Genomic DNA, 71,479 nt, shown 5'->3' on the forward strand with positions numbered 1-71,479 from the left:
GGTAACGGCCGTGTGCATGGGTCCTCAGATGTTAGTGAATCATGGATGTGACTGTCTGTGATCTCCACGGACAGGACATATACCCACTGGGGCACATTTACTAAGACCGGCATTTTACGCCTTAGTTTCCCCCTTGCCGTTAGATTTGTCTAATGACGAGGGTGCATTTCTTCATAAATCTGGCGCATCTGTGGCAGTCCTTGTGCCTGTTGCCAGGGGCTGGAGTAGTTTTTTGCTTACATTTACGCCTGTTTCCAGGCGTGAATGTTAGTAAATTTGCCGGGACCAGAGTCCCAGCCCCAGACACAGTCCCTGTCCCCGTCATGCCCAACTGGTGAACACGGCATAAAACCAGCCGTGCGACTAAATATTGTCGCACGGACGATTAAAAAAGGGGACATGGGACTATTTTACGCCTAAAATAGTCGCAGGTCACACATCAGTAGTTTTCCATGGACTGTGGGTTGGCGGCGACAGTCCCCAAGCACGCCCTAGTTTGTCTGTGATTACGGATCCCTCATGCGTATTATAGTCTGTGGGTCCATGAAAATCACAGACACAACACTAATGCCATCCGTGTTTGGACCGATTTTTTTTCATGGATCATTGCAAGGACGCGGCCTGGAAATTCATTTTCAGCCTAGTGGTGTCCGTGGAATACAGATTGTCATGGATGTCTTCACAGACACAGACGTGTGAATAGGGCCTTAGGGCTCATGTACACGACCATTGTTGGGCAGTGCCCATATTGCGGCCCGCAAACGGCGTGTCCGCAGTATACGGGCACTGGCCGTTTGTGCACCGCATCGGTCCGCAATCTGGAAGGTGCGGTGCGGAGGCATGGAACCCCATGGAAGCACTACGTGGATTTTCAGTCCATGCCTCCGCACCGCAAAGAACTCAAATACTGGACCAGGTCCATCACTGGATGTAAAAGGAACCATAAGTTTGATAAGGAAGCAGAACGTTTCATAAAAAAAGTCTTTGAAACTACAGTAGTCACACGTGTGTTGTGTCAAGATCCATCAACAGCAGTTTGTTGGTGTTTTCCCTGTATTAAATCTAAATGAAGTGGCTTCACTTTACTTGTGAAAATGTATCTACAATCAGAGTCGTTTCTGCTCTCTTATATTATAGCACTAATAACATATAAAGCAAAGTGAGCATAGCTGTCAATTTTTCAGAAAAAGATATTCCCGAATTGGCACTGCCCTCACACAACATGGCGGCAACCTACTTCCGGTCACACTCGCCGTTAGGCAAGTTAGGAGTTGAGGCGGTGTAGCGTTATACTACCCTACCTCGTGAGATTTCCCTACCTCCTGACTTCCTGTCACACTGCTAATGACGTAAAGGAGGCGTTCCTGAGTTTTGACGATCTGCGCATGCGCAAACCGGCAGTTTATGGAAAATGTCAGCGGAGTTCAGCTTTACACCGGGACACTGCGCATGCGCAGGAGAGCCTCAGTAGGGATGCCAGTGACAAAGGTGGTGGTTGCAGTTTTCACGGATAGTGGTTAATATGCTCTGTCAGAATTATGTCTTTACAGTCAGCGGCAACGCGCGTTTTATTTTATCCGACCCTGCTGTATAACGTTATCATGGAGAAAATATCCAGCCGGAAGTGGTATGACAGGATCGACGAGACGGTTATCCTTGGAGCGTTGCCCTTCCGTGGAATGACTGACACGGTAAATGCGCATGCGCACCGGCTTACTTCCTTTGCTCAAAGTATTAGTTGTAGTGCAGAAGTGTCACAGCCGCCGGTGTATGAGATGTGCACCTCTAACTAGCCGCAGGGGGCGCTGCACAGCATAGCTGCAATATTATATATAGTCCCTGAAAATAATTGAGAACAGAGTTCTGGGCGTCCTCCCCCCATAAGTGCCTCAGTCACTGGCGTTCTCCCCCCCCATGAGTGCCTCAGTCGCGGGCGTTCTCCCCCCCCCATGAGTGCCTCAGTCGCGGGCGTCCCCCGTCCCCCCCCCCCCCCATAAGTGCCTCAGTCACTGGCGTCCTCCCCCCATAAGTTCCTCAGTCACGGGCTTCCTTCCCCCATAAATGCCTCAGTCGCGGGCGTCCTCCCCCCCATAAGTGCCTAAGTCGCGGGCGTCCTCCCCCCCCATAAGTGCCTAAGTCGCGGGCGTCCTCCCCCCCCATAAGTGCCTAAGTCGCGGGCGTCCTCCCCCCCCCATAAGTGCCTAAGTCGCGGGCGTCCTCCCCCCCCCCATAAGTGCCTAAGTCGCGGGCGTCCTCCCCCCCATAAGTGCCTAAGTCGCGGGCGTCCCCCCCCCCCCATAAGTGCCTCAGTCGCGGGCGTCCCCCCCATAAGTGCCTAAGTCGCGGGCGTCCTCCCCCCCCCCATAAGTGCCTAAGTCGCGGGCGTCCTCCCCCCCATAAGTGCCTAAGTCGCGGGCGTCCCCCCCCCCCCCATAAGTGCCTCAGTCGCGGGCGTCCCCCCCATAAGTGCCTCAGTCGCGGGCGTCCTCCCCCCCATAAGTGTCTCAGTCGCGGGCGTCCTCCCCCCATAAGTGCCTCAGTCACTGGCGTCCTCCCTCCACAAGTGCCTCAGTCACTGGCGTCCTCCCCCCACAAGTGCCTCAGTCACTGGCGTCCTCCCCCCACAAGTGCCTCAGTCGCGGGCGTCCTCCCCCCACAAGTGCCTCAGTCGCGGGCGTCCTCCCCCCACAAGTGCCTCAGTCGCGGGCGTCCTCCCCCCACAAGTGCCTCAGTCGCGGGCGTCCTCCCCCCACAAGTGCCTCAGTCGCGGGCGTCCTCCCCCCACAAGTGCCTCAGTCGCGGGCGTCCTCCCCCCACAAGTGCCTCAGTCGCGGGCGTCCTCCCCCCACAAGTGCCTCAGTCGCGGGCGTCCTCCCCCCACAAGTGCCTCAGTCGCGGGCGTCCTCCCCCCACAAGTGCCTCAGTCGCGGGCGTCCTCCCCCCACAAGTGCCTCAGTCGCGGGCGTCCTCCCCCCACAAGTGCCTCAGTCGCGGGCGTCCTCCCCCCACAAGTGCCTCAGTCGCGGGCGTCCTCCCCCCACAAGTGCCTCAGTCGCGGGCGTCCTCCCCCCACAAGTGCCTCAGTCGCGGGCGTCCTCCCCCCACAAGTGCCTCAGTCGCGGGCGTCCTCCCCCCACAAGTGCCTCAGTCGCGGGCGTCCTCCCCCCACAAGTGCCTCAGTCGCGGGCGTCCTCCCCCCACAAGTGCCTCAGTCGCGGGCGTCCTCCCCCCACAAGTGCCTCAGTCGCGGGCGTCCTCCCCCCACAAGTGCCTCAGTCGCGGGCGTCCTCCCCCCACAAGTGCCTCAGTCGCGGGCGTCCTCCCCCCACAAGTGCCTCAGTCGCGGGCGTCCTCCCCCCACAAGTGCCTCAGTCGCGGGCGTCCTCCCCCCACAAGTGCCTCAGTCGCTGGCGTCCTCCCCCCACAAGTGCCTCAGTCGCTGGCGTCCTCCCCCCACAAGTGCCTCAGTCGCTGGCGTCCTCCCCCCACAAGTGCCTCAGTCGCTGGCGTCCTCCCCCCACAAGTGCCTCAGTCGCTGGCGTCCTCCCCCCACAAGTGCCTCAGTCGCTGGCGTCCTCCCCCCACAAGTGCCTCAGTCGCTGGCGTCCTCCCCCCACAAGTGCCTCAGTCGCTGGCGTCCTCCCCCCACAAGTGCCTCAGTCGCTGGCGTCCTCCCCCCACAAGTGCCTCAGTCGCGGGCGTCCTCCCCCCACAAGTGCCTCAGTCGCGGGCGTCCTCCCCCCACAAGTGCCTCAGTCGCGGGCGTCCTCCCCCCACAAGTGCCTCAGTCGCGGGCGTCCTCCCCCCACAAGTGCCTCAGTCGCGGGCGTCCTCCCCCCACAAGTGCCTCAGTCGCGGGCGTCCTCCCCCCACAAGTGCCTCAGTCGCGGGCGTCCTCCCCCCACAAGTGCCTCAGTCGCGGGCGTCCTCCCCCCACAAGTGCCTCAGTCGCGGGCGTCCTCCCCCCACAAGTGCCTCAGTCGCGGGCGTCCTCCCCCCACAAGTGCCTCAGTCGCGGGCGTCCTCCCCCCACAAGTGCCTCAGTCGCGGGCGTCCTCCCCCCACAAGTGCCTCAGTCGCGGGCGTCCTCCCCCCACAAGTGCCTCAGTCGCGGGCGTCCTCCCCCCACAAGTGCCTCAGTCGCGGGCGTCCTCCCCCCATAAGTGCCTCAGTCGCGGGCGTCCTCCCCCCATAAGTGCCTCAGTCACGGGCGTCCTCCCCCCATAAGTGCCTTAGTCACGGGCGTCCTCCCCCCATAAGTGCCTCAGTCACTGCCGTCCTCCCTCCATTAATGCCTCAGTTGCACCCCCTATGCTGCAGACAATGCTTACCTCAAGTGCTTGTAGTTTTCACCTCATACACTGCTATGGGGCCCAGGGGGAGGGAGGGAACTTGTTCTTCTCTTCCTCGCTTGAAAACACTGCATTTTCACGCAGCCGCCACTAGGGGGCGCTCAGTGCAAAGAGATTATTACAGCTTCCATTGTAGTTTATATTAATTTCTATTCACTGAGCTCCCCCTAGTGGTGGCTGCAGGCAGCCATGTTTGTAATAGAAGAGAAACAGGAGATTTATCAATGTATTTTTCTGGTTTCACATACATTGAGAAATACGATATTCAAAATGAGCGCCAAATATTGGAAGCACCTGTTCCACTTTTTGTGACATAAAAGTCGGATAAAGTGGTTGAGGCCAAAGGCAACTTAAAAAAAAAAAAAAAAAATACAATTTCTATCTAATTCAATTTTTTTTACCACTTGATTAAGTGGCAGGGGGCCCATATAAGTTTAGCTTTGGGGCCCCATGAGATCTGTGTACTCCTTTGCGTCAAGCGGTTTCTCTGCAAATTGCCAGATGCTTGCGCTTTTGCAGGTAAAACATGTCAAGTATATGTGTCTCACGTGTAAAAAAAAAAAACGCAATGCAAAACTACAGCAATTAGCAGGAAAAGGCGCATTCGGCCAAAAACGAATGATGTAAATCCACCCTTTATATTCTGTGAATGTGACGTAAATCTGCAAATGTCTCCCGCAGTTAATTAAAGAAGAGAACGTAAGCGGAGTGATCACCATGAATGAAGAGTATGAGACAAGGCTGCTGTGTCACTCTTCTCAGGTGGGACCTCGTTCTTCAGTTCCTGTGAATGTCACTGTAGAAAAGGTCCTCTACTGGGCGGCATGGAGGACTTCCTGCAGTATCAGATGCCGGAGTAAAGGAATTTCATTGTACACAGATTTGTGTGGGCTGGGCATATTGATGCGAACCCCTGCTTTTATTGCCCAATATATCCCCTTAAGGCCTCATGCACACGACCGTATGCCCTCCGAGACATACAGTCCGTGAGCGGGCCATATGTCCCGGAGCGGCATACATTGTGCGCACAGAAGCGCACAGCATCATAGGTTACTAGGAAGCTGTGCGCATCGGGCCGCCAGCGGGGCTATTATCATATGAGTGCGGGAAATAGTCCAGCGGGCGGCCCGATGCGCACAGCATTATAGTAACCTATGATGCTGTGCGCACGATGTATGCCGCTCCGGGACATGTGGCCCACTCACGGACCGTATGTCTCGGAGGGCATACGGACGTGTGCATGAGGCCTTAAGGAATGGCATATTACTACACAAGATATGCAATCACTTTGTGATCTTTGGAGGTCTGACCTCTTGGCCTCCCACTGATTTTGGGATAAAGGAATGAAAGCTGCACCAACCCCCACCCATTCTGGGAATGTAGCAGTGCTCGCCTTGTTTTTCCCTGCACAGTGGTGCCCCAGTTGCATGCAGCAATGCCCTGGCACAAAAAAAAAAAAGTGGTCCAATGTTGTAGGCAGGGGCAAGACAAATAGGCGGGTGAGCAGTGCCATAATATAGCATAAAAAAACATCCTAGCAGAACCAAATACCATAGCGTAGCACTATACACTCACCTAAAGAATTCTTAGGAACACCTGTTCTATTTCTCATTAATGCGATTATCTAGTCAACCAATCACATGGCAGTTGCTTCGATGCATGTAGGGTTGTGGTCCTGGTCAAGACAATCTCCTGAACTCCAAACTGAATGTCAGAATGGGAAAGAAAGGCGATTTAAGTAAGTTTGAGCGTGGCATGGTTGTTGGTGCCAGACGGGCCGGTCTGAGTATTTCACAATCTGCTCAGTTACTGGGATTTTCCCGCACAACCATTTCTAGGGTTTACAAAGAATGGTGTGAAAAGGGAAACACATCCAGTATGCGGCAGTCCTGTGGGCGAAAATGCCTTGTTGATGCTAGAGGTCAGAGGAGAATGGGCCGACTGATTCAAGCTGATAGAAGAGCAACGTTGACTGAAATAACCACTCGTTACACCCGAGGTCTGCAGCAAAGCATTTGTGAAGCCACAACCTTGAGGCGGATGGGCAACAACAGCAGAAGACCCCACCGGGTACCACTCATCTCCACTACAAATAGGAAAAGGAGGCTACAATTTGCACAAGCTCACCAAAATTGGACGGTTGAAGACTGGAAAAATGGTTTCTTGAACATGACAATGAGTTCATTGTACTAAAATGGCCCCACAGTCACCAGATCTCAACCCAATAGAGCATCTTTGGGATGTGGTGGAACGGGGGCTTCGTGCCCTGGATGTGCATCCCTCAAATCTCCATCAACTGCAAGATGCTATCCTATCAATATGGGCCAACATTTCTAAAGAGAAAAGCTCGCCCACTTGGGAACAATAGGTTAAGCCACTGCAAAGAATGGCTCCCACTCTGGGAGACTTTATATTACACAGTTGCCCTCTCATTTGTACTGCACGTATTACACATTCACCCTTTTATTTGCACCCCATATATTCGTCTCCCACTCATTTCTATTCCTTGTATTACACAGTCACCCATCATTTTCTCTCCACACATTAGTCACCTGTTCATTTTTTACCCCATGTACAGGTGAAACTCGAAAAATTTGAATATCGTGCAATAGTCGATTTATTTCAGTAATGCAAATTAAAAGGAATTGCATTAATGCAGCTTAAAATTTAAATTTTGTGAAAAGGTTCAATATTCTAGGCTCAAAGTGTCGCACTCTAGTCAGCTAATTAATCCATACCCCCTGAGCAAAGGGGGCCTGAGATTGTGACTTTGGGGTTTCATAAACTGTAAGCCATAATCATCCAAATTATAACAAATAAAGGCCTGAAATCTCTCGCTTTGCCTGTAATGAGTCTCATATGTTAGTTTCACCTTTTAAGTTGCATTACTGAATTACATGAACTTTGCACAATATTCTAATTTTTCAAGTTTCACCTGTATTAGTCATCCAATCATTTCTATCCCTTGTATTACAGTCATCCAATCATTTCTATCCCTTGTATTACAGTGGCCCACTCATTTCTATCCCTTGTATTACAGTGGCCCACTCATTTCTATCCCATGTATTACAGTGGCCCACTCATTTCTATCCCTTGTATTACAGTGGCCCACTCATTTCTATCCCATGTATTACAGTCATCCAATCATTTCTATCCCATGTATTACAGTGGCCCACTCATTTTTATCCCTTGTATTACAGTGGCCCACTCATTTCTATCCCTTGTATTACAGTCATCCAATCATTTCTATCCCATGTATTACAGTGGCCCACTCATTTCTATCCCTTGTATTACAGTGGCCCACTCATTTCTATCCCTTGTATTACAGTGGCCCACTCATTTCTATCCCTTGTATTACAGTGGCCCACTCATTTCTATCCCATGTATTACAGTCGTCCACTCATTTCTATCCCTTGTATTACAGTCGCCCACTCATTTCTATCCCATGTATTACAGTGGCCCACTCATTTCTATCCCATGTATTACAGTCGTCCACTCATTTCTATCCCTTGTATTACAGTGGCCCACTCATTTCTATCCCTTGTATTACAGTGGCCCACTCATTTCTATCCCTTGTATTACAGTGGCCCACTCATTTCTATCCCTTGTATTACAGTGGCCCAATCATTTCTATCCCATGTATTACAGTGGCCCACTCATTTCTATCCCTTGTATTACAGTGGCCCACTCATTTCTATCCCTTGTATTACAGTGGCCCACTCATTTCTATCCCTTGAATTACAGTGGCCCACTCATTTCTATCCCTTGTATTACAGTGGCCCACTCATTTCTATCCCTTGTATTACAGTGGCCCACTCATTTCTATCCCTTGTATTACAGTGGCCCACTCATTTCTATCCCATGTATTACAGTCGCCCACTCATTTCTATCCCTTGTATTACAGTGTCCCACTCATTTCTATCCCTTGTATTACAGTGGCCCACTCATTTCTATCCCATGTATTACAGTGGCCCACTCATTTCTATCCCATGTATTACAGTCGTCCACTCATTTCTATCCCTTGTATTACAGTGGCCCACTCATTTCTATCCCTTGTATTACAGTGGCCCACTCATTTCTATCCCTTGAATTACAGTGGCCCACTCATTTCTATCCCTTGTATTACAGTGGCCCACTCATTTCTATCCCTTGTATTACATTGGCCCACTCATTTCTATCCCATGTATTACAGTGGTCCACTCATTTCTATCCCATGTATTACATTCGTCCACTCATTTTTATCCCATGTATTACAGTGGTCCACTCATTTCTATCCCATGTATTACAGTGGCCCACTCATTTCTATCCCTTGTATTACAGTCGTCCACTTATTTCTATCCCATGTATTACAGTCGTCCACCTATTTCTATCCCCTGTATTACAGTGGCCCACTCATTTCTATCCCATGTATTACATTCGTCCACTCATTTCTATCCCATGTATTACATTCGTCCACTTATTTCTATCCCCTGTATTACATTCGTCCACTCATTTCTATCCCATGTATTACATTCGTCCACTCATTTCTATCCAATGTATTACATTCGTCCACTCATTTCTATCCCTTGTATTACAGTGGCCCACTCATTTCTATCCCTTGTATTACATTGGCCCACTCATTTCTATCCCATGTATTACAGTGGCCCACTCATTTCTATCCCATGTATTACATTCGTCCACTCATTTCTATCCCATGTATTACAGTCGTCCACTTATTTCTATCCCCTGTATTACATTCGTCCACTCATTTCTATCCCATGTATTACATTCGTCCACTCATTTCTATCCAATGTATTACATTCGTCCACTCATTTCTATCCCATGTATTACAGTCGTCCACTTATTTCTATCCCATGTATTACATTCGTCCACTTATTTCTATCCCATGTATTACATTCGTCCACTCATTTCTATCCCATGTATTACAGTCGTCCACTTATTTCTATCCCATGTATTACATTCGTCCACTCATTTCTATCCCATGTATTACAGTGGCCCACTCATTTCTATCCCATGTATTACAGTGGCCCACTCATTTCTATCCCATGTATTACAGTGGCCCACTCATTTCTATCCCATGTATTACAGTGGCCCACTCATTTCTATCCCTTGTATTACAGTGGCCCACTCATTTCTATCCCTTGTATTACAGTGGCCCACTCATTTCTATCCCTTGTATTACAGTGGCCCACTCATTTCTATCCCTTGTATTACAGTGGCCCACTCATTTCTAACCCCTGTATTACAGTGGCCCACTCATTTCTATCCCTTGTATTACATTCGTCCACTCATTTCTATCCCTTGTATTACAGTCGTCCACTTATTTCTATCCCCTGTATTAGTCTCCGGCTCATTTATCTCTTTTATTACACAATCTCCCACGCATTTCTACCCCACGTATTACACAGTTGCCCGTTCATTTGCTCTCCATGTATCAGACAGTCACCCTTTCTTTTCTCTCTACAGGAGTGGACTGCGTTGGGCGTGGAGCAGCTGAGACTTGGCACTGTTGACTTCACTGGGGTGCCAACCCTTGAGCACTTACAAAAAGGCATTGAGTTTGTTCACAAGCATAGGACAATGGGCAACAGTGTTTACATCCACTGTAAGGCTGGTCGCTCCCGGAGTGCCACAATGGTAGCTGCCTACTTAATAGAGGTAAGATCTAACAGGAACCACTACATTCCTGATCAAACCCATTAGGGCCCCCATACTGACCTGCATTACAGTTGCTGTCCATATGAACACTGATGGTGCAGTAAATATACTAAATTCTCATTTACACGGTGACTTTGGCTGTAACAAACTGCGTACGGCCATAGCTTGCAGAATACAAGTAATTGCAACTAGTGTAAGGGAATGGGGTATCATTGCGATCTGCAAGTTGCCTTGAGCACAACAGGACAGTTGCAAGAAATCTGACCCTGCTGAGTTCCTTGAAACTGTTGTGGCAACTTGCGGGTTGCAACGCGTCCCCATTCACTTGCATTCATATATGCGTATTTGATCCACGCTACTTACGATACTGCCCACAAAGGATAAGACTGGATCTGAAGGGGTAGAAAAATGTTCAGATGTGACTGGAGTTACCCTTTGATTCTACAGATTCCTAAAGCTGCCATATATGCCTCAACCAGCCTCATAGTTTAGGACAGTGTACCTCATCTCCAGTCCTCAGGGCCCACCTGCCGGTCATGTTTTCAGGATTTCCTTAGGTGATATAATAATAGTCAATGAATCAGGGCTTACCACAGGCGTTCATTCTGTGGGATATTCTCAAATCATGACCGGTAGGTGGGCCCTGAGGACTGGAGTTGAGAAATACTGGCTTAAAAGATTACGGCTACTTTCACACTCACGTTTTGCCCGGATCCGTCATGGATCTGCAAAAACTGATCCATTACAATAATACAACCGCATGCATCCGTCATGAATGGATCCGTTTGTATTATCTGTAACATAGCCAAGACGGATCCGTCATGAACTTCATTGAAAGTCAATGGGAGACGGATCCGTTTTCTATTGTGCCAGAGAAAACGGATCCGTCCTGGCACACAATGTAAGTCAATGGGGACGGATCCGTTTTCTCTGGCACAATAGAAAACGGATCCGTTTCCCATTGACTTTCGTTTGGCTAAGTTTCATCAAGCGGACAGCAAAACGCTGCAGGGTTTTGGTGTCCGCTTCCAGAGCGGAATGGAGACTGAACGGAGGCAAACTGATGCATTCTGAGCAGATCCTTTTCCATTCAGAATGCGTTAGGGCAAAACTTTTGGGCCGCTTGTGAGACCCCTAGACGGATCTCACAAACGGAAAGCCAAAACGCTATTGTGAAAGTAGCCTACTCCAGTTCATTCAAAAGAAAAAAACAACACATGGGCTTAGAACAATGTGCTGTGGCCATACTGGGCATTAGACAGATGCCTGGATGAACATCGTAGAATACCCCGTATATTGTTTCTCAATGAAACGCTTAAAGGGGGTTGTCACACTTCAGCAAGTGGCATTTATCATGTAGAGAAAGTTAATACAAGGCACTAACTAATGTATTGTGATTCTCCATATTGCTTCCTTTGCTGGCTGGATTCATTTTTCCATCACATTATACACTTTGCATTTCCATAGTTACAACCACCCTGCTATCCATAAGTGGTGGTCGTGCTTGCACACTATAGGAAAAACCGCAGACCTCTCTGGTGGCCGGAACCATGGGAGTGCACATAGGCTAGTGTGTTTTCCTATAGTGTGCAAGCACGACCACCGCTTCTGGATTGCAGGTGGTCGTAGTGATACAAACGAGCAGTGTATAATGTGATGGAAAAATTAAGCCAGCAAAGGAAGCAATATGGTTAATAACAATACATTAGTAAGTGCCTTTTATTAACTTTCTCTACATTATAAGCCACTTGCTGAAGTCCGAGAACACATTTAATGGCCTTATATATCTAGGAATAAATCACATTAGCTTTCTTTATCTGCAGCAACTTGGCATCGAGTACTACAGTTTACTGTACTTTCTTTAAACTTTTGATATGTAATAGGCAGACTCCCACCTGTTCCTAGAACAAGGGGAGAGAAGGGCCTGCTTACGGCAGGACACAAAGTGAGACAGACTTAATAGAAAGTGTATGGGCCCTTCTCGTGCAGCGAGGAGAGAGCACGATTCTCTCCTTTCATTCTAGAGATCGGTGGGGGTCTGCGATCAGACCCCCACCAATCTAAACTTTTGATATGTCCCTATAACATAGCAAAGGTTTAATGAAAGTACAATGCCACTTTCAATGTGAGTCTGGGGCCAGTTCAGGAGCTGAGCCAGCAGGCGACTGCTATGCTCTACAGAAGACACCCGCAGGCAGCGTACGTGTCTCCGATCATGGACATTTAACCTCTTAGATGCCGTGGATCAGGGAGCAATATTTGTGTGGAATATTAAATGGTGCCACAAGAAAGAACCACTTGTCTTACAAAACACATGCTCTTATACGGCTATGTGAAAGGAAAAATAAAAAAGGTATGGATTTCAGAAGGCAGGAAATAAATAAAAATAGCCTCTGGGGTAATAATTACATCTAAATTGTATCTGACAGTTCTGACTACAAGTATCATGCTATAGCGGGATTACATTTTAAAAATGGGAAAAAGACAAAATCCTAAATACGGTTTTTGTTCTTCTTGCAGAGACATAAGTGGGACCCTGACGCTGCCAAGGCTTTCATAGCAGAAATCCGTCCACATATCCTGATCCACAGTAAACAGCACCGAATGCTGGAGGATTTATATCGCTTAGTGACTAGCAGTTCCATGAATGGAGGGTGATATAAAGTGGAATTCGATAGGTCTGGTTCCTCTCGCACCTTCAAGGCTAAATGGCTCAGTCCTCAGGATGTTCTGCTGCTGTTTTATCTCCACCTCCTTGATGAACGTCCCGTGTGTTCAGCCCGGTGTGCCGTCTTCTCTCAATTTGAGGCTCTTTTCTAAATAAAACTGAATCTGGGTCCATGCATCTTTTTTTTTTTTCTATTACTAATAGATATATACAGTAGCATCATTCATATTTATCTATATATTCGTAGCTGCCGTGCTTTTCACTTCTTTATATCAGCAGACCAGGGGTCGTCTCACTTCAGCAAATGTCAATTTTCATGTGAAGAAAGTAAATACAAGGCACTTACTAATGTATTGTGATTGTCCATATTGCTTCCTTTGCTGGCTTGATTCATTTTTTCCATCACATAATACACGGCTCGTAACCAGGGGTTACGACCACCCCTGCAGCACAGAAACTATGTGAGCTCCCACAGTCCCAGCCACCAGAGAGGCCAGCGCTTTTTCCTGTAGTGTGCAAGCACGACCACCGCTGCTGGATTGCCAGGTGGTCGTAACCCCTGGGAACGAGCAGTGTATAATGTGATGGAAAAGAGAATGAAGCCAGCAAAGGAGGCAATATGGACAATCACAATACATTATATGGCAGCACACTGTTACACATGCAAACAATAGAACTAGGGATTATTTTGGATTACAGTGGTACTATACATGAAAAACGGAAGCTCTTTGCGCACATTTTTGATCAAACATGAGTCGGTGAGTTGTATACTCTTGCTTAGACGCCCTGGGCAGATGGACGGGGAGTGCTTAATCTAAAAATGGCAGCTACCCTCCAAACACCCTGCAAGAAAATTTAGACTAGCACATCCATAAAGCTAACATACAAACAGCAAACAATATATGGCCGCACTCTGTTATACATGCAGTGTGCTGCCATATTTTGTTTGTATGCCCAGGAGAGGCAGTTCTGTTCTGCAATTGTGCAGAATGGGTGCGGACCCATTCATTCTCTATGGGGACAGAATGGATGCAGAGAGCACACTATGTGCTCTCCGCATCCACATTTCTTGAGCGCGCCACAGATCTTCCGGTCCGCGGCTCCGTAAAAAAATAGAACATGTCCTATTCTTGTCCACAATTGCAGACAAGAATAGGCATTTCTATGGGGGTGCCGGCCGGGTGTATTGCGGATCTGCACTACAGGCGTGTGAATGGACCCTTAGTGTTAGGCTGGTTTCAACGAGAGTGGGTGTCACGCTCCGGACTAGCAGAGCAGCTCCTGTCCTGACCTCCCAGCACTGCCGGGGTCGCATAGCATTATATTGATTTATGATGCTATGTAACCCTTAGGCCCCTTTCACACGGGCGAGTTTTCCGCACGGGTGCAATGCGTGAGTTGAACGCATTGCACCCGCACTGAATCCTGACCCATTCATTTCTATGGGGCTGTTCACATGAGCGGTGATTTTCACGCATCACTTGTGCATTGCGTGAAAATTGCAGCATGCTCTATTTTGTGCGTTTTTCACGCAATGCAGGCCCCATAGAAGTGGGGCCTGCATTGCGTGATGGGGCCTGTGGTGACGTCACTCTGGTCATCATATGGTCCATCACATGATCTTTTACTATGGTGATGGATCATGTGATGACCGGAGTGACGTCACCACAGGTCCTTTTCCTGTACACAGCACAGAAGAGAAGCCGGGCTGCGCGAGCAAGTGGATTAAGGCGAGTTCAATTATTATTATTTTTAACCCCTTCAGTGCTATTGTACTATGCATTCAGAATGCTATTATTTTCCCTTATAACATACAGTCATGTGAAAAAATTAGGACACCCTTTGAAAGCATGTGGTTTTTTGTAACATTTTTAATAAAAGGTTATTTCATCTCCGTTTCAACAATACAGAGAGATTAAAGTAATCCAACTAAACAAAGAAAACTGAAGAAAAGTCTTTTCAAGATCTTCTGTAAATGTCATTCTACAAAAATGCCTATTCTAACTGAGGAAAAAGATAGGACACCCTCACATGTATTCCCTCTTAAATTGGCTCAGATCTCACACAGGTATATCACACCAGGTGCACATAATTAGTAGATCGTTACTCTGCATGTTGAATGAGGCTTGCCCTATTTAAACCTCAGACATTTAGTTTGGTGTGCTCCTGACTGTTGAAGTGAGAGTGAGCACCATGGTGAGAGCAAAAGAGCTGTCAGAGGACTTCAGAAAAAAGATTGTAGCAGCCTATGAGTCTGGGAAGGGATTTAAAAAGATCTCAAAAGATTTTGAAATCAGCCATTCCACTGTCTGGAAGATAGTCTACAAGTGGAGGGCTTTCAAAACAACTGCCAACATGCCCAGGACTGGTCGCCCCAGCAAGTTCACCCCAAGAGCAGACCGCAAGATGCTAAAAGAGGTCTCCAAAAACCCTAAAGTGTCATCTCGAGAACTACAGCAGGCTCTGGCTACTGTTGATGTAGAAGTACATGCCTCTACAATCAGAAAGAGACTGTACAAGTTTAACTTGCATGGGAGGTGTGCAAGGAGGAAACCTTTGCTTTCCAAGAGAAACATCGAGGCCAGACTGACATTTGCCTGAGATAAAGTTGACAAAGACCAGGACTTCTGGAATAATGTTCTTTGGACAGATGAGTCCAAAATTGAATTATTTGGACACAACAGCAGAGGACATGTTTGGCGTAAAGCAAACACAGCATTCCAAGAAAAGAACCTCATACCAACTGTGAAGCATGGAGGTGGAAGTGTCATGGTTTGGGGCTGCTTTGCTGCAGCAGGACCTGGTCAGCTCACCATCATAGAATCCACGATGAATTCTACTGTGTATCAGAAGGTGCTTGAAGAACATGTGAGACCATCAGTTAGAAAATTAAAGCTGAAGCGGAACTGGACCATGCAACATGACAATGACCCAAAACATACTAGTAAATCAACCAAAGATTGGCTGAAAAAGAAGAAATGGAGAGTCCTGGAATGGCCAAGTCAAAGTCCAGATTTGAATCCCATTGAGATGCTGTGGGGTGACTTGAAAAGGGCTGGACGTGCAAGAAACCCCTCAAACATCTCACAGCTGAAAAAGTTCTGCATTGAGGAGTGGGGTAAAATTTCCTCAGACCGATGTCGAAGACTGGTAGATGGCTACAAGAACCGTCTCACTGCAGTTATTTCAGCCAAAGGAGGTAACACTCGCTATTAGGGGCAAGGGTGTCCTATCTTTTTCCTCAGTTAGAATAGGCATTTTTGTAGAATGACATTTACAGAAGATCTTGAAAAGACTTTTCTTCAGTTTTCTTTGTTTAGTCGGATTACTTTAATCTCTCTGTATTGTTGAAACGGAGATGAAATAACCTTTTATTAAAAATGTTACAAAAAACCACATGCTTTCAAAGGGTGTCCTAATTTTTTCACATGACTGTAATTATAATCTACAGAACCAAACATGCCAATTTTTCTCACGCGCGTGCAAAACGCATTACAATGTTTTGCACTCGCGCGGAAAAATCGTGCATGTTCCCGCACCTTTTCCCGCAACGCCCGTGTGAAAGAGGCCTTAGAGGTCTGGAATGTATTGGACAACACTGACAGCATTATGAATGTGACGTCACTGGCCTAGCGAAAGCTGCAAGAGGGCCACGACGCTCACAGGACTACTGTGGCCTTCTCAAACAGCTGATTGGCAGGGCAGACCCCCATCGATCAGATACTGATAACCTATCCAGAGGATAGATCAACAGTACAGTCGGAAAACCCCTTAATTTATTTTTTGTTTATACAGTTATTCCCATCCCAACCATTCCTGGCTCTGATTGGAATACCCGTCCCGGTTCCAGAAACAGAGAAGGAAGGCTGTGTTATGGCTGCTATCGGAATACCCCTTTAACTAATGCGTATTAACTACGGTAAATTCAGGCTGGTGTTAAAATACCGTAATTTTCCTCAGTTGTTTTGTGCTCCCAAGTTCAACAGCCATAATTGAAAGAAACCGCTCATTGTCATTCTGCAAGCGTAGTGCGGTAGGCGAGATGTTGACGCATCGGAATGAATAGAAAAAATGACATTTGCAGAATATGATGTTGCACATATGGGGATTCTGAAGCACTTTGCCTGGAGGCACTCAATGACACACATGAAAGGCATCGGCGTGCCATTTTATAACTTTTTAATCAAAATTATTGTGAGGTTTTATTTGTCACATCTGAATGACCCATCAGCAGTTACACACAGACTGAGCCGGCGCCGACTTCATGACTGATCACCTTTACAATGGTGTCGCTAGAAAACTGAATGCATAGTTTGGATGCTGTTCTGTCAGGTCTACGACTATGTCAGTGGCCTGTACCCTATGGCTTTCAGAGCTTTGTAGATATACAGGCGCTGGAGAGCCAAGTCTGCAATACACGGCTCTGTATAGACACCTTCATAAAATAACGCACCTCAAAGAATACATCAACGGTCTCAACAGAAAAGACATATGTCATTTATCAGAGCAAACGGCTAGGAACACCTTCGGGCAATTTATTTTCATGAATGCATTGTACTGTATTTTGGGCTAAAAAATTATTTTTTCAATGTTCAGCTGCTTTTAAGATACAGGGGTTAAAAATCGGAGTATCTGCAGAGTATCACTTCTCAGTCCCTCAGTTGATGGCTCGTGTGAAGCCTTTTCTCTGATCTCTTGACCTCATAAACACTCATTTAAGCCATACTCTTGTCAGTTTGTCAGTCAGACTTTAGCTATAATGAATGCTTATGAGGTCAGGAGATCAGAGATAAGGTTTCACATGAGCCATCAGCTGACAGGACTGAGAAGAAACAGACAGATTTTTACCCTCGTATCTCAAAAAATTGATTAACGTGTTTAATAATGACTAATTGAAAAAAACTTTTTTAACCCAAATGGAATAAAATTCAATCATAAAAAATAGCTCCACAGGTGTCCTTTTTTTGTTGTAAATCCTTATCATTGTACATGATGTTGACTGTGGCGAGGGCATAGATAGGCTTAGGCTGACCACACACATTAGATAGTCAGTGGAACGCTCATTTTTCTGACCCACTTCATGTTCTGTTTGGCGGGCGTGCATGTGTTCTGAATGGGGAGAGGGGAGGAAGGCACTGTCATACTCTTCCTCTGGCAGTGGCTCATCTCCCTGAGAATAATAGGATCAGGCATGTTGAACTCTAACTGCCTGATCCTTATCCTGGATTCACGTTAGATGGTCGTCCAGCCTCAATCTAATGTGTACAGCCAGCTTTCGGATGGGTTGAACATAGTAAAAGGCTTGGCCCATCTCATATATTGAGGGCATATCGCCAGGATATGCCACCAATGTCCGATAGGTGCGTGGGACCAGTACCCATCTCTAGACCGTGGCCACCCTCCATTCATTCATTCTATGGGACTGCCGAAAATGGCCCTCGGCTATTTTTGGAAGTTCCATAGAAATGAATAGGCACAAGCGCGGCCACCGCTTCATTCACTTCTATGGGGCTGCCGGAAATAGCCGAGCCAGCTATTTTTGGCAGTCCCATAGAAGTGAATGGAGGGCAGCCGAGCATGCGGTGCGCCCTCCTTCAGGTTGAAGGGCTCCATTTTAGAGATAGGTGGGCCCGCACCTATCAGACATTGGTGGCATATCCTAGCGATATGCTCCCAATGTATGAGATAGGCCAAACCCCTTAATGGCAAATTAGAAATACGTAATCTATACAGAGGGCCACTGAACCTGTTGCAGGAATACGTATAGGTTCTACAGTCTCCACACAGAGGCATACACATAAAACAACATGAAATACATTCAAAACCAGCCCTAAAAGCAACGTCGTTTTTGCAACACTATTTTAACAGATTTAAATACCCAATGTACAACCAGAGCAGAAGGGTGGTCCGTCCAGCAACGGAGGGGGTTCTAAAGGCCCTCCTTACGCTCTATGAAGCTGCAGGATCAATAACCCCAACTCCGGGGTCAGGGCACTGGTACCGACCAATTAGTGGAGCTGGTGATACATGGTCCGATTCCCCATCCAATAAGGGGATTGATATCGAGCACTTCTAATGAGCGCTGATAGGACCTCCACTGCCGATAGCCTACAGGTGGTCTTTCAGGCAGACCTCTTACTAACCATACAATAACTATCTGACCCCAGCGTGGTTACCTTAGATCACTAAAAGCAAAGGGCTGATTGACTACTGTCAAATGAGCCACCCCTGAAGCCTTAAAGGGAATGTGTCACCGAAAACATCAGTTGTGACATAGGACATGTTTTGGCCCTTTCCAGAGCCTTTGTCAACTGATGTAGTGATAATAAAAGCATACTGAGTAAAGCGAGTGGCGGGATCGCCTGCTTTCATTGATCAGGAGTGAGCGGATCCTGTGTCAGGGCTCATTCAGATGGCCGTATGTTGCTTTCCGCATCTGATCCGCAATTTTGCGGATTAGAAGCAGACCCATTTACTTCTATGGGACCCCAAAAGATGCGGACAGCACACCGTGTGCTGTCCTCATGTTTTCTTCCGTTCAATGGCCCCGCAAAACATGTCCTATACTTGTCAGTGAAAATCAGGATGTGGCCCCATTGAAGTCTATGGGTCAGCCAAAATGCCAAATGCAATCCGTTCTTTTGAGAACATGCTGAACTGTCTGCAAAATAACAGGATCTGCGTTTTTGCAGACAGCAAAAAACACATGGCCGTCTGAATGAGCCCTTATCTGTGTGTATGTATATATCACCTATCAAAAGTTCTTTAAAAATATGTTTAAAGGGGTTCTCCGGGCTTTTAATATTGATGAAAAAAAATCTTCAGGATAGGTCATCAATATCAGATCGGCGGGGGTCTGACACCCAGCAGCCCGCCGATCAGCTGTTTGAAGAGAAGGCGCGCGCCGTGCCAGCGCCTGCCTCCTCTTCACTGTTTACCTTCTTGCCGTCGCCTCTGCAGCAGTGAGCAGGAGTAATTACCGTCCCATTCATTTCAATGGGACGGATCGTTCCCATACACTTGTATAGGAGCGATCAGTCCCATTGAAATGAATGGGACAGCTTGGCTGTAATTACACTTGCTCACCGCTGCAGAGGCGACGGCGAGAAGGTAATCAGTGAAGAGGACACGGCGCGCGACTCCTCTTCGAACAGCTGATCGGCGGGGCTGCCGGGTGTCGGATCCCCCGCCGATCTGATATTGATGACCTATCCTGAGGATAGGTCATCAATAAATAAAAGCCCAGAGAACCCCTTAAAAAACAAAAATAAATAAATACGTGATTTAGACAACAGGTCATTTTCTGATGACACATTCCCTGTAAAAAGCGTTCTACACATTTATATATAATGTACAGACCTTTACCATCTTGTAGATCTAACCTATTATCTGTGTGGGATCCTTCCAAGGACAGATGTTCCCGTGATACCCACGCCACTATTATATAGGCCCCAGACACACAAAAAGAAAACACCTTTCTTTAAAATAACGGGAACAGACACTTCCATGTCCAAGAAATACTTTGGGGAACTGGATGATGGTGCTTAGGGAGACTGCACCAGAAACGGGGGCACTAGACCTGACAATAGGATAGGCCACTTAGGTTTAATACCCTCGTGGGGGGCAATGTACAGGTCCATGAGATCATGGGATATGTAGGAGTAGGAGCGGACATAGTGCCATGCAATGGACCTAAGCATCTAACTGTTGAGGAACACTAATTTCTTCTAATATACCACAGTCAAACTGAAGAAGCCCTTTAAAAGATTTGGTCTAAGGCTACTTTCACACCTGCAGCACTACGATCCGGCAGACAATGCTGGGAATTGACACTGCATGCTGCAGTTTGTGTCCGTCCGATTCTCGGCATTTTTGCCACAATCTGGCCGAATCTACGCCGGACCCCATTATACTTAATGGGACTGGCGGGCATTCTGGTTGCACCCGGCAGTGTCGGATGCTTAGAATTCTCTAAGGAGGCTGCTCTCTGCTGTAGGAGTAGGCTATTCCATCAGTGTCCGATTGCTGCGGCCTATCTTCTAAGAACCCCCAATGACTCCTAGAAGGAAGCTGCAGCTCAGCTTTTTTTTTTTTTCATCAATTACATGGTCATATGTCCATTTACAGAGGTCAGATCCCCTGGCAATAGGCCGTGTTTGAGCCGAGATAACCCCTTTAAAGTAAGTATCCTTGGATGGGTGCACAGGTTAGTTTAGCTGCATAGGTAAAATGACTTCAGCTCATGTAATGAACAGTTTGTAAAGTCACAATTTTCTTTGCGAGGCATTGATAAAAAGTTAAAGGGTACCTACGGTTTCAGAAAACCCCTGGCCTGTCATGGTGACATAGCAGAAGCTTTGGTTGGTGACGGTCCAGGTGCCGACACCTCCACTGATGCCCAATTGAGTGCTGGACCCGGTTGGCTGTGTCGGTTCTCCTTGAATCACATCAGAGAGCCAAAAAGAGCAAATGTACAGGCTCCTAGAAGTCTCTGAGCCGATCAACGTTGCTGATCAAAGCCAAAGGCCCCTTTCACACGGGCGAGTATTCAGCGCGGATGCGATGCGCGAGGTGAACGCATTGCACCCGCACTGAATCCCGACCCATTCATTTCTATGGGGCTGTTCACATGAGCGGTGATTTTCACGCATCACTTATGCGTTGCATGAAAATCGCAGCAAGCTCTATTTTGTGCGTTTTTCGCGTAACGCAGGCCCCATAGAAATGAATGGGGTTGCGTGAAAATCGCAAGCAAGTGCGGATGAGGTGCGATTTTCACGCACGGTTGCTAGGAGACGATCGGGATGGAGACCCGATCATTATTATTTTCCCTTATAACATGGTTATAAGGGAAAATAATAGCATTCTGGATACAGAATGCATAGTAAAACAGCGCTGGAGGGGTTAAAAAATAAATAAATAATAAATTTAACTCACCTTAATCCACTTGATCGCGAAGCCGGCATCTCCTTCTGTCTTCATCTTAGCTGTGTGGAGGAACAGGACCTGTGGTGACGTCACTCCGGTCATCACATGATCCATCACATAATCTTTTGCCATGGTGATGGATCATGTGATGACCGGAGTGACATCACCACAGGTCCTGTTCCTCCACACAGCACAGAAGACAGAAGAGATGCCGGGCTGCGCGATCAAGTGGATTAGGGCGAGTTAATTTATTTATTTATTTTTTTAACCCCTCCAGCCCTATTGTACTATGCATTCTGTATTCAGAATGCTATTATTTTCCCTTATAACCATGTTATAAGGGAAAATAATACAAATCTACAGAACACCGATCCCAAACCCGAACTTCTTCACAGAAGTTCGGGTTTGGGTACCAAACATGTGCGATTTTTCTCATGCGAGTGCAAAACGCATTACAATGTTCCCGCAACGCACCCGCACATTTTCCCGCAACGCCCGTGTGAAAGAGGCCAAAGGGTTACAGAACTTGGCTTGAGTGCTTCTGACTCTACATTTCAGCCATCAGTGGGGGGCTCAGCACACGGACCCCCACATATCATAACCTATGACTTGTCAGAACTTTTCTGAAATGACAGGTTGACTTCACTGAGGCCTGGTTAAAGTTGATGTATGAAGTCATTTAAAGGGGTATTCCCATCTCAGACATTGTTGGGATATCGTAAGATTATGCCAGCAACGTCCAATCGAATCAGGTCACAGGGGAGGGACCTGCACCTATCTCCAGAATGGGCCCCCCGAAATGAAGGGAGAGCAGCTATGTATGTGAGGCCACCCCCTGTTCAGCGCTATGGGAGTTCTGAAAATAGCGGACTATTTCAAGCAGTCCCACAGCGGTTAATGGAGAGGGGGCCGTGCTTGTACAGTGTGCTCTCCATTCACTGCTATGGGACTTCCAAAAATAGCTGAGCCAGCGCACAGTGTGCTATCCTTCACTTCGGGGGCCTCGTTCTGGAGATAGGAGCGAGTACCAGAGGTGGGACCCGCACAGAATTCACAATGATGGCACATCCTAGCGATATGCCATCGATGTCTGACATGGGAATATCCCTTTAATGACCCACATGTTTTCGGAGTATGTTGTAGTGACGCACTTTTCTCAGGGTACAATCACACGACTGTATGTATTTTGCGGTCTGCAAAACACGGATCCTCAAAATTCGGATACTGTCCATGTGGCGTCCGCATATACTGCAGATCCATAGCGTTCAATGGGTCCGTGATCCGCATTTGCGGCCAAGAATAGGACATGTTCTATTTTTTGTGGAACAGACCTACGCATGCAGAAACCACACAGATGTCTTCCATGTCCTTTCCGCACCGTATGTCCCTTTTGCAAAAGATAGAACATGTCCTATTCCTGTTCGTAAATGCAGACCATAGACCACCTTTGGTACCTGCTCCTTGTAGTGAAGGATACTGCGCATGCGTGGTGTGCTCTCCATTCACTGCTGTCTTTTGCGGGAACAAACAGGCGGATGTGGAAAGCACATGAAAGACATCCGTTCTGCCATAGAAACAAGTCATATTCTTGGCTGCAAATGTGGACCACGGACCCACTGAAGTCAATGGGTCTGCAAAACAATGCAGACCGCAAAATACATGCAGTCATGTGAATATCCCCTTACTCAACTCCCAGGTCTATGGACACTGAGGATTTTTGTAAGACAGGTCAAAGTAAAGACAGGACAGATTTATTCCATGTTCCCAGGCCCAAGTTTGCCTTCAGAGGTTTTCACCTCCACCACAACCAGCGAGCAAAGCATAGATTTATCAGAGAAGGAAATGTGACAGCACGGTAGAGGACACTTGGCTGATTTGACATGCTTCACCAATACCACCACATTGGTAGTCCCATCACTTTTACCTTATTATGACCATATCTTCATATATTTTTGCAACTTAAGAGCCTAAGTCCATGTACCAAAGCAACAAATTACATATCTGATTGATCCAGAGTCACCTGACGAGGCATCATGCCAATAGAAACTGCAGATTGGTAAGCAAAAACCGAGTGCCGCTAGTTACTGTCACCACGGAGGTGACTGGGTTTAGCTTGAAGGCACTGGCGTCCCCTTTCTTGTAATGATCCCGGAACAGATAAATGAAACCATTGCAGCTGGCGATTTTCCAGAGAGACGGTCTCGAGTTCCAGATTTCAGGAAGGTACAGCCGTGTGAAGCTGTCCAAAAGTGGGTTATAACAAATCAGAGAATCTCCCTGGGCTATGATGAACACCAGGTCCTTGTGAACGGCTGCGTGGATGTGACCGGCGAACGGCAGCAGGTAGGGTTTGACGTGGCACTTCTCGGTGTTGGTGTCAAAACACTGGATAAGACGAGAGGGTTTCGTGAAGAAGTCGAGGTCGTTCTCCACTCCTCCCATCAGGTAGATGAGCCCATTGAGGTTTACTCCTGCCGCACCCGAGATGGAGACCTCCAGCTGACTAGTTTCTGTCCAGACATTGTCCCGAACTCGATAGTAAATGACCACGTTGGAGAGGGAGTCTTGCAGAGTCTTACCGCCCAGGGAGTAGATGACATCCTTGCTGGACACAGACACCAGAGTATGCTGCAGACGGTCTCGAGGAAGTGGTGCACATCTCTCCCAGTCCATGGTCTCCATGTTACATTTCCACATACGACGAGGTATGGATCCTCCTACCACGTAGAGATCGGCGCCATGCTTGCACGAGGCAGTGATCTGGTGGCACAAACTGTTCTGCCCACTTACGCTAATGGAATCATCCTGAGCGCATTGCAGAGAGACGGCGATGGAGTGCGTGCGAGATTCCTCCTTCCCGATCAGATAAATGTCCACCTTTTCCCCGGTTTCCTTAAAGACAGAACAGACATTGAGACGCTTAAAACATTTTCTTGGTTAGGAGGTTAATCAAATTCTGATCAAGACATAATGGTGGAGGTGTATTAAAAGGATCTACCCAAAGCAAGCAATCAGATTCTCCTGAGGAAGCTGATCACCATGGGTGCTCCAACAGGAAAGGGACGACCTCTTTAAAGGGGTTTTCTGCTGCTGAAACCTAGTAACCGATCCTTAGGATAACAATATCAGGTTGGTCTGGGGATGACTCCCGACACTGCGACTGACTGTCTGTCTAGAACAAGCACTGGAACTGCACAGCTCCGTACAACTAGTAGTGGCCATGAATGGTATTGCAGTTACATTCACAGCGACTACAGAGCTGTACTGTATGGGTGAGAAGCAGCCCATTCAAACAGCTGATCAGCTCGGGTGTCAGGAGTCAGACCGGCACTAATCTGATGGCTCATCTCACAGTTCCAGAAAATCTGTTTAACCGAGACTCATGTTTGAGGCTATTTTTGGCGTTTTTCTGCTCGTGCTGGTTAAACAGGCGTCACTTTTCGTTTTCTTTAAGCCGGAGTCTGCCCTCAGTGCACTTAATGGCTAAGGGTTCTTTCACACTTGTGTTGAACTTTTCCAGTATCGATATCCGGCAGAAAAACGCTTCAGTTTTGTCCCCATTCATTGTCAATGGGGACAAAACTGAACTGAACGGAGTCACCAGAATGCATTCCATTTCGTTTGGTTGCGTTCCCATGCCGGAGAGAAAAACCGCAGCAAACTGCAGTTTTCTGTCCAGCATGGGATGCGGAGCAAACCAATCCGGCATGACACACAATGCAAATCAATGGGGCCGGATCCGTTTTCTCGGACACAATAGAAATAGATCCAGCACCCATTGACTTTCAATAGTATCCATGCCGGATTCGCCATTTTAAAGAGAATACAACCGGAATCTGTTCATAACGGATGCAGACGGTTGTATTATCAAAAACGGAAGCGTTTTTGCTGAACCCTGCCCGATCAGGCAAATACACAAGTGTGAAAGTAGCGTAATTTAGATCCAGACTAAAAGTACTTGTTCTAACTTGTAGGTAAGATCATAATGTTGTTTGTTGTACAATTGTCCACTGCTATTACAAGTAAACCCACAATTTTTTCAGAATTTTTTTCAATAACTTTTATTCACATTTTCAAAGAAAATAAATTTACATCAGGGCAGAACATCACTGTGAGAGAACATAAGAGACGGTAAATACGCCACTTTTAAACATAAAAAGGAATGTATCTTTGGTCTTGCCTTTTTAGGCATAAACAACTACTTTATAACAAAAAATATATATATATTTACTATCAATAAAGTCAACATTACAAATTGTTTATTTCCGTATGAAATGTAGAAAACACATTACAATAACTAATAGCAATTGCTCATATTAATGAACTTTAAACCAGTAAAAATAAAACTGCAGGTGCTGACCAATAAAATAACATCAACTAGAAACAGAGTTTTATCGGCAGTTCACCAGAAGCGTGATCAGAATAATACTTAAACCCGGTGTAATGCCCGTCAGGTTCTGGGTAGGTTTGCCTTATTTTTGTGATTACACACGTGGGTACAGATACTCGGCGTGCCTTTCCAAGAAATCCATATACCAGGTTAGTGAATTTGCGATATCCAGCCACACGTAGATGCCTGGGAGGAAAAAAGTTTTATATTATGAATAGGTGATTAGATATAGTTAGTGAAAGTGTCCTCATACCTCCACTCTGTGTACGATGCACATCTTGTTATGGCGTCTAAAAATGCATATACTAAGCGGCTGCTCACATTATGTTTCAGATTACCATGTATGCCGGAAAAAGCTCCCGACCTATACTGCAGTGACAGATGCCCAATGGTGGCGTCCGTTACCCATAGGCTACAGTGGCATCCATGCTTTGCAATAGCATATATATATCCTATGGGTAAAGGCTATGTCCCGCCATAAGAACTTCCTATCCCCAGGATAGGGAATAATTGTATGATTGGTGGGGGTGTGATCGCTGGGTCTCCCACTGATCATGAGAACAGGGTCCAGGAGACCCCGTAGTGAATGGAGGGATGGTGGTGCATGCATACTGTCGCTCCATTCAGCTCTTTGTGACTCTTGAAGAAACGCAGACTACAATGTTCAACCATCTCCAGCAATACCATAGGGATGAGAGGCATGCATGACTGTCTCTCCATTCCCTCTGGGGACTCTGGAATCCTATCCTCTTGATCGATGGCGGGACCCAGCAGTCAAACCACCACCAGTCAGATACTACCTACCCTTTCCCGCCATCTGCAGTACATGTACAGCGAATGTTGGGTATTTAAAGGTAGCGTCTGCTCAAGAGCTGAGCAGGCGCCATAGTCTGCGGGACACCCTCAAGTAGAATCGATGATCGAAGACGACTCCCATCACGGGTTTTAACCACTCAGACTCTGTGGTCAACTGCATCTGAGCAGTCATTTAACAGGGGCAGGCTGCGCCTGCTTACAAACAGGTTTGGCAGCCTGGGGCCTTGTGTACTATTGTTAAATTCCTATTGAGACCTGCCTCAGGCTATCGTATAAATCACATGTCTAAGTCCCCTAGAGGGACAAAAAAAGAAAAATTAAAATCAACCCCTTTTACAAATGAAGATAAATACCAATAAAAAAAAAGTAAACATCATTGATATTATTGTGCCCGAAACCGCCTAAATTATTAAAGATTTAAATGTATTTGTTCTGCATGGTGAATAGCGTAATGAAAAAAAAATAAAAATTAAAATTGTTGAATCACCTTTTATTTTTGGTCGCTGTGACGGACAAAGATTGAACAAAAAGTGATCAGGCACACACCAAAATAGTAACAATAAAAAAAAATGAGCCCTCACACAGCTCTGTAGATGTAAGTATCTAAAAAAATTATGGGGGTCAAAATATCACGATGCAAAGAAAAAACGTTTTTCAAACTAAAGAAAAATATATAAATTTGAAACTGCCGTATTCATATAGACGCACAGAAAAAACTTAACATGCAATTTGTACCGCATAGTGAACACCGTAAAAATGAAACCCATAAAAAAAGGCGAAATTGCGTTTAGTTTTCCAATTTCTCACCATTTAGAATTTCCGTCCAGCTTCCCACTGCACAGTATGCAATGTTAAATGGTGCCATTAAAAATACAACCTGTCCTGCAAAAAGCAACCCCTCATACAGCTATGCAAGCAAACAAATAAGAAATATATATATAAAAAAAAAAAAATAAATAATGTCATTGCTCCTGCAACCCCGACTGTGTCAGAAGGGGTTATTAAATATATATCTTTAAATGTAATGCGCTGTACAGGACTTGCTTTACCACATTAAGGCCTATGCACACGATCGATATGTTCGGTCTGCATTTATTTGTGGATCGGATGTAGACCATATTAATTTCAATGGGGGCCGCAAAAGATGCTGTCCGCATCCGTATGTCCGTTCCGCAAAAAAAGTCTAATTATTTTCCATTTCGCATACCAGGATAGGACAAAAAAAAAATATATAAAAAATTGTCGGCATGCATGTGGCTCGGATCAGTCTTTTGTGAACCACAAAACAGATACGGTCATGTGCATTAAGCCTCATGCACCTAACAGTATGTATTTTGCAGTCCGCAAAAAATACGGATGACGTCTGTGTGTATTCCGTATTTTGCGGAACGGACAAGCTGGCCCCTAATAGAACAGTACCTATCCTCGTCCGTAATGCGGACAATAATAGGACATATTCTACGTAATAACAGATCAATGGCGTGCAAAGAGAACACAAACAGTCACCTGTGTTCCTTGCATTCAAACTGCGCGGCCGTCATCTTGGTAGCAAACTGGAGCAGTGGGATGAGAATCTCTCTTGACGTAACAAAGCGCGAGAAGTCCTCATGTTGTGTAACACAAGGATCGGTTTGGAAGAATCTCTCCGTTGCTGGTAATTCACGGCAGCAGACACACTCCTCCACCTCGGACATGATCGAGCACTGTCCACACTGACACCAATTTGTGTTCTGCAGCCTTCCTTCGGGATCGGGCGTTGGACGTGGCCGCTCCTCCCCTGGTCCCCACTGGGGGTCATCCTGGAAGCAATACGGATTACGGCGATTTTCTTCGTCTCTTTTTTCCCTTAAACGTTGTAGAAGTGCTTGGAAATTCTAATTAAAAGAAAAATTAATTTGATTTTCACAGAAGTATGAAAAATATTAAAGATATGAGGTGTAAACTCACAGGGTCATTAGCATTCCTGTCAGCGGCGGCATTCCGAGCCTCAGCTGCTGCTGCGTCTTCTTCCTCTTCTTCTTCTTCTTCCTCCTCTTCACTTTCATGCTTTTATCCATGAAAAAAAAAACATGGGTAGGTAGGTTACACAAAATGGCCTAAAAAAAAATATATATATAAAAAAAAAAAAAAAACATCCTACTTCGGAACTTACTCCAAAATCATATTCTGGTTCAGAATACTCATATTCTATTTCATAATCCTCATAATCGTCCACACTATGATCATCATCTTCATCTTCTTCCTCCTCTTCTTCTTCTTCTTCATCATCAATAGACTATTAGAATAAAAAATATTTAAAAAAGGCTGACAAGTATAAAGCTAGATTAGGGCGTGAACAGCCATGTTGGGCAATGCCTCCGTGCCAACAGCGAGGCACTAAAGAACATCAGCATTTATCTACATCAGGGATGCCCAACATGCGGCCCGCCAGCTGTTGCAAAACTACAATCCCAGCAAGCCTGGACAGCCTACAGCTATTAGGGCTTGCTGGGAGTTGCAGTTTTGCAACACCTGAGGGGCCACAGGTTGAGGCATCCCTGATCTAATGACAGATAGATAGAAAGAGACAAATAGAGAGATTTTTTTATTTTTTATTATTTATTGTACAAATGATTTAGATATATTTTAAAGGAACACAATACTGTACATTTTCAAAAATTATTATATAATATACACAGATCAAAAAATATCTAATATATTCATTAAAAATAATTGGCATAAGCCATAACTTTACAGCACAATCAGCTGCCTAATATTGTGTAGTTCCCCTTTATGCCACCAAAACAGCTCTGAGACGTTGAGGCCTGGACTCCAGAAGACCTCCTGATGGTATCCTGTGATATCAAGACATTAGCAGTTGATCCTCGGTGCGGCTTCCAGGGATCGGACTTGTTCTTTTCAGAAAATCCCACAGATACTCAGTCCAACTGAGATCTGGAATTTGGAGGCCAGGTCAACACCTCTTTGTGATGTTCCCTGGACCATTCCTGAACAATTTTTGCAGTGTGGCAGGGGCATTATCCAAAAAGAGACCACTACCATTAGAAAATACCGCCGTCATGAAGGAGGGCACTTACAATGTTTAGGTAGATGGTAGATGTCACATCCACATGATGCCAGGACCCATCAGACCATCACGCTGCCTCCATCAGCTTGTCTTCTTCCCATAGTGGATCCTGGTGCCATCCTCTTCCCCAAGTAAGTGACACACACCACCCAGCCGTCCACATGATGGAATAGAACATGAATTCGTCACACCGGGCCACCCACCTCCATTGCTCCAGGTTCAACACCAATGCCCATGTGCCCATTGCAGGCAGGGGTCAGCATGGGCACTCTGATCAGTCTGGAGGTACATCTCCCCATAGACAGCAAACTGCAATGCTCCGTGTATTCTGATGCCTCTCATCACCAGCAGGAACATGGTCAGCCATTAGTGCTGTAGTAGTTCTTCTGCAGGCTAGCCTTCATTCTCTACACGCATCCATACATCTTGGGCACCCATGACCCTGTCCTCCAGTCACTGGTAGTCCTTCCTTGGACCACTTTTGGTAGTTACTAACCACTGCATACCAGGACCACTCCCCGAGACCTGCCGTTTGGAGATGCTCTGATCTGGTCTTCTAGCCATCAAAAGTTGGCCCTTGTCAAAGTCTCTCCGTCACCCCACTGAGCAGCTGGCATCAGAGACATACCAATGGATGGAGCTGGAAGCAGAAGACTCAGTCCGCTGTTTAGTGGCCATCTCTGCGTACTGCAGCTCAGCTGCCATTCACAGCAATAGGAAAGGATCACACCGCAAAAGCGCACCGCTGATTGATCGCAGCAACGAAAAGTGCATGATATTGGGTTTTTTAAAAGGATTTTTTTTAAATATATTTAACATGAAACTTGCTTTAAAGGCGATTATGATCTTTGTGATTTACTACACCCTACAGCTTGATGTTCCTCCAGCATTTCTCCAAACAGGATGCCCTGCCTAATACAGTCCATGAATATTCATGTGTTGTAGGTGTTCAGACTGGAGACAGCATCCTGTCTATACAGCGATACCCAAGGGGCATGAAAACTGGCACCAAGGTTACCGTAAATGTATGAAAAAAGCAAAACGCTGTGGGCACTACTGCAGAATGACCTACCTTCAGGCTAGACAGCAGCTTTTCAGTAAATCCCTCCCGTTCTTCCTTATTGAAATGGATCCAGTTCTTTATCGCCACGGTCGGATTCTGTGAACAGGGAACGCCGTCTGGCAGGGAGAACAAGAATCAGGAAGAAACACAAAAAAAAGTGATACATTCTGACAAGGTTAAAGGGGTTTTCTGAGAGTTCAATACTGATGACCTAGCCTCAATATCTGACTGGTGTGGGTCTGACTCCCGGCACCCGCACCTATCTCAAGAGAGGGGCCCTGTGCACTTGGCTAATTTCAGAAGCCCCATAGCAGGGATACTCAACCTGCGGCCCTCCAGCTGTTGTAAAACTACAACTCCCACAATGCCCTTCTGTAGGCTGTCAGGGAATGATGGGAGTTGTAGTTTTGCAACAGCTGGAGGGCCGCAGGTTGAGCATGCTTGCCCCCTAGCAATGGCTAGAGAAAGCCATGCATGTGCGGCTTGATCTCTATTCACAGCCTGGCACCACTTCTGAAATAGGAGCGGGTCCCAGAGGTCATACCTGCACCTATCGAACATTTATGGCCTATCCTATTGATATGCTATAGATGTCCACATGGGATAACATTTTATTTGTGCCCAACATTGTCCGCTGTTTATGTTGATAGATGCGGGTTTAATACATTATGATAGGACTAGGGCTTCAGGGGTAATTGAGAAAACAATAATTCTATTTTTTACTCAATCTTGCCCTTTAATTGGAGCTCGCTCCCATAGTGGCTCCCACAGAAAACAGCCCTGATAAGGACAGGTTTACATCTGCATTGTGGACTCCGGCACTGTAATCCCGTCACTGTATCGGACGTACATGCCGGCTTTCAGGCGGACAAAAATTGGTACATTCAACATTTTTTGTCCGGCTTAAAGTCGGCATATTTGCCGTAAGCGGCTGGATCACGTCCGGATCCCACTGCAGTTAATGGGGATCCAGCGGTGCATGGTAGCTACGCCGGATAGGGTGAACTCTGACGTTCTATTCCTCTGCTGTAACAGACTGCCGGAGGTCACAACACAGATATGAACCCAGCCTAAGTCCCCCAGTCCTTTTCAGTGGACATCCCTTTTGATTAAAGGGGTTATCCTAACCCTATAATGCCGGGGCCCCTCACACAGGTTGTACTTACCTCGCTCCCCAGGCACCCACATCCACTTCTGTTGCCCGCACAGCTGCCGCTGCATCTCCCCGTCACACAGATCATAGGCGACAGGACGGGGGGACGGAAAGGGGTTTGCAAGCCAATAGCAGGCCGTGACGGGGACGAGCCTTGCGGGTGATGCTAGGGAGGCTCGTCCCTGTCGCAGCCTGCTATTGGCTGCCCCCCCCCGGATGTTTTGATCCGCACGACAGTGAGAAACGCAGGCGGCTGTGCGGGCATCTAAAGCGACGCAGGTGCCGGGGAGTGAGGTAAGTATGTGAGGGGCCTGGGCATTTTTTTTTTGGGGGGGGGGGGGCAGGGCATTATAGGGGTTGGATAACCACTTTAAACTTTTTTTTATTTGGTTGTAAAGATGTCAGCTTAGATTTGCAGGAGAGCAGAGGGACATCCTCCGTTCAGGATCCTGCATTCTTGGGCCAGAGAGAAGAGAAGTTATGAATTTCGTCTCTTGCTCTGGAGGATCTGTCCTGTCCTGTATTATAAAGGCAACCAGTTCGCTTGAATAGGCATGGAGCATTGCTTAATTTCCCCTGTAGTGGTGTCGCAGGGTATCTGAGGATTTGCTTATAAAATGGGGATGCATGCAGCTTATAAATGGGGGTGTCAGCAGAGGAGCACTTTGCAATCTCCTTATTGTCAAGGGACCCTTCTAACACAAGCTGGGAGTCTCAAAACCAGAGAACCCCTTCAAGGAGGATCAACCCCATTCAACCAGTTGCACCATTCCAGGGATATTGTAGTTATAATTAACATGCTAGGTAGGGCTTCAGTGCACCTGGGGGTGGGCCTCGGTGCACCTCAGCTTTTCGGACTTAGCCATACCCCTTTCCTTGGCTGACAAGTCTAGGCATCATCATTATCCTCTTGCCCAGGCCTGTAATCCTATGATTTTATAATTGGTTCATGCGCAGTAAACATCTTGGGAGCAGGGCAACCCAAAGGAGACGAACTGCGCATATAGCGATTATAGAATCAACGTTGTATGTATGGGATTATAGGGTTCGGGCAAGAGGACAATGATGATGCTTGGCCTTGCTAAATCAGGAAAGCAGAAGAGCTGAGGTGCACCGAGAGACTAGAACCTGCCCCTTGGTGCATTGAAGCCCTAATCTGTAAATTTATTAAACCTACCATATCTCTGAGATTTTCACGATAAAGATATAGTTTTGATCAGCAATATCAACCCTACCAAGCAGTATGTCTGCTTTTACAGGGTTGATCTTGCTGATAGTTCCCCTTTAAGAAACTGCAGGAAAATATTGTGGAGAGACCACAGTCATTGCATGCAAAGATTCAATCCTCCATCTTTGGATGCACTCTGTAGTCATACAGCAGGGGTCCCCAACCTTTAGCTCTCCAGTAAATGAAAAACTACGACTCCAGCTAGCTGCCAGCTGTCATGATGGGAGTTGCATTATTTCCAACATCACAGGGGTAGAATGATCCTGACTGCAGACACCTCTGGTAACTCACCTGTAATAATATCTGTGAGCAACCTCAGGGGCAGGTTCAGGAACTCTTCTGTATCACACAGTTGCGACAGTTGGGTTTTGGCGCAGTGTTTTGCCGCAGTATAAAGCGAGGTGTCGCTGTGCTGATCCGCCAGCCACATAATCTGCAGGCAGTTTTTCACCTGCACCGTCCTCACCAGGAAGCGAGAGCACTCTTCAAACAAAGCGGTCAGCTGGTACATGTCGGCCACCTCATAGGTCTCCTGCAACTGCTCCAGCCGCAGCTTCACTGTCCCATGGTAGATGTAATCCACCAGTAACTGGAATATGCTGGCGCTGACATCCTTCAGCTCGATCACGCGGTTGTGACCCTCTTTCAGATTGGAGGCAAACATGGAACGGAAGAAGCAGCTCTGCGCAGACAGGACCAATCGGTGCAACTGGAACTCTTTACCCTCCACTAGGACGGTGACGTCCACAAACAGCTGCTCCTCCATGCAAAGCTTCATGATGCTCTGAGCCACGCGACTGCTGTGGGAGCGATCTGTGAAGGTGTACGTCATAAAATAATTCTCTGTGGTGCTGACCAAGTTCTGGTCTGTAGCCTCTTCTGAAGGGTCCATGCTGTAGAACACGCCTGAGATTCAAGTACCTGGAAGATGAAGTGCAAAAGAAGGCAAAAATTAGACTGAGGACACTTAAAGGGGTGTTCCCATCGCTACGATATACCACCACTTTATGACTGGTGCAGGTCTGACCACTAGGACTCCCACAATCCTGACAATGAAGGGGCTGTGGCACTAGTTTACTGCTGCACCCCCTTCTGCAGTTCCTTGTGGGTGGCTGGGAGCGTCGCTGTGCAGCGAAAACCGAAACGGGGACACAGGGCTGAACCCTCTTTAGTCTCAGGGATCCTGCACACAAACGTATTTTCTTTCCAAGTCCGTTTCCCTTTTTTTTTTTTTTTGCGGACCATATGCGGAACAATTTATTTCAATGTGTCCGCATACAAACGGAAGTTAGGGCTCATGCACACGACCGCAAGTATTTTGCGGGCTGCAAAAAATACGGATGACGCCCGTGTGCATTCCGTATTTTACGGAACAGCTGTCCCCTAATATAACAGTACCATCCTTGTCCGTAATTTTTGCGGAATGGAAACGGAATGCATACAGAGTAACTTTCTTTTTTTTTCCGGAACCATTGAAATTAATGGTTCTGCATAAAAAAATTGAACGGACACAAAAAAAAAAAAATCTGTTCATGTGCATGAGCCCTTACTCCGTGTGGATTCCGTTTCGCATCAGCAAATTTCACATCAGTTTTAACCATTTCCGTCTGAGATGCAGGCAGGATTTTTTTTTTCAGTGTATAATAATGGATATCAAGAAGAATGCGAACTCCAGTTTATGCGATTTGATGAGTTGTATTTAATAGGAAATGTGGTAACTCATATATGCGTGACGTTTCGGCCACAATCCGGCCTTCATCAGACTGGTACCGCTTAGGGAACTGTATGGATCGCAGGCGCAGGTTTGGTAAAAAGCAGATTCCGTGCTGCTGATAATGGGAACATATTGTCATCACTGTCTCTCAGTAGTGCAGCCTCAGGTGTCAAGCCTGGGAGTTTAAAGGGGTTTTCTGACTCCTTGAAGAAGAAGAAAATAAATAAATAAAATTAAATAAATAAATAAAAAAACACTCCAGTGGTTTAACCCAGTCATTCATTATAAGCTGCCGGCATGTGACAACTGCAGCCAATCAGTGGCCATTATTGAACGGTCATGTCAGAAGTACAGCATGTGACCGCTGGCTACCTTCACACTTGCGTTCTTAATTCCGCAATTGAGATCCGGCAGAGAATCTCAATAGCGGAATTAAACGGATCCGTTTTGATTTTGCACATCAGGAGGCATCCGTTCTGTTAGGATGCGGTTGTGTGAAATCAAAAACAGAAAAACCTAATTACTTACCGGTAATTCCAACCAGGTAGGGACAGGAAGCATAAATTTGACCCTTCTTCGGCTTCTCCTCCGTGTCTTTCTGGACCGACAGCCATATATAAAGTATATTTATATATTAGGGATCGACCGATTATCAGTTTTACCAATATTATCGGCCCGATATTCAGGATTTTAAACGGTAACAGCATCTATCTAGCCGATATTCCGATAACGAATAGGGAGCACGGATTGCGCTGCTGTCAGCACAGCACAGGTGAGAAAGACGCAGCGTCTCCCTCCCCCCCTGTGCTGCTGCTGCCACCAATGAGAGGAGGGAGGACAAGAGGAGGGGAGGGGCTGTGGCCACTGAGCCACCAATCAAGATCACTCTCTCATTAATTCATATACAGGAGGCGGGAGCTGCAGAATCTCATAGCCGGCTCCCGACCTCTATGACAAGTAGCTGCGATCTGCGGTAGTTAACCCTTCAGGTGCTGCACCTGAGGGGTTAACTGCCGCAGATCGCAGCTACCGCTCATAGAGGTCGGGAGCCGGCTATGCGATTCCTCAGCCAGCTCCTGCCTCCTGTATATGAATTAATGAGAGCGGTATCTTCATTGGTGGCGTAGTGCGCCCCCCAACCCCAGTATTAAAGACATTGGTGGCGCAGTATGCCCTCCCACCCAACCCCAGTATTAATCATTGGTGGTGCAGTGCGCCCTCCCCCCACAACCCAGTATTAATCATTGGTGGCGCAGTGCGCCCCCCCACCCAAGCCCCCCAGTATTAATCATTGGTGGCAGTGGCCACAGGGTCTCCTCTCCCCTCCTCCTCAGTGGCAGTTCCGATCGGAGCCCCAGCAGTGTAATCCTACTGAAGCCCTGGCTGCCATAGTCGGCTCCCTTGCTACTGTGTGCACAAAGCACAGAGCAGCAGGGACAGTGTGAGGTCCTATTCACCCTGATATCATAAATGAAAAAGAAAGATTTACAAAAAAAATAAAAAAAATACACGTTAACAATAAACATTCATTTTTTAGCAGATTTGTGTAGGAATTTAATTTTTTTTTTTTCAAAAATGAAAGTTCACAGATTATCGGTATCTGCCCTAAAAAAAAAAAAAATCTATATCGGTCGATATATTTTTTGCATTGCACACCAACACACGCCTCCACCTGTCGACCTATATGTGTATTTCTATATTCATATCCCTACATATATATTTATATACGTATACTTTTCATGAAAAGGGAATTACCGGTAAGTAATTAGGTTTTTCCCATTCATACTCCATGACGGCATACCATGAGATATAACAGATTAATACTCCTATTGGGGGGGGGGGGGGGGGGGAAGGGGGGACTATGGCCTGAAGCACCTTTCTGCCAAAAGCGAGCTCCTGACTAGCTCTAGTATCCACTCTATAATGGTTAATAAACGGATGAGGACTCGACCACGTTGCCGCCTTGCATATCTGTTCTAATGAGGCGCTCGCCCTCTCAGCCCAGGATGCAGCCACAGATCTTGTGGAATGTGCCGTAAAGGATTTTGGTGAAGGAATACCCAACGACTTGTATGATTCTAAGATCGCCATTTTTATCCATCTTGATAATGAGTTTTTTGTGGCTTTATCCCCTTTATGTGCTCCACTGAACTGGACGAATAGTCTGTCTTTCTGAACGTTTTTGTGGTTTCTAGATAGAGTAACACGGCCCCTACGTACATCCAGCTTGTGGAAATTCTCTTCCCCCTCAGTTTTTTGGGTTCGAGCAAAACGATGCGACAATAATTTCTTCTTGTCTGTGGAAATTTGATACCACTTTAGGAAGGGAGGTCTCCGACAGGGGTTCAAAGGGGGCGTTTGTCAGACCTGATAGTACCCAATTGAGGTCCCAAGGGGAAACCGTAGGTCTTAGAAATACGCAATTTTTTCTCCAAATACAGCACTTAATGCTGATATGTGCACCCTTAATGTATTTGGACGTAATCCCTTTTCGAAGCCTGACTGCAGGAAGCCTAGAACTGCTTGGACCGAAAACTTCTGAGAATAAGTTTTTTCTTGAATACACCAACAGCAGAACTTACTCCAAACGTCGCGGTACATTTTTGAAGTTACATCTTTTCTGCTGGCTGACATAGTGTCGATAATAGCTTCTGATAGACCCTTTGACCTCAAAATTGTCCTTTTTAGGTTCCAGGCTGTTAGATGTAACCTTTCTATCTTGGGATGGTAAAATCAAACCTTGAGACAATAGATCCTGTTTCCAAGAAATTATCCATGGGCTCTGGGCTGACAAGGTCTTCAGCAAAGGAAACCACGTTTTTTTGGGGCCATAGAGGGGCTATTAGAATCACATGAGCCCTGTCTAGCCGAATCTTTTTTAGAACCCTGGGAATTAGTTGAAGAGGGGGAAAGGCATAGGCCAGTTGAAAATCCCATTTTTGTGATAGTGCGTCTACCCCTATATTTCCGTCGAATGGATTCAGGGAAAATAACTTTTTTAATTTTGCATTTGTGGCTGAAGCAAAAAGATCCACTTGTGGCATCCCCCATTTTTCCGTGATTTGGAGAAAAAACTGTTTCTCTAGGCTCCATTCCGTTGATTTTAAAGAAGTTCTGCTTAAAAAAAAATCTGCTTTTCTGTTTTGGGACCCTTTTAGATGTATAGCTGATAGGGATCTTAAGTGAACCTCCGCCCCAGAAAAATATTTTTTCCGTTAACTTGCTGAGTGCTAAACTTCTTCTTCCGCCCTGATGGTTTAGGTAAGCGACTACTGTTGTATTGTCTGTTCTTACCTGAACGTCTTTGCTTTGTATGTGATGAGCAAGCACCTTTATTGCTTCCCAGACCGCCGTCAACTCCCTTTGATTTGAAGAAAGAGATTTCTGACTGACGGACCATTGTCCTTGGGAATAGAGATGAGAACAGTGCGCTCCCCATCCCCAAAGGCTTGCATCTGTCGTGATAACTATCAAATGTTCGGGGTTCCAAGGAACTCCTTTTAACAGATGCTCTGACTGTTTCCACCACTGCAGGGACTGAAATACTGGTAAAGGGATTGGAATTTCCCCCTATAGAGATTCCGGGCTTCTGTCCCAACCCTCTAATATCCACTGTTGCAGGATCCGGGTGTGGAACTGTGCCCATTTTACGGCCGGGATGCACGAGGTCAGGGAACCCAGTAGCTTCATTGCTTCCCTGATTGTACATACAGATTGGTTTTGAAATCTTGTCACTTTTTCGACTATTCCCATTACTTTCTGGGTTGTAAGAACTGTCTGTTGACAAGTAGAATCTAGACGGAACCCTAAGAAAGTTACATTCTGAGATGCGCAAGGGTTTGACTTTTTCCAGTTTATTAACCAACCTGCCTGATTGTTTTCGAGTGCTTGTTTTGAGTTGCCTATGATCAACAGGTCGTCCAGGTTGGGTATAATTAGGATGTTTCGCCTTCTTAAATGAGCCATTTTGAATCTGACATTTTATTAATTTGTTTAGTTTCTTTAGGTTTACTATTAATCGAGATTTTCCACCCGTTTTGATTTTTTACCAGGAAAATTGTCGAATAATAGCCCTTTTTCTGTTGTGAGAGAGGAACCGGAATAATGGCTTTTTGAGCCAATAGATTCCGAATCCCCTCTTCCAATTTTCCCTGTAAGACGGTCTATTTCTGGATAGGGGTTATTCTGAAGACGTCTGAGGGAGGAGGAAATATCGTAACCCTTTGTAATTATATTTTATACCCAGTGATTTACTGTGATCTCTTCCCATTCTTTTACGAAAAACTTCTCCTCCTACCTCTCTAGCGTCATTGTTTGGTAGATTCTGTATTCCTTGGAGTAAACCTCTGTTTCCCCCTTTTTGAAGTGTTTCTCTAGATGATCTTTTCGCCTAAAAGGAACCCCCTTTTTTAATTCTCCGACAGGGAAATTTCCTTTTATTTGCATCCTTAGGGAAGGACTTTTTTGAGTCCGAGGCCTTCTCTAGAATAGACTCTAAATCTTGGCCAAACGGTAAGTTTCCATGGAAGGGTAAACTACATAGTCTCATGTTGGAACTGATATCGCCAGACCAGGATTTCAGCCAGAGAGCTCTCCTAGCTACTACGGCTAGGCCCGAGGTTTTTGCTGCCACCCTGACCGACTCTGCAGTAGAATCTGACAGAAAGTCAACAGCTTTCACGAGTAGAGGAAAGGAGTCCTTTAGTGTCATAAGAAGCTCCTTCTTTCAGAAGAGCTTCTAACTGTAACAACCACCTTTTTAATGATCTGGACACGGATGTGGCCGCCAGATTAGGCTTAAATAGCGCAGCGCTCGCATCCCAGGTCCCCATATCTTCAAATTGCCCCTTTAACTAGCTTAGATAGGGATACATCAACTTTTGGGCAGATTGTTAGCAGGGCCTCATCCTCTTCACAAAAAGGAAGGCGACGTCTCATCGTCTTTGGGATAAAAAGTTTTCTATCTAGAGTTTTCCATTCTCTTTTATTAATTCCTGCATGTTTTTGTGGACGGAAATACTCTCTTTCTTTTGTTCCAGTCCGCTATACATTTGGTCCTGGACAGACCTCTGCACTTTTTCGTCCGAACGCCCCATAGTTGCCCTGATAGCTTTTACTAACTCCTTTGTGTCCTCCGAGGAGAAGAGGAAGTTTTTATATTCTGAATCAGACCCAGATGAATCCCCAGTGTCCAGATCCTCTGAATCTGATTCCTGCTCTGAGTCAGAGGATGATGAGCCGGAGATGCTCATTTTTGTATCTCTATGTTTTGACCTAAATGTCCCAGGAGTAACTACAGGATTCTCTGCTATGGCAGATCTAATTTCTTCCCTTATTACATCTCTTAGCTCTTACCTTACCCTAAGTTCACACCTGAGCGTTTTACAGCGCGTTCAAACTCGCTGTAAAACGCTCAACACGTGAAAACCAATGCTTCCCTATGGCCCTGGTTCACACTTGAGCGTTTTACAGCGCGTTTGAACGCGCTGTAAAACGCCCGACGCATAAACAAGTTCTTGAGCTTTTTTTTGGGCGTTTGTCGCGCGTTTTGGCCCATAGACTCATTGGACAACACTGCAGTCAATCACACAAACGCACGTCAATTGCGCGTTTACTATTGCAAAAAACGCGCATAAAAATGCGCAACAAATACGCGCGTAAAACGCCCATCTCAGAAACGCTCAGGTGTGAACCCAGGGTAATAGACGGGACCAGGTCTTTTACCATATTAGGCTGGTTTCACACGGGCGTTGCGGATTGGGGCCGGATGCGTTCAGAGTGCGTTCAGTGAAACTCGCACTATTTTGCAAGCAAGTTCAGTCAGTTTTGTCTGCGATTGCGTGTAGTTGTTCAGTTTTTTCCATGCGGGTGCAATGCGTTTTGATGCGTTTTTCACGCACGTGATAAAAAACTGAATGTTTACAAACAGCATCTCCTAGCAACCATCAGTGAAAAACACATGGCACCCGCACTTGCTTGCGGATGCAATGCTTTTTAACGCAGCCCCATTTACTTCTATGGGGCCAGGGCTGCGTGAAAAACGTAGAATATAGAACATGCTGCGATTTTCGCGCAACGCAGAACTGATGCGTGAAAAACAACGCTCATGTGCACAGACCCAATGAAATGAATGGGTCAGGATTCAGTGCGGGTGCTATGCGTTCACTTCACGAATTGCACCCGCGCGGAAAACTCGCTCGTGTGAAAGGGACCTTAGAGGTAGAGGTAAGAGAGAGAGAGGTGAGAAAGAAAGAGAAAAAGAAAGAGAGAGAGAAAGAAAGAGAGAGAGAAAGAAAGAGAGAAAGATTTAGCAAAGGTAAGATAACCAGCATTCCCCCCCCCCCCCACCGAGACCTTTTTCTTACAATAGAGGGTCCCTGAGAGGCTTCCATCTGACCAGCACCTTGCTCAGACATATTTAGCTCTATCCTCTCTGAACCCCTTCTATAATACTCTCATCTGCAGACCTCAGATCAGCGGGCGACTTCCGCCATGGTCCAGCGCGCCGATTGTAGCTCCACCCCCTCAGCATGCGTTCCACAGACCGGAAATACCTTTTGGAACGCACGTGAGCCGCATACGACTTACGGTGGCGAAACTATCGGATCACGATGAAAAGCTTGCGAACAGACCGGAGGGACTCCCTGAGTGTCCGGTCGCACATGGACCTCCACGTCTCACGCGCCGTGCGGGAGGTAAGGAGCAGGGATCCTGGCAGTCTTTTCAGCCCCTCAATACCCAACTAGGGCACGGGTGCTGTTTGCTTCCCTCATGTGCTTTAAAGGGAACCTGTCACCAGGATTTTGTGTTTAGAGCTGAGGACATGGGTTGCTAGATGGCCGCTAGCACATCTGCAATACCCAGTCCCCATAGCTCTGTGTGCTTTTATTGTGTAAACAAAAACGATTTGATACATATGCAAATGAACCTGAGATGAGTCCTGTCCCCGACTCCTCTCACATACAGGACTCAGGGAACCTGTCACCGGGATTTTTTGTATAGAGCTGAGGACATGGGTTGCTGGATGGCCGCTAGCACATCCACAATACCCAGTCCACATAGCTCTGTGTGCTTTTATTGTGTAAAAAAAACGATTTGATACATATGCAAATTAACCTGAGATGAGTACTGTGTGGGAGATGAGTCAGGGACAGGACTCATCTCAGGTTAATTTGCATATGTATCAAATCGTTTTTGTTTCCACAATAAAAGCACACAGAGCTATGGGGACTGGGTATTGCGGATGTTCTAGCGGCCATCCAACAAACCTATGTCCTCAGCTCTATACACCAAATCCCGGTGACAGGTTCCCCGAGTCCTGTATGTGAGAGGAGTCGGGGACAGGACTCATCTCAGGTTCATTTGCATATGTATCAAATAGTTTTTGTTTACACAATAAAAGCACACAGAGCTATGGGGACTGGGTATTGCAGATATGCTATCGGCCATCTAGCAACCCATGTCCTCAGCTCTAAAAATCCCGGTGACAGGTTCCCTTTAAGGCATTTCATTTCTTCTTACCGCCTCTTCCTGCCTGTAACAGAAACGGCTCATAGCATGTGCCATGAGGATGATCCATCTCCTACCTGGAGGGACAGGAAGACACGGAGGAGAAGCCGAAGGAGGGTCAAATTTATACTTCCTATCCCTACCTGGTTGGAGGCGGGTCATCTCTCATGGTATGCCGTCATGCAGGATGAAAGGGAAAAAACGGATCCGTCACTAAATACATTGAAAGTCAATGGGTGACGGATCCGTCATTATTGACCTATGTTGTTTTTAGTGACTTTTTTTCCGTTTTTATAACCGGACACAAAACCGCAGCTAGCAGCATTTTTGTGTCCGGTCACAAAACGGAATGCTGCCGGAACGGAAGACATCCAGATGCACGGATCTTTTTTCCCCGGTATTGAGATCCTCTGCCAGATCTCAATAACAGAAAACAACAATGCAAGTGTGAAAGCACTTGGTCGCCGTTGTCACGTCCTGGAACCATGTATGGATCAGCCGGCACCAGCAAAAGCACCTGTGCAGGATGCATGACGCGATGGTCTCCAACTGTTGGTCCTCCATCAGTTGCAAACTACACCTTCCATCATATCTAACCATCGTTTGGCTTCATGGCATGCTGGGAGTTGTCGTTTTGCAACTTTGGCGCATAATGCAATGAACATATAGCATGGCCAATGCCTAAGCATAGTGTTATATGCGCGCTATGTGCGGTTAAATCCCGGATGCACGGATAGCTGGGGGCCAATCGCAGCCATGGCGCTTTTCACCTAAATTACCAAGAAGAAAGCTTCCTGCGCTAATAAATGATGCACATTTTAAAAGCGGTTTTCAGGGGCCATACCCCACAATGATAAAGGTCTGTTCACGTAGAAACCCCTTATCCTCCATGACACATGTGCACCATGCCACTGCCCCTGCAAAATAATTCAGGAAACCATCCCTGAGGAAAAGTCTGGATAAGTGACGTAGTTTGTAGCCTGGTGACGTCATAGGACGTATAATAGATCCCCCCCCCCCCATGACGCAGAGTATGACGTCAACAAACACACACACAAGGTGTAATGGTGGATAAAGCCCACCAGTATAGTAGTAATTAATGGCGGCCTCCTCAGCAGCCGCACACTACATAGGAGCAGTATGAACAGGCTCTGAGTAGAGGTCTGACAGGATTCCCTCCGGTCAGCCATCACTTACTGACTCCGGTGCCGTCCGCTCCTCCTCTTACCCTCTTCTACTGCCGGAACTTTTGTAGCTCGGAACCTTGTTGTTTACCGGAAGTTACCCGGCGCGCTTTCGCAGGCGGAACTGTCAGATTTACTTTGACTTCCGCCCTGCTCCGCTTGTCCTTGTCTGTCCGTCCGGGGGGAATGATGCTTGCAGGAGTAAGGGCAGCCCAGCGGGCTCTGCTCCGGGGAGGTGAGGCCGAGGGTGCGGGGGGAGCAGGCGTGCATCGCCATGGTATCAGACAGGCCGGGGGAACCAAATAGGTGCAGTGGTACTACAAGTCCCAGCATTGACTGGTTACTGGAGAATCAGGTGCTGTCTCTGCTGGCTGCTTTCTGTGTAGAACAACAAGTCCCAGCATTCCTAGCGCAAAGGTCATACAACTCTGGTGCCTCTAGCTGTGTACAGGACTACAGTTCCCAACATGCACTGATTGCAGAGTGGGCAAATCCTGGGTTTCCAGTGTTTGCTAGTGGAACTACAAATCCCAGCATGCACACTGCCTCGGCAGTTGCCACTTGAAACAATTGAATGTATGTGTACACAGTGACTCCACCAGCAGAATAGTGAGCGCAGCTCTGGAGTATAATACAGGATGTAACTCAGGATCAGTACAGGATAAGCAATGTATGTACACAGTGACTGCACCAGCAGAATAGTGAGTGCAGCTCTGGAGTATAATACAGGATGTAACTCAGGATCAGTACAGAATAAGTATTGTAATGTATGTACACAGTGACTGCCCCAGCAGAATAATGAGTGCAGCTCTGGAGTATAATACAGGATGTAACTCAGGATCAGTACAGGATAAGTAATGTATGTACACAGTGACTTCACCAGCAGAATAGTGAGTGCAGCTCTGAAGGATAATACAGGATGTAACTGAGGATCAGTACAGGATAAGTAATGTAATGTATGTACACAGTGATTCCGCCAGTAGAATAGTGAGTGCAGCTCTGGAGTATAATGCAGGATGTAACTCAGGATCAGTACAGAATAAGTAATGTAATGTATGTACACGGTGACTGCACCAGCAGAATAGTGAGTGCAGCTCTGGAGTATAATACAGGATGTAACTCAGGATCAGTACAGGATAAGTAATGTAATGTATGTACACAGTGACTGCACCAGCAGAATAGTGAGTGCAGCTCCTGAGTATAATATAGGATGTAACTCAGAATCAGTACAGGATAAGTAACGTATGTACACAGTGACTCCACCGGCAGAATAGTGAGTGCAGCTCTGGAGTATAATGCAGGATGTAACTCGGGGTCAGTATTGCTAAGTAGTAGGAACCAAATCCTCCAATTAGTTTATGAAATCCACACCATTTACTTTATTACAAACAATGTTTTTTATTGACACAAAAGAACAAGAATTATTCCTGAACTGCGGGAATATGGAATATAACACGAAGACCTCACTGCCAAAGCTATGGACCAAGATCAAGGCAGTAAATCTGGTTCTGGTAGATTAAGAGGAAATGGAAGTGTTTTACTCCCACCGATTTCCTGCTGTGATCAAGGTCCTGGAGGACCAAAATGTTGCTTATATAGCGGCTACATGTCCCTCGGCGTTGCATACAGATTAGAATTGCTCACAGATAAAGGGGTTTTCAGTCTTGGCCTCATTCACACTTGCATATTTAGATCAGTATTTTGAAGCAAAAATCAGGAGGTGATGCACAGAGCAGGTGTAAAAAATGCAGTATTATAATTTTCTGTGTTTAGGATCCACTTCTGGTTATGGATGGAGCATGCTGGGAGTCGTAGTTTCACCACAGCTGGACTGCCGGAGGTTAGCCATGACGAAACAGATGTGAAGAGAGCCTGAGCTTCATCTTTCAATGACATTTGCAATGGAAGATGCAGCATCAGTTGTGAAGGCAACCATACAACACCTTGAGCTGCGCCTGCACCTTTTGAAGAACTCAGTAAATCAAAGCATTCCTTCATTGGGTGACATCTCCTCTGGACTCCGAGCTCTTCAGTTATTGTAAAACTATAACTCCTAGCTTATCAGGGTTGGAGATCAAAGGTATAAGGCTCAGTCCACCTCTGTCTTTGGCCCATCCATTGAGGTTTCCATCATTTGACATCAAGCATATCCCAGCATGCATCTCTATTCTTGCTGTCAATGCGGCAGGCACTTCAGAGGGACTCCTGAAAGACCCGTCAGTAGGGTCTGCCAGGCACCGTATGACCAGCAGCCATAGCACAGATGTGAACAAAGCTTATGGAAACCTTTATTGTGTCCTGGGGCTCAGGCTTAAAGCACTCACATAACAAATGGCAGTCTCAGGACCAGGCCAGTATCGGTACTCACTGTGTGTCCAATCACTGACAGCAAGCAGAGATGGGCTTTCTTATTCTTCACCCTTGTAGATAAGGTCTTACATTTTGCAGAAATTTCAGACCAACCACGTAGACTACACACTTGTCTGAAGGTTTTGCCTTGTCTAGGACCAGTACTCTGTTAATGACCACTGTGTTATATCTTCCTTTCCTGACTGTGCCTCTGTTCCTTGCAGCCTCCACCATCCGTGCGCTGCCACAAGTGCGATGTGAGGGCTCCACTACAGAGACGAGACGTAAGTATGGGTATGCAAAGGATCGTCATCCAAATTTGATTATTTGGAGTTCCCTTGCTTGTAGTATTGCCGTGGAGGCCACACCTTGTAGTACCTCCATTCTCCATGTTGTATTACAGGAGTACTCAGCTACTTAGTAGTCTGGTTACCGGAAGCGGCGTCACCTGGAGGTTCAGGCTGAGAACCTACAGTGAAGATGTTGTCTTGTTCCAAACATTATAGACCTATTTACATCCAGCTTTATTATTATTTGTTAGGGGGAAAAACCAGACTAGAGCTTAAAATTAAATGACCCCAGACCCCTAAACTCATTCACAGCCCAGACCAGACCCCTAAACTCATTCACAGCCCAGACCAGACCCCTAAACTCATTCACAGCCCAGACCAGACCCCTAAACTCATTCACAGCCCAGACCAGACCCCTAAACTCATTCACAGCCCAGACCAGACCCCTAAACTCATTCACAGCCCAGACCAGACCCCTAAACTCATTCACAGCCCAGACCAGACCCCTAAACTCATTCACAGCCCAGACCAGACCCCTAAACTCATTCACAGCCCAGACCAGACCCCTAAACTCATTCACAGCCCAGACCAGACCCCTAAACTCATTCACAGCCCAGACCAGACCCCTAAACTCATTCACAGCCCAGACCAGACCCCTAAACTCATTCACAGCCCAGACCAGACCCCTAAACTCATTCACAGCCCAGACCAGACCCCTAAACTCATTCACAGCCCAGACCAGACCCCTAAACTCATTCACAGCCCAGACCAGACCCCTAAACCCATTCACAGCCCAGACCCGACCCCGAAACTCATTCACAGACCAGACCCCGAAACGCATTCGGAGCTTAGACCAGACCCCGAAACGCATTCGGAGCTTAGACCAGACCCCGAAACTCATTCGGAGCTTAGACCAGACCCCAAAACTCATTCGGAGCTTAGACCAGACCCCGAAACTCATTCGGAGCTTAGACCAGACCCCGAAACTCATTCGGAGCCCACACCAGGCCCCGAAACTCATTCGGAGCCCACACCAGGCCCCGAAACTCATTCGGAGCCCACACCAGGCCCCGAAACTCATTCGGAGCCCACACCAGGCCCCGAAACTCATTCGGAGCCCACACCAGGCCCCGAAACTCATTCGGAGCCCACACCAGGCCCCGAAACTCATTCGGAGCCCACACCAGGCCCCGAAACTCATTCGGAGCCCACACCAGGCCCCGAAACTCATTCGGAGCCCACACCAGGCCCCGAAACTCATTCGGAGCCCACACCAGGCCCCGAAACTCATTCGGAGCCCACACCAGGCCCCGAAACTCATTCGGAGCCCACACCAGGCCCCGAAACTCATTCGGAGCCCACACCAGGCCCCGAAACTCATTCGGAGCCCACACCAGGCCCCGAAACTCATTCGGAGCCCACACCAGGCCCCGAAACTCATTCGGAGCCCACACCAGGCCCCGAAACTCATTCGGAGCCCACACCAGGCCCCGAAACTCATTCGGAGCCCACACCAGGCCCCGAAACTCATTCGGAGCCCACACCAGGCCCCGAAACTCATTCGGAGCCCACACCAGGCCCCGAAACTCATCTTGAGCATAGATCAGACAAAAAAAATCATATCCTTACCCCTCCTGGGTCCTCTTCACTACCAGGTACCACACACACTAAATCCTGGGGCTGGCCGGCATCAGGACATAGTGTGCTGGGCCCCGGCAGTTATTCCACTCCTGATGGCAGATGTGCTGTCATAGATGCACATAATACCCTCCTCCAGGGGTTTGGATTTGCACTGCAGTCCCTCAATTGAGTCCCCGTCATATAACATTGGCCACACTGCCATTCTCTCCAAGATAGCTACTTTAAAGAGATGCTGTCCCCTCTCCTGACATGTCTGTTTTAGTAACCACCTGCATCCTCCATGTAATAGCAATCCTGGAGCCTCTATTCTTATGCCTCTGTGCGGTGCCATTCCTGTATTATTCCTACTAGAAGTTTACAAATAAATTACCAGCAGTCTGCAGTAAAGGTACTGCTGGGTGTTACTAGTAATGTGACACTGTGCAAGGACACCCCCCCAAATGTTAACACCCATCTGTGCCTTTACTGTAGACTGTTGGCAATGTATTAATAACTTCTAGCAGGAATAATAAAGGAATGGCACAACATAGAGTCATAAGAATAGATGCTCCAGTATTGCTATTACATGTGGAATACAAGTAGTTACTAAAACAGACATGTCAGGAGAGGGGACAGGTCCTCTTTAATCTCCTGACAGATCCCGTCATAGTAGGGCATACCTATAGAGCTGCGGTCAGTGCTGTGGTACCCTCTGCACAGCCTATTCGGGGCAGGAAGAAAGTCTTTTGTGGCTTAATTTTTGTGATGATTGCTGTAGACCAGGGATGTTCAACCTACGGCCCTCCAGCTGTTGCAAAACTACAATCCCCAGCATGTCTGGACAGCCTACAGCTATTAGAGCATGCTGGCAGTTCTGGTTTTGCAACAGCTGGAGAGCCGCAGGTTGAGCATCCCTGCCGTACACACATCTGACCAGCTCACAGTACCTTTTCTTGCATTAGGCCTCATGCACACGACCGTTCCGTTTTTTTGCGGTCCGCAAATTGCAGATCCGCAAAACACTGAAGCCGCCTGTGTGCTTTCTGCAATTTACGGAACGGGCGGCTCATTGTAGAAATGCCTATTTTTGTCCGCAAAACGGACAAGAATAGGACATGTTATATATTTTTTGCAACAGTCGTGTGCATGAGGCCTTACTGTGTGAAATATATACAGACTATTTCTGTGTTCTAGGAGGTTTGCAGTTTCCATCTTTCTTAGGGCTCTTTCACACTTGCGTTCTTGTCTTCCGGCATAGAGTTCCGTCGTCGGGGCTCTATGCCGGAAGAATCCTGATCAGTTTTATCCTAATGCATTCTGAATGGAGAGAAATCAGTTCAGGATGCATCAGGATGTCTTCAGTTCCGGAACGGAACGATTTTTGGCCGCAGCAAATAGCGCAGCATGCTGTGCTTTTTGCTCCGGCCAAAAATCCGGAACACTTGCCGCAAGGCCGGATCCGGAATGAATGCCCATTGAAAGGCATTGATCCGGATCCAGCCTTAAGCTAAACGTCGTTTCGGCGCATTGCCGGATCCGACGTTTAGCTTTTTCTCAATGGTTACCATGCCTGCCGGGACGCTAAAGTCCTGGCAGCCATGGTAAAGTGTAGCGGGGAGCAGCATACTTACCGTCCGTGCGGCTCCCGGGGCGTTTCAGAGTGACGTCAGGGCGCCCCAAGCGCATGGATCACTTGATCGCATGGCACGTCATCCATGCGCCTGCGCGATGACATCTTCTCTTTCGGTGATATCATCGGCGCATGCGCACTGAGGGAGTGCTGAGGAGGCGAGCCTCCTTATCTCAGAGCGCCTGCGCCGAATCAACACAGGCGCGTGATTTTTGAAATGCAGACAGGGCCGGCCGGAGGAGGAGATCGCGGCTGGCCCTGTCAATCAACAGAAGGAGGGGGCGGTTTTCTGCGGCTGCTACCAGCAAGTAGACGCCCTACTTGCTGGTAGACAGGTAATTAGCATATCTTAAAAGTATGTTTTTTGCTAAATCTACTGAACGAAAATGATTAATAACATAATGTATAGCAATATCGCAGGATAGGGATTATAAGTACACAAAAAAAAAAATATTGAGTTTAGTGGGGTGACAGAAGCCCTTTAAATATGTTTTACGTTTTTCTTCTGTTTATTTCTTTTTGTTTATTTTGCAGCAACGGTTCGTCCTGCAGACACAGTGTTGACCAATCAGCTCACTGCATTCGGAGAGTATGTTGCAGAAATTTTTCCCAAGTATGTGCAGCAGGTTCAGGTGAGTCTGTCTGCACCCACTACCCTCTATAGCAGAGCCTGGTAACCTTCGGCACTCTAGCTGTTGTGAAACTACAATTCCCAGCATGCTCCATTCATTTCTATGAGAGTTCTTAGGAGAGCAGAGCCAGTATGCATGCTGGGAGTTGTAGTTTTAAAACAGCTGGAGTGCCGGAGATTGCCTACCCCTGCTTTATAGAAATAAAAGGCGGGGAATTCACAATTCCAATAGACATCCTTTGTGTGTCACTTTCCCCCACTAGAGGGCCTCATGTCACTGCGTCTGTAATAAATGTTTTCTATTTATTTATTTATTTACATTTTGCTGCCATTGGAAATTGATTTTTAATGATATTCTATTTTTAATGACAGATCCCTCCAAGCTTTAAATGTATATATATATGACCTTCATATTTGGCACCCAGGGTCTGGATTAAGCTTTTCTACAGCAGCAGCAAATATGAATTTCTCTACCCTATCCCTCTGTATCGAAATACACTGGGCAAGGTAGCATGGCTTCTTGTACCCAGCACCCCCTGGGTCTGTATACAGCCCTCTCTTGCTGTAGGTATGCTCCTCTACCAAAACATCATGTTGCAGACATAGTTTAAAGGGGCTTTACCATCTATTACTAGCTGCACATGTGCTGGGAACAGCACCTACCTGCCGCTTGTAATAGCTATTATTTAACCAGAGGAGCCAATGTCCTATTGTTTAGTATGTCTAATATATGTTCCCAGAGCTGCGCTCCTAAATGTGAGGGCCCTGGCTGGCAGCAGCCTCCCTTCACTTACCATGGGGACAGACTGCGCTTGTTCCCCTGTCCATCCCCAGTGTAAAGGCTCATGCTCGGTCACCGACCCATTCACTGGATCCGCATCCGACGGTCCGCATGCACTACTTTTTTGCGGTGCGGAGGCATGGACAGAAACCCCACGGAAGCACTCCGTGGGGTTCCATGCGTCCGTTCCACACCGACCTTACGGATTGCGGACCCATTTGAGTGAATGGGTCCTTATCCATGATGCTGGGTGCACACGGCCGGTTCCTGTGTATTGCTGACCTGCTGTTTGCAGGCCGCAATACGGACACGGCCGGCACACAGTCGTGTGCATGAGCCCTAAGTGAATGGAGTCTGCTGATGGGCAGGACTCTGTGAAGCTAGTATGATAGATAGTGGCCAACCCCTTGAATTTAGAGTTTCGTTAACCGTCCATGTTCCTTTAACAAAATGTGTCCAGCCTTACACAATGTCTGTCCATAGGTTGTGTCTGATATTGCAGTTCAGCTCCATTGATGTGAATGAGGCTAAGTTGCAGTACCACACACAACCTCTGAACATGTGTGGCGCTGTTTATGGAAAAAGATACCACTTTTTTCTAACCCTGGACAGTCCCTTCAACTCCAAATAGCAGCATTGCCATCCAATGCCATAAATTATCGTACCCGATCCCTCCCAGTTAAAGGAAAATCCTTAATGTGCATGTTAATTGTATGGCGAGCAGTGGCCGGTTGCCGAATATTTCCAGTTGCTGATCTACGGAGGGGAATGAATAAAGGAGAAGCCGAAAACAAGCTCTAACTAACCACTATCTAGTAGTAGCTGCTGGGGCGCGGTAGGTGCTCGTTTCTTACAGTGATGTTCTCTCTTAGGTCACGTGCTATGAAGAACTGGAGATTATGATTCATCCTGATGGAGTCATCCCGGTCCTGATCTTCCTCCGAGATCACACCAACGCTCAGTTTAAGTCGTTGGCTGACCTGACCGCCGTAGATATCCCTACAAGGCAGAACCGCTTCGAGGTAATCACCAGCTTGAGCAGCAGCGTAACTAGAATCCTGTGGGCCCCACAATATAACTGGACAGAACCCAGTACATAATACCACAGTGCAAGGGACTAATAACACCGCCATATCGTTTCTGAATATTACCACCACACTGTTACTGAGCCCATATTACTAGTATACAGTGATCACCCAGCAATACACAGGAGCTATGAGGACGATATGTTATTACAGTATAGTCATATCCACTGACGTCTTCTCTGGAGTCATTCGCTGTCCCTTTCCTTCTCCATCCGGCCCACACCACAAGGAAGATTTGTTCTCACCATGATGCGACACTGAAGAATTTGCCACCCAGATGGTGTAGGCTCCTCACTTTTCCAGCACCCTCACCACTTTTTTCCCCCCACCTTTTACACAAACGCTCCATAGTGGTTCAGATGGTGATAATGTCCCACCTTTGTGCCCCATACCGTAATAGTAGCTTTTTTACAATAATGGTACCCATCTTTTGTGCCCTGCACAGTAATATTGACCCTTTATAGTCCCCTCACGGTAATAGTGCCCCCTTTAGGCTGCACACGGTAATAGTGCCCCCTTTAGGCTGCACACGGTAATAGTGCCCCCTTTAGGCTGCACACGGTAATAGTGCCCCCTTTAGGCTGCACGCGGTAATAGTGCCCCCTTTAGGCTCCACGCTGTAATAGTGCCCCCTTTAGGCTGCACACGGTAATAGTGCCCCCTTTAGGCTGCACACGGTAATAGTGCCCCCTTTACCTGTCACGTGGTAGTTGGCTTAAATGTCAACCAGAATACTTTAAACAGAACAGCTGCTTGCATGGACACAGGCACAGGGCTGGGATCCAGGACACTGCACCACACATGCAAGAGAAGAAGGGAGTGCTGCTGTGCTGGGGCTGTGCTTCTGATGGATTTGTGGCAGCGCAGCCCCAATGGTAGTACCCCACATTGCTGCGCTCTAGCATGGAGAGATCTGTTCTGTTGCTAATCTGCAGAAAGCCAAGCGGATTAAATCCTTTTCGGAACCGGTCCCAGTCACTCCCCCAGCACCATAAATATTACGCCCCCGCCTCAAGACTTGCATGTAAAGCTGGGTTTATATTGGGCGATTGTCAGGAAGGAAGCGTTGTTTCGTGACAGTCGGCTGCTCGTTCAGTGAAGAAGACCGCTGCATTTACATGCTGCGATCTCCTTCACTGTATGAGGACGAGGGGTCGCTATTGTGATCACTCGTCCTCGTACAGAATCATGGTTTCTGAGCAGCAGATTGCTGTTTAGACCACACGATCTGCTGCCCAGAAGCCATGATTGGTGGTGCCTGCACGAGCGACGGGATCACCCGATGAACGAGCGTTTCGCATGTAAATCAGGTGATCGGCGGCACATTTAGATGGGCAGATTGTCGGAAACGACTGTTTGCAGAAACAGTCGTTCCCGATAATCTGCCCGATAGTTAGGAATAGCAATTCAGTCATTTAATAAAGTCATTTAGGCCTCTTGCACATGAACGTGTGCTGCCCGTGCCCCTGCTGCGGACCTAAAATTGCGGTCCGCAATGCACGGGCACCGACCGTGCGGCTGCCGCATGCGGATCGCGACCCTATTAACCTGAATGGGGTCCACAATCCGTCCGTTCCGCAAAAAGATAGTTCTATCTTTTTGTGGAACGGAAGCACGGAATGGAACCCCACGAAAAAAACTCTGTAGTGCTTCTCTTCTGTTTCGCACCGCATCTCCGGGTTTGCGGACTCAATCAAGTGAATGGGTCCGCATCAGTGATGCAGAATGCACACGGCCGGTGCCCCGTGTATTGCGGACCCGCCGTATGCAGGCCACAATACGGCTATAGGAGGCACACGGTCGTGTGCAAGAGGCCTCTTTCTGACAAAGCTGGAACCAGCCCTACACCTCACATGGATCCAGAGATCTCTCCATTCATTGCTCTGCAAGATTTATATTAACCCCTTAGTGACCAGCCTGTTTTGGGCCTTACTGACCAAGCGTTTTTCTTCCTTTTTTTTTTATTGTCGCGTTCCAAGAGCTATAACTTTTATTTTTCCGTCTATATAGCTTTATGAGGGCTTTTTTTTTGCGGGACTAGTTGTAGTAGAAATGAGAAAAAGAGCAAACAGCAGGTGGCGCCGTACAGATACATTTTATTGAATAACTGAGTGGCTATACTGAATTTTTAATTACATGCTGCAATTACAAAAGTATTCAGATTCGCTGGTTTGAAAACCGCAGTAGATGGTTTTTGGGACAGCCTTTTTAACTTTAAATTTAGCACAGCCCCGATAATTCTACACTTCAGAGGACAATACTGTACATTGGAGAAGTCTGAACCCTTCAGCATGTTCTGTTTCCTTTGCAGATTATCTACAACTTACTGTCCTTGCAGTATAACTCCAGGATCCGTGTGAAGACCTACGCAGATGAACTCACTCCCATAGACTCAATTGTCTCTGTCCATAAAGCTGCAAATTGGTATGAGAGGGAGGTGAGCTACTTATCGTGTTTCAGTATGATGGCGTTGCTCGTCTAAATTCTACACAATACATGAAAATGAGTCGCATCCATTAATAGCTACTTTTACACTTCCGTTGTTAATTCCGGTATTGAGATCCGGCAGAGGATCTCAGTACCGGAATTAATCGGATCCGTTTTCATTTTGCACATCAGGAGGCATCTGTTCCGTTAGGATGCGGTTGTGTGAAATAAAAACGGAAAAAATGTCAATGGGTCTGTCACCATTGACTTGCATTGTTTTCAGTGCCGGATCCATTTTTTTCCTGTTTTTATGACCGGACACACAACCGCAGCTTGCAGCGGTTTTGTGTCCGTTCACAAAACGGAATGCTGCCGGAACGGAAGACATCCTGATGCATCCTGAACGGATCTCTTTCCATTCAGAATGCATGAGGAGTAAACTGAAAGTTTTTTTTTCTGTTATTGAGATCCTCTGCCGGATCTCAACACCGGAAAACAACAACCCAAGTGTGAAAGTAGCCCTAGTAACAGTTTGTGATAGTCCTCATTCCGCATCTATTAGATCCTCTGGTTGCTGTATGTTCTGTAGTATATATGTGACAACATATGACACATCGTTCTACTATAAAAACCAATAGGAAATTACTAATCCGGCTCCTCCTCTCATCTTAGGTTTGGGACATGTATGGCGTCTTTTTTGCCAATCATCCTGATCTGAGACGAATCCTTACAGATTACGGTTTTGAGGGGCACCCATTCCGTAAGGACTTCCCTCTGTCCGGATATGTGGAGGTAAGTCATTTTCACACAGGGAAGACTTTACGCTGGGTTCACACCTGAGCGTTTTACAGCGCGTTCAAACACGCTGTAAAACGCTCAATACGTGAAAACCAATGCTTCCCTATGGCCCTGGTTCACACTTGAGTGTTTTACAGCGCGTTTGAACGCGCTGAAAAACGCCCTACGCTCAAGAAAGTTCTTGAGCTTCTTTGGGGCGTTTTGTCGCGCGTTCCCGTACATAGACTTTCGAGAACGCGCAACAATGTGTGTTCGCTTGTCTCTGTATGCGCGATTGTAAACGCCGGTACAATCGCGCATACAGAGCGCTCCTTTCAGAATGCTCAGGTGTGAACCCAGGGTCAGGGTAAGGCTACATGGAGCAAAATTTCTGCTGCAGATTTTGCTGCTATTCCTCAAAGGATGAGATTCGTGGTGGATATCTGAAGCATAAATGGCTGTGGATTTATAATCTGAACCGCAGGTCCGTTTACGCTGCAGATTTTTATTTTATTCTAGGACATGTTCTATTTTTTGTGGAAAGGACATACGGACACGGAATGCACGCGGAGTCATTTCAGTTTGTATTTTTCAAGCCCCATTGAAGTGAATGGCTCTGCATACAGATCTGTAAAAAAACGGAACAGAAATGGGGAAAAAATACGTTTGTGTGCATGAGCCCTAAATCTCGACTTTGCTTTTACTGTGAAACATGCTTTTACTGTGAAACACTGCAGATTTGGCTCATGCAAATCCACCGCGTATACGTCTCATATATATTCTGCCTGCATGTATCTAATTTGACTCTTCAATTGGCACATGGGCGGTAAGCATCTCAGCAGCAAAGAAAGCTGACAGATGTACTGCGCATGCACCGACTGAAGATTCAACAGGGCATGCGTTGGATTACAGGGTCAGTCAAGAGGATGCCTGGCCCCGTCATTCGTGGGGGGGGAGTTAAGGCTGGAGAGCTGAGGAGCTAGGGCCTGTCCCTTGGTGCACTGAAGCCCTCATTAGCATAATGAATACAAGTCTTGATTTCTCCTTAGCAGGACCATAGATTTTAACAAGTAAGGTGGTATTTTAATCAGAAGGATTGACCCTACAGTATGCCTGGTTTCACGGGGTTTAACCACTTAACTGTTTTGCCCAAGTCCAGCTCGGGCAGTGGGAAAAGTAGCTAACTGGAGGGGCGAGGGCTGCTTTAGATGCTGCTATCTCCTGAATGGTAGCAGCTAAAAAGATTGCAAAGCTGACATTTAAGGCTTTCATACAAGACCAAAATGACAGCTAAAGTCCAAGCAACAGAGGAGAAATCACTGTTTGAAATCGAGTCAGTAATAATCGTGGGTAAGACCTGCTTTTACTTTCACTTTCAGCTGCATTCACAGCATCCTGATTTCTATCAGTGATATCTTCCCCTGTACTGAATAGATTGCTGTCATTCTGGTATTGTCTGAAATCTTGGAATGTCAAACAGTTGCATGTTTCTAGCTGCTACCATTCAGGAGATAGCAGCATCTAAAGCAGCCCTCCCCCTCCAGTTAGCTACTTTTCCCACTACTGGACTGGGGCAAAACAGGTGGTTAAAGAGCATCTGTCAGCATGATCAGGTCTATTAAGCCAGGCACACTGCCGGGTAGGGTTGATCATGCTGATTAAAATTATACCTCATTTATGTCTGTACGATGCACCATTCCAGAAAAAATTTAGCTTTTTATTAATATGCTAATTCGTTTGTTGGAGCACCAAAGGGCCGGTCAGATCCCTTGGAGCACCAGTTTGTGAACACACCTGTAGATTTAGCCACTCCCCCCTCACCTGGATCCCAGGAGATGTCTAGCCCTGTCAATCCAGGGGAGTGGGGGTGGCTAACGCTGCAGGGGTGTTTACTTACTGGTGTTCTAAGGACTTTGGCCCGCCCTTTGGTGCTCCAACTAGCTAATTAGCACATTACTAAAAGCGAAGTTCTCTCTGGGACGGTGCATCATACAGACATAAATCAGGTATTATCTCAATCAGCATTGTCAACCCTACCAGGCATAATAGGATTGATCCTGCTGATTATTTAGGTAAATAACAGTTAACACTTTTAAAGGAAAACCTCACCTAAATCTAACAGAAGATAGAAAATTTGGTATGGGGGCATGGTCAGTGATTCTGCCCTGATACAGCGGCGATTTAGCATAGTGTGGCTTCACTTTGTTTAATGACTTTCTCAGGTTCGTTACGATGATGAGGTGAAGCGTGTGGTGGCAGAACCAGTGCAGCTGTCGCAGGAGTTCCGAAAATTTGACTTGAGCAGCCCATGGGAGGCCTTCCCGGCCTATCGGGAGGTGCCGGAGAGCCCAAAGCTGGAGGCAGGAGAAACGAAAGAAAAAAAATAAAAGCAGCGCTTGCCCGTGGATGTCTGCAGTCCTGTGTGACACCTAGAAAACCTATTTATGTACATACATAGAATAAACTCCTGAAGTCTTGGAGAGTAATCGTGTCTGGGTGTTAGTAAGAAGTGAAGGGTCATTGACACACGTCAGAAGATGTACGTGGGGGGGCTCGGTTGTTAAAATGAAAGGGTTCACTCTGCCACAGTGATCCAGTGACAGAGTACAGTCTGCCACAAAGTGACTCTTGCATTCTGAATGGCGGCTGCTGAAGGACTTGCTGAGCATTAAATATTGATGACGTATGCTCAGCACAGGTCGTCAATATCAGATCGATCGATGGTCATCGACTCCTGGAACCCCTCCTGATCAGCTGTTTGGAGGAGCCGCAGGGCTTGGACAGGCGCTGCTGCCTCTTGCCACGTCCATCGGTCACATGTGACCGATGGACGTGGCATCAGTGAGCCCTTCACACAGCTGGGAGTGGAATCCCTAATGATCAGATATCGATGACCTCTCCTGAGAATAATGAAGCTCTGGAAAACCCCTTTAAGATATTAACCAAGGAGTGTTTAGAGTTTAATTGGTGGATAGAAAACTGATCTTGTATTTTCTCTGTCACAACGTACAGAAACTTTTTGCAGGAGGTTAGAGAAACATTCCTGCATTCTAGCAGATATGACCGCACTCTTCTCCGTAGGATGTAAGCGGTATGACAGCCTAGCCGCCTTCACTTAAAAGATTAAAGAAATAACACCTATGGAGAGCATGGCACGGTCCCTAATGGAAAATGGCATACAAGCCAAACAGGGATTTTTACTCACATCTGCGAGGAGGGTCCGCGCCAAGCTTCAGATGTGAGCCCAATACGCCGTTCCCAGGTAGTAGTGGAGTGAGATGGAGGAGGGAGTAGTAGTTATTTAACAGATCCATGCTGAACTAGTGTTTCTTCCTTAGGGGGGGGGATGTCCCGAAACGCATTGAATTGAATAAATTGTGGTTTTAAAGAATAAATTATATGTTTTGAATCTAAATATATCAGAAGTTTTTGTAAAGTGATCGAGGAGGGCTTGGAGCAGACCCACCTCGCAGATGTGAGTAACAATCCCTCTTTGGGCTGTACATCACTTTCCATTACTACCCGTGGTCTCCATATGTGTTATTTATGACATGTTTTATCGCTGCTGATTAGGGCTCATTCAGGCCACCGTATCCGTTTTTGCGGTCTGCAAATTGCAGATCCGCAAAACATGTATGTATGTATGTATGTATGTATGTATGTGTGTGTATATATATATACACTCACCTAAAGAATTATTAGAAACACCTATTCTATTTCTCATTAATGCGATTATCTAGTCAACCAATCACATGGCAGTTGCTTCGATGCATGTCGGGTTGTGGTCCTGGTCAAGACAATCTCCTGAATTCCAAACTGAATGTCGGAATGGGAAAGAAAGGTGGGCTACAACAGCAGAAGACCCCACCGGGTACCACTCATCTCTACTACAAATAGGAAAAAGAGGCTACAATTTGCACGAGCTCACCAAAATCGGACTGTTGAAGGCTGGAAAAATGTTGCCTGGTCTGATGAGTCTCGATTTCTGTTGAGACATTCAAATGGTAGAGTCCGAATTTGGCGTAAACAGAATGAGAACATGTATCCATCATGCCTTGTTACCACTGTGCAGGCTGGTGGTGGTGGTGTAATGGTGTGGGGGATGTTTTCTGGGCACACTTTAGGCCCCTTAGTGCCAATTGGCCATCGTTTAAATGCCACGGGCTACCTGAGCATTGTTTCTGACCATGTCCATCCCTTCATGACCACCATGTAGCCATCCTCTGATGGCTACTTCCAGCAGGATAATGCACCATGTCACAAAGCTCCAATCATTTCAAATTGGTTTCTTGAACATGACAATGAGGACACTGTACTAAAATGGCCCCCACAGTCACCAGATCTCAACCCAATAGAGCATCTTTGGGATGTGGTGGAACGGGAGCTTCGTGCCCTGGATGTGCATCCCTCAAATCTCCATCAACTGCAAGATGTTATCCTATCAATATGGGCCAACATTTCTAAAGAATGCTATCAGCACCTTGTGGAATCAATGCCACGTAGAATTAAGGCAGTTCTGAAGGCAAAAGGGGGTCCAACACCGTATTAGTATGGTGTTCCTAATAATTCTTTAGGTAAGTGTATATATACAGACGTGGACAAAATTGTTGGTACCCTTTGGTCAATGAAAGAAAAAGTCACAATGGTCACAGAAATAACTTTAATCTGACAAAAGTAATAATAAATTAAAATTCTATAAATGTTAACCAATGAAAGTCAGACATTGTTTTTCAACCATGCTTCAACAGAATTATGTAAAAAAATAAACTCATGAAACAGGCATGGACAAAAATGATGGTACCCCTAGAAAACACAGAACATAATGTGACCAAAGGGACATGTTAATTCAAGGTGTGTCCACTAATTAGCATCACAGGTGTCTACAACCTTGTAATCAGCCATTGGGCCTATATATATGGCTCCAGGTAATCACTGTGTTGTTTGGTGATATGGTGTGTACCACACTCGACATGGACCAGAGGAAGCAAAGGAAAGAGCTGTCTCAAGAGATCAGAAAGAAAATTATAGACAAGCATGTTAAAGGTAAAGGCTATAAGACCATCTCCAAGCAACTAGATGTTCCTGTGAGTACAGTTGCACATATTATTCATAAGTTTAAGATCCATGGGACTGTAGCCAACCTCCCTGGACGTGGCCGCAGGAGGAAAATTGATGACAAATCTAAGAGACGGATAATCCGAATGGTAACAAAAGAGCCTAGAAAGACTTCTAAAGAGATTCAAGGTGAACTTCATGCTCAAGGAACATCAGTGTCAGATCGCACCATCCGTCGTTGTTTGAGCCAAAGTGGACTACATGGGAGACGACCAAGGAGGACACCATTGTTGAAAACGAATCATAAAAAAGCAAGACTGGAATATGCCAAACTACATGTTGACAAGCCACAAAGCTTCTGGGAGAATGTCCTGTGGACAGATGAGACAAAAATCGAAGTTTTTGCCAAGGCACATCAGCTGTATGTTCACAGACGAAAAAATGAAGCATATCAAGAAAAGAACACTGTCCCTACTGTGAAACATGGAGGAGGCTCTGTTATGTTCTGGGGCTGCTTTGCTGCGTCTGGCACAGGGTGTCTTGAATCTGTGCAGGGTACAATGAAATCTCAAGACTATCAAGGAATTCTAGAGAGAAATGTACTAGCCAGTGTCAGAAAGCTTGGTCTCAGTCGCAGGTCATGGGTCTTGCAACAGGACAATGACCCAAAACACACCGCTAAAAACACCCAAGAATGGCTAAGAGGAAAAAATTGGACTATTCTAAAGTGGCCTTCTATGAGCCCTGACCTCAATCCTATTGAGCATCTTTGGAAGGAGCTGAAACATGCAGTCTGGAAAAGGCACCCTTCAAACCGGACACAACTGGAGCAGTTTGCTCATGAGGAGTGGGCCAAAATACCTGCTGAGAGGTGCAGATGTCTCATTGACAGTTACAGGAAGCGTTTGATTGCAGTGATTGCCTCAAAAGGTTGCGCAACAAAATATTAAGTTAGGGGTACCATCATTTTTGTCCATGCCTGTTTCATGAGTTTATTTTTTTACATAATTCTGTTGAAGCATGGTTGAAAAACAATGTCTGACTTTCATTGGTTAACATTTATAGAATTTTAATTTATTATTACTTTTGTCAGATTAAAGTTATTTCTGTGACCATTGTGACTTTTTCTTTCATTGACCAAAGGGTACCAACAATTTTGTCCACGTCTGTATATATATATATATATATATATGTATGTATGTATATGACAGAAATGCCAAATGCGGACAAGAGGACATGTTCTATCTTTTTGGCGGGACCACAGAAGTACGGTGTGCTGTCTGCACCTTTAGCGGCCCAATTGAAATGAATGGGTCCGCATCCATTCCGCAAAATTGTAGAACAGATGCAGACACAAAAATACGATCGTGTGAATGGGCCCATATACGGAAACTGAATTGGAGGGATACGGTATGGGATGGAAGCAGAAGTCCAATGGGAATTGATTGTGACCCTGTACAACATTTCGAGTGGTGACGTGATCACACTCACAGATACAAAGGGGGTCATTTACTATGCTGAAATTAGGTGTATTTCAGACGCCGCTATCTGCGACTTCGCCCCTCTCATGCTAGGTCTAAAATTGTGGCGGGGGGGAAGGGGACTGTCTGGCAGGCTCGTCTCATTCACCATTTTCTATGCCAGTTTTAGGAGTAGAAAAAGGACTAAATGTAAGACAGTAAGGAAGGCTACATGCACACGATGCAGATTTTTTTCTGCGCGGATTTTGACCTACGGTGCAGATTTTTAAATCCGCAGCATGTCAATTTATTTTATTTTTCCTGACCGGATTTTCTCCTTTTACTTTAGTGGGGAGAAATAAAATCTGCCCCCATTGATGAGGATTGACCGCACGGATTTCCCTGCGAACACCTGCGGATTGTCTGCACATAAATCCTAAACGTGTGCCTTTACAAATACATTGAGAACTGATGCGCCGAAGTTATGGGGAGGCCGGCGCCTCAGTTTAGGGCTTTATTAAGACCGCGGTCTAAAACACCGGTCTTAATAAATGTGCCCCTAAGTGTTCTGTACCCATTTATTAGTTTTATTTTATACAAAGCCTACGGCTGATCTGCAATACCAAACATAACCTACTGACACAAGGGGCGCTGTTTCTGATAGAAAGCAGCCTTGCTTATAATCGGTGATGATATAGGAGAGGCAGCTGAATTAGTATTATTAGTTTCTTCCAGAAAGGCCCCAATTATCACAGCACCTGCAATCCTTGTGTGAATTGGTGTCAGTGACTCAGAATCGGCTACACTGTCTCTTCTGTGCCGCTTGCTGATCAGATAGAAGTGCTCATTAGCAGGTTTAATTAAATGCTGGCATCAGAAACGATCCCTCCCGGAGGATCCTTCTCCGTGTAATCGCTCTTATTTGCATAAACATACACTGTTAATGACATTAAAAATCATCAAACACAAGGGAAATAGAAAATGATTTTATTCTCCCCCTCCCGGAGTTACGTCACATGAATAGTCTGCGTTGCGTCACCGTATCTTACACCTGCCATACGGCCGTAGGACCTTACTTCTATTGCAGTCCTTATATGAATAAGACGAGGGTGGACAGTAGGTAGGTTCACCACTCCACAGGATTATAGCATGCTCGCAGGCACCTGGATGAACAGCGCTAATGAAGATCTTAATTGGGCCCCATGCACACGACCACGGGCCCGCAAAGTACGGATGCGATCTGTGTGCTGTCTGGTGCGTATTTTATTCGCACACCCATTGCTTTCATTGGGTCCGTGTTCTGCGTTTTGCGGGCATAGTCTATCTTTTTGCTATAGGGATACGGAAAGGACACTTAAGCACAGATTCATGTGCTTTCTGCATCCGTATGTCTGTTCCTCCTATACTTGACTGCAAAATGCAATGGATCCGCAAAATGGATACGGTCGTGTGCATGGGGCCTTAAAGGAATCTGTCACCAGGAAATTCACGAATCAACCAGGCTTAATGCCTTTTAGGGAAAGCTCAGCTAAATGTAATGATCCTTTGCTTCATACTGAAGAAAACAAATACGTTTAATCCCTATGCTAATGAGCATTTAAGTGCACCAAGGGCGGGCCCAAGCTGCTCAGTGCATCCATGGTCCTCCTGCTTCCTCTGCCAGCTCCTCCATCTCTTGATGCACAGGGTCAGGTTCCTGCATAGTCATCTTGCCTGGCCCTGTCAGGCAACAAGAAAGGGGCTGGCAGAGGAAGTAGGAGGAGTAAGGGTGCACAGAGCAGTTTTGACCCGCCCTTGGTGCACTTTACTGTTATTTGCATATGGATTAAAAGTGCTTTCTTTCCAGAAGGAAGCAAAGGATCTTTAAGGCCCTTTTCACACGGGCGTTGCGGGAAAAGGTGCGGGTGCGTTGCGGCAACATGCTTGATTTTTCCGCGCGAGTGAAAAACATTGTAATGTGTTTTGCACGTGCATGAGAAAAATCGGCATGTTTGGTACCCATACCGGTTGGGATCGGTGTTCTGTAGATTGTATTATTTTCCCTTTATAACATGGTTCTGAATACAGAATGCATAGTACAATAGCGCTGGAGGGGTTAAATTTAAAAAATAAAATAATTTAACTCGCCTTAATCCACTTGATCGCGCAGCCCGGCTTCTCTTCTGTCTTCTTCTTTGCTATGTACAGGAAAAGGACCTGTGGTGACGTCACTCCGGTCATCACATGGTTCGTCACATGATCTTTTACCATGGTGATGGACCATGTGATGACCGGAGTGACATCACCACAGGTCCTTTTCCTGCACACAGCAAAGAAGAAGACAGAAGAGATGCCGGGCTGCGCGATCAAGTGGATTAAGGTGAGTTAAATTATTTTTATTTTATTTTTTTAACCCCTCCAGCCCTATTTGACTATGCATTCTGTATTCAGAATGCTATTATTTTCCCTTATTACCATGTTATAAGGGAAAATAATAATGATCGGGTCTCCATCCCGATCGTCTCCTAGCAACCGTGTGTGAAAATCGCACCACATCCGCACTTGCTTGCGGATGCTTGCGATTTTCACGCATCCCCATTCATTTCTATGGGGCCTGCGTTACGTGAAAAACGCACAAAGAGGAGCATGCTGCGATTTTCACGCAACACACAAGTAATGCGTGAAAATCACTGCTCATGTGCGCAGCGCTATAGAAATGAATGGGTCGGGATTCAGTGCGGGTGCAATGCGTTCAACTCGCGCATCGCATCCGCGCGGAATACTCGCCCGTGTGAAAGGGGCCTAAGAGAAATGTATCCTTACATTCAGCTGAGCTAGCCCTGCAAGACCGGTTTATCAGTGAATTTCCTGCTGACAGACTCCCTTTAACAAGGGTTGTCTACAATTAGAAAAGCATGGCTGCTTTCTTCCAGAAACAGCACCACGCTTGTCCACAGGTTGTGTCTGGTATTGCAGCTGAGGTCCATGGAAGTGAATAGAGATTGAGCTGCATTACCTCAAGTGTGTGCTGTTTGTAGAAGAAAGCAGCCATGTTTTTTGAATACCAATTATCCAGTGATGGCATATCAATTTGCCATTACTTCCGATAGTAGAAAAACCCCTTTAACATCCCATTCCCCCAGGTCTCACTAATTAGGAGGCAGAGATATGAGGAGTTGTTTTTATGACTTGGAAAACAGTGGCTCCCTATAGTTAGAAAACAATTTGTTGCCTTTACATTGTAGATCCACTCTGAAATACGTTCCTGAAAACCACAGTCTTCCCGCCATGTATAGGCAGACGCAGTAACGGGTATGAGAACCTCACCAAACAACCATAAGTCAGCGTCCTGAACCCTGGGAAAGTGGTTTCCTAAAACTGTATGCAATCCAGAAGACAAAGTTCAAGTAAATATAGACATATGCTTGGTGGGTGCTATCTATGACACAATCAGCAATGATATACATATAATCACAAGTGAAATTTGGATGAAAATAACAAGGATGTGCTTTCTGTCTCTAGGGCACCATATGTGCCTAGACAAACTATTATTCAATCCAGCCTTTTATACTAGACAGTCTGGCACTGTTACCGTGCCCATCGCGGTACCTATCAAATGTTTGTAAAAATTTCTGGTTTGGGGTTTGTCCCTATTTGTTGCTTGGAAGGTACTTCAGGATAAACCAGGAATCCAGTGAAAGTAATGTATTTTCCATGATTACTGTAGGCCCCATAGCCGTCATCTCCATGACTGTAGAGCCAGACTGTATCTCCAGGTTGTAGTGACAGCATCACGCTTTGGCTCTGCATCTCACGTTTCTTCGAGTGACTGTCATCGTAAATCATGACTTGGACCTCATTCTGATTCTTCATCAACTTGACGGACATGGTTTTATATGGCATTTTCCCTATGGTAAAAGAAAAGTAATAAGCCCCAGCCAAACGGCAGCGAAATTCTCCAGACGACAGGTTGAAGTCTTTGCCGATGTTGACAAACTGGGTATCAAAGGTGATTGGTTGATGTTGGTTCTTCTTCTCCTCTGACCCAACAAGACTTTCAGTTCGGGCAACTGAGAAAGCAGACCGAGGGTCTGTGTTAATTGATTGGTCGTCACCCACTGAAATCTTTTTGTAGACTTCATTCTGTTCTGAGGAGCCTTCTGTAGATGTGATTGAGTTTTGCAGTTTGTAGGAATCACTGCCACTCTGGAAATAATAGGATGTATCAGGATAGATCAAATAACCATTGAAGGTTGTATATGGTCCAACATTGCTGTAGAGCGCATATTTTGGGTCTCCATGAAGCCGAAGCCAAACCGTGTCTCCGTAGTCGAGCTGCAACATGGCGCTCTGACTGGCAACTTTTCTCTCTTTGTGGTGATGCTCATCGTAGACAATGACCTGAACTTCATTCTTGTTCTTCATCAGCATGACTGAAAGGTTTTTCTTAGGGAATTTCCCGATGGTGAAGGAAAAATAATATGCTCCAGGAATACGACATCTGAAAATACCTGCTTTGGGGTCAAAATCTCCTCCAATATTTACATAGACTTTGTCAAAAGTAATGACCATTTCAGGCCCCCCTTCCATACTGGTTGTACGGCCCACAGAAAATGCAGAGCGATAATCTGTAGCAAGAGCCAATGGAGAAATGAGAAGGAGAGGAGCCAATAATCCAAGAAGGGCTGGAATACTTGAAGCATACATTATGGCTGAAGGAAAAAAACATAATTGATTATTTTAGAAGACCAAAATGAATGAAGTGAAGAAACATCATAAAATGTCTTACACCCAATGCCTGGGGCACACGGCACGTCATGCATTACTACGGAGCTGTAGGCACTCTATGGTACCATATTATGGAAGGAAGCAATACCCATGGGTTTGGGTGCAAAACTTTTCCTACTCGGACCCGGAGCAGACACCCTAAATAAATTCACACCCAAGACTCCTAATAGACATCAGGCTCCATAAACTCACCCAGTAGCTCCTCTGCCTCCTTGCTCCTTTCTCCTGTAGATTCAGGACCTTCAGAGAGGTCAAGTGACCACCTAAAGGTCTTTTTGCAAGTCATGCACATTTTTGCAGTTTTTTTTTTCCATGTCAAAAACGGCAAAAAATAAATAAATTATGAGCTTTAAGGTTTGGGGCCAGGAATCATTGTACATAGTAGATTTGCTTAAAAAAAAAAAAATGGAATAAAACCACAATTTGCATAAAGTGATTGGGCCGCAGTGGGCTCCAGAGGTGTTGGGCTTCAGTTAAAGGGGTTGTCTGGGATTTTGATATTGATGATCTAACCAATGTCTGATAGGTGTGGATCCCACCTCCGGGACCCGCAGCTATCTCTAGAACGGAGCTCTCAAAGTGAAGGAGACCGCACCGCTCATGAGCGGCCGCCCTCCATTCATTTCTATGGGAGTGCCGAAAAGTTTGGCTATTTTCGGAAATTCCATAGAAGTGAATTGAGCTGTTAGCCGCTCCTGTGTGGTGCGTTCTCCATTCATTTCTATGGCTCTTCCGAAAATAGTCATGTGAGCCACTCGGCTATTTTCAGCACTCCTATAGAAATGAAATGGGGGAGGCTGATGGGATATAGGTAACTCCATTTTGTCTTTCTAAGTAAACGTGTATTATGGATTATATCTGACCAGTACATCTGTTTCAAGATCTCCCTTCCCCCTTTGGAATGTGAGAAACTTCCTGAGCGGTTTCAAGAATACCCAAACATTCCTAACGTTGGAAGTTTCACCTTATAAGGTCATCAGGATTTTTAATGCATAGTAGCCCATGTGTCCATACCTATTTGGTCAAATGCTGTTACTACTGCATCTTTTATGTTAATGCAGAGCTCATGTGTATGAATACTATAGGTTGTGACAAATGCTAACATATGATTGGATGTAAAGAAAGTTCAACCCCTCCTATATCAACTGTTGCTCCCCTACAATTAAACTTGTGTGAATTGGAATAGGGCACATGTTTGTCATTCTTTTTCACCCTCCTGGTACCAGTCCAAGACTTAATCCAAGCTTACTGCCGAGATCATTTACAGGGACACTAAGGTAAAGGGGTCCATTATTTTGCCCATCAGAGGCCATGCATGTATGGTGCAATCTCCTTCACTTTGGGCGCTCCCTTCTGGAGATAGGTGCAGCTTCTAGAGGACCCTATCCTAGCAATATGCCACCAATGCTTAATATGAGACAACCCCTTTAAAGTGTCTTGAGCCCCAATGCAAAATCTGTACCAGGGCCCCAACTTACCATGTGATGCCTTCTAATAGGGGCCCCTCAGAGACTAAGGTCTGGGTGCGAATGCTACCTCTGCACTCACTAAAGCTACCCCCCTTTGCTGTAGGCTATAGAACTACATGGGTAAATATTAAATGTAGAGGTGACATCTATGGTGATAGGACTCCTTACTAATGTAATATCTATACACATTTCTAGAATTCAGTCCAAACTGACCAGAATTATAACCCAAAATTTTTTAAATATTTTTTTTTTTATCATTTATTGCATCCCTGAAAACACCAGAAATTGATATGGATGCAAATGGCCCCTTACTTTCCCCGACCCAGATTTCATGCACAGTTCCCTTCCTAAATCATTAATTTGTGTTGAGACTATGAGTGCGCCTACAGCACCTGAAGACGTATGATCAAAGGCGCCACATCCCGTGCGAGCTGACAGAGATTTGTGTGTGCCGGGAGGGAGGTGGACAATGAGAAGACTGGAGGGGTCTCTCTGTTACGGTGGGTGTAGGAGGGGAGCCAGGAACTGTAGGGAGAACAGCCTCGGCAGTCATTGCTAAGCCCGGATCCTCTTACAGATCCTTTCCCCTGACATTTGAGGAGAATATCATTCCTTAGACTCATTGAGGGATTAGGTCCTGCATCTGAATGGCGCTCCACTTGGCTTTGAGTTACCACTTGGCATTACCCCCGACGGTGAAAGTTCACGTTCATTAGATGAGAAGTATGGAAACAAACAGCGCCGGACGTTCCGTGTCGTCTACTACATGCTGGTAAGCAGAGACTTAGCTGGAAGCTCTTGGATCACAATGCAAAATCAATACAAGGGCCCCTGATCACAGAACCTTAGAGAAGAGGGTAGAAAATAACATTTAAGGGGCACCTGGGGGCAACTAGTACCTTTATACTAGTAATATATTTCTGCCTCCACTAGAGGGAGTTCACTACATATGTATTATTCAGTTTAAAGGAAGCTGTATACATTTCCATGGAGTGAGCTCCCCCTACTGGTGGCAGCAGACGGCACATATCTATCATTTAGCTAAAAGATTGTATGGGGGGGGGGGGGAAGCGAAGCAGGGGATTTGGATTAGAGAAAATAAAAATACATTTTAGGTACGCGTGGATGACATAGATCACCACCCCTCCCCTTTATGATCCTAAACCACCAGAAACGTTAAGTATTTGCCTTTTAGCACCCTAGATCTGCCGGTATGGGTATATTATTATTGGGGAGGTGATTTTCCATTTCTACATCAGGCCCTAATGCTTTAAACACCCCCATTCTTCAAAATAACCCTAATATAATCAGTCACTATGCTCAGACAGTACTTCTAATGTTCAGTATTGGTGTGTACCCTAATACAAAGCCCCCCCGATGTCTCCAGACCCTGGCTATCGGAACTGCAGGGAAAATGGGACCCGTGCTTCATTATTAAATTACTTTTTGCCTTTTTCACCTGATACTTTTGAACACCCATAGGAATGATAATCCTCTCATTGTTTCCAGCAAGAAATATTCCCTAGACTAAAAAGCCTGATCCCTGCCCAGATCATGTCATACGATGAGACCAAAGTGAATTAAAGGTTATTCTAGCTTATTCTATATGTCTGTGGCATTATATGGGAGCTAAGAACATAGAAATAAATTTAGAAATAATTCATACCCAATTCATAATTGAGAAAAGTTATTTATCACCCTGGATTGATGCAAACTTGCCACTAAAATGTCTTCTTCGCTTCCCTTTACGATAAAATTCAGTTTACCTGTAGCCACCACTAGGGGGAGTTCAATGGCAACTGTATAAATTCCTATCCAATGAGCTCACCGCCTTCTCAAGATGGCTTCTTTTCCAGTTCTCTGAGGCCAAAACTGCTTTCCCTCACTTCCCATACACACTTGCTGTAGACAGCAGCTCCCTGCCAGCCAATCAGATTGGATTACTGAGAGACACGCCTCCTCACTCTGAAGCCTAATGCAAGCATGCAGTGTGAAGGACCGCCCCTCTGTCTTCTGTTTACATTAAGTTGGGAGACAGATGAGCACTAGTAACGTTTTTTTAAGGGACAGGGGACATTAATGAAAGCTGTTATTATAAGGTAATTACAGATCTTTTGACAATCATTGACAGACTAACTCAGGTATACATGTCTAGCTCTAATAAACTAGTAAAGAAAAAAAAATTGACAGTTATCCTTTAAATATGTTTCAGTATTGAGAGGGGAAGTTGCCAGGACTGGGTTCATCACCAGTTATAACGATACAAGTTTTTCATAATCTCTGGTTCCCACCTGGGAATACTGAGCTGTTACCAGTCTGCAAAATCAGCAGGTAATGCATGAATCCTGTATCCAGCACATCATAAGATCCACACCGTGTGATTAGTTCCTCCCCGCTGAGACACTGTGATTAATAGCAGCAGGATAACTGCGTCTTAACATTTTATTTGTCTGAGTTAGTAAAGCCAACGTCTCTGCTGTCCCACCTGCACTAATGAAGACATATCGCCCTGAATGGAGGAGTAAGACACCTAGCGGGTTTATAATACAGTAGGTGTAAACCGAGCCACAATTCACATTTAATTATAGAATATTCTACAGATGTATTTTTTATCTAGTCTTTATGATACCACGGTCCTAGGTCCTGAGGCTTTGTGGGCATTGCTATTACAGCATTGACAATTAAAGGGACACCAATATTATTTGGCTCCAAAGATAAACATGGCAAAACGTCACCTGATATCTGCTATGTGCCCTGAAAGTAGAAGAAGCGGCTGTCACCTGATAACAGACAGATCGGCTGTCATCTGATAACAGAAGGAGCGGCTGTCATCTGATAACAGAAGGAGCGGCTGTCACCTGATAACAGAAGGAGCGGCTGTCATCTGATAACAGAAGGAGCGGCTGTCACCTGATAACAGAAGGAGCGGCTGTCACCTGATAACAGAAGGAGCGGCTGTCATCTTATAACAGAAGGAGCGGCTGTCATCTGATAACAGAAGGAGCGGCTGTCATCTGATAACAGAAGGAGCGGCTGTCATCTGATAACAGAAGGAGCGGCTGTCATCTGATAACAGAAGAAGCGGCTGTCACCTGATAACAGAAGGAGCGGCTGTCATCTGATAACAGAAGGAGCAGCTGTCATCTGATAACAGAAGGAGCGGCTGTCATCTGATAACAGAAGGAGCGGCTGTCATCTGATAACAGAAGGAGCGGCTGTCATCTGATAACAGACGGAACGGCTGTCATCTGATAACAGAAGGAGTGGCTGTCATCTGATAACAGAAGGAGCGGCTGTCATCTGATAACAGAAGGAGCGGCTGTCATCTGATAGCAGACGGAACGGCTGTCATCTGATAACAGAAGGAGTGGCTGTCATCTGATAACAGAAGGAGCGGCTGTCATCTGA

General features: G+C 46.2%; 4 protein-coding genes across 5 annotated transcripts; 2 read left to right on the forward strand and 2 right to left on the reverse strand.

Annotated features, from left to right (window-relative positions):
• The first annotated feature begins 1,391 nt into the window (after positions 1–1,391).
• On the forward strand, positions 1,392–12,853 carry PTPMT1 (protein tyrosine phosphatase mitochondrial 1). The gene is made up of 4 exons (XM_044270386.1): positions 1,392–1,691; positions 5,034–5,114; positions 9,819–10,010; positions 12,531–12,853. Exons 1-4 carry the CDS (start codon positions 1,539–1,541, stop codon positions 12,666–12,668), a joined length of 564 nt encoding a protein of 187 aa, XP_044126321.1. The 5' UTR covers positions 1,392–1,538; the 3' UTR covers positions 12,669–12,853.
• A 10,490-nt stretch (positions 12,854–23,343) lies between these two features.
• Positions 23,344–43,813, reverse strand: KBTBD4 (kelch repeat and BTB domain containing 4). 2 transcript variants are annotated; one of them, XM_044270285.1, is made up of 7 exons: positions 43,744–43,813; positions 33,615–34,244; positions 30,952–31,058; positions 28,965–29,087; positions 28,760–28,858; positions 28,319–28,686; positions 25,711–26,182 (listed from the first exon to the last, which is right to left on the reverse strand). In XM_044270285.1, exons 2-7 carry the CDS (start codon positions 34,213–34,215, stop codon positions 25,984–25,986), a joined length of 1,497 nt encoding a protein of 498 aa, XP_044126220.1. In that variant the 5' UTR covers positions 34,216–34,244; positions 43,744–43,813; the 3' UTR covers positions 25,711–25,983. The 2 variants fall into 2 exon arrangements, with proteins under 2 accessions (XP_044126219.1, XP_044126220.1); XM_044270284.1 differs by lacking the exons at positions 25,711–26,182; positions 28,319–28,686; positions 28,760–28,858; positions 28,965–29,087 and adding an exon at positions 23,344–24,498.
• A 26-nt stretch (positions 43,814–43,839) lies between these two features.
• NDUFS3 (NADH:ubiquinone oxidoreductase core subunit S3) lies at positions 43,840–57,806 on the forward strand. The gene is made up of 7 exons (XM_044270286.1): positions 43,840–43,965; positions 46,304–46,363; positions 50,154–50,251; positions 51,904–52,053; positions 54,428–54,553; positions 55,216–55,335; positions 57,543–57,806. Exons 1-7 carry the CDS (start codon positions 43,917–43,919, stop codon positions 57,705–57,707), a joined length of 768 nt encoding a protein of 255 aa, XP_044126221.1. The 5' UTR covers positions 43,840–43,916; the 3' UTR covers positions 57,708–57,806.
• Positions 57,807–64,639: 6,833 nt separating this feature from the next.
• On the reverse strand, positions 64,640–67,559 carry C1QTNF4 (C1q and TNF related 4). Its single transcript, XM_044270589.1, has one exon. It carries the CDS (start codon positions 66,519–66,521, stop codon positions 65,427–65,429), a length of 1,095 nt encoding a protein of 364 aa, XP_044126524.1. The 5' UTR covers positions 66,522–67,559; the 3' UTR covers positions 64,640–65,426.
• Positions 67,560–71,479: the final 3,920 nt, after the last annotated feature.

This window comes from Bufo gargarizans, chromosome 10 (genome assembly GCF_014858855.1).
Source record: "Bufo gargarizans isolate SCDJY-AF-19 chromosome 10, ASM1485885v1, whole genome shotgun sequence".
In the NCBI taxonomy this organism is placed as follows: Eukaryota; Metazoa; Chordata; class Amphibia; order Anura; family Bufonidae; genus Bufo; species Bufo gargarizans.

Bases quoted from the DNA above. Each gene is read 5' to 3' on its own strand.
- PTPMT1 (XM_044270386.1), top strand. From the start codon at position 1,539: ATGTCTTTACAGTCAGCGGCAACGCGCGTTTTATTTTATCCGACCCTG. The intron at 1,692-5,033 runs GTAAATGCGCAT...TGTCTCCCGCAG, and splicing joins TCCGTGGAATGACTGACACG to TTAATTAAAGAAGAGAACGT. The intron at 5,115-9,818 runs GTGGGACCTCGT...TTCTCTCTACAG, and splicing joins TGCTGTGTCACTCTTCTCAG to GAGTGGACTGCGTTGGGCGT.
- KBTBD4 (XM_044270284.1), bottom strand. From the start codon at position 34,215: ATGGACCCTTCAGAAGAGGCTACAGACCAGAACTTGGTCAGCACCACA. The intron at 31,059-33,614 runs GTGAGTTACCAG...TCTCCCTGCCAG, and splicing joins GCTCACAGATATTATTACAG to ACGGCGTTCCCTGTTCACAG. The intron at 24,499-30,951 runs GTAGGTCATTCT...TCTGTCTTTAAG, and splicing joins AGCTGCTGTCTAGCCTGAAG to GAAACCGGGGAAAAGGTGGA.
- NDUFS3 (XM_044270286.1), top strand. From the start codon at position 43,917: ATGATGCTTGCAGGAGTAAGGGCAGCCCAGCGGGCTCTGCTCCGGGGA. The intron at 43,966-46,303 runs GTGAGGCCGAGG...TGTTCCTTGCAG, and splicing joins GCGGGCTCTGCTCCGGGGAG to CCTCCACCATCCGTGCGCTG. The intron at 52,054-54,427 runs GTAATCACCAGC...TTTCCTTTGCAG, and splicing joins CAAGGCAGAACCGCTTCGAG to ATTATCTACAACTTACTGTC.
- C1QTNF4 (XM_044270589.1), bottom strand. From the start codon at position 66,521: ATGTATGCTTCAAGTATTCCAGCCCTTCTTGGATTATTGGCTCCTCTC.